General features: G+C 48.2%; 5 protein-coding genes across 17 annotated transcripts; 4 read left to right on the forward strand and 1 right to left on the reverse strand.

The window, feature by feature from the left end:
- Window positions 1–94: 94 nt before the first annotated feature.
- Window positions 95–7,788, forward strand: LOC122374369 (BAI1-associated protein 3-like; the record flags this gene model as incomplete). Its single annotated transcript, XM_043353064.1, has 4 exons — window positions 95–218; window positions 5,382–5,499; window positions 5,942–6,032; window positions 6,212–7,788. Coding segments are annotated over 4 exons (428 nt in total), but the record flags the coding sequence as incomplete, so codon positions are not given.
- A 1,242-nt stretch (window positions 7,789–9,030) lies between these two features.
- LOC122374370 (mitochondrial Rho GTPase-like) lies at window positions 9,031–31,069 on the reverse strand. 8 transcript variants are annotated; one of them, XM_043353066.1, is made up of 19 exons: window positions 31,009–31,069; window positions 26,202–26,431; window positions 24,624–24,729; window positions 22,727–22,824; window positions 21,719–21,799; window positions 20,171–20,251; window positions 19,708–19,809; window positions 19,446–19,487; window positions 18,961–19,126; window positions 18,459–18,579; window positions 17,390–17,521; window positions 17,026–17,086; window positions 16,501–16,602; window positions 16,054–16,219; window positions 15,016–15,146; window positions 14,381–14,593; window positions 13,781–13,977; window positions 11,857–11,898; window positions 9,031–10,585 (listed from the first exon to the last, which is right to left on the reverse strand). In XM_043353066.1, exons 2-19 carry the CDS (start codon window positions 26,280–26,282, stop codon window positions 10,459–10,461), a joined length of 2,049 nt encoding a protein of 682 aa, XP_043209001.1. In that variant the 5' UTR covers window positions 26,283–26,431; window positions 31,009–31,069; the 3' UTR covers window positions 9,031–10,458. The 8 variants fall into 8 exon arrangements, with proteins under 8 accessions (XP_043209001.1, XP_043209000.1, XP_043209002.1 ...); XM_043353065.1 differs by having other exon boundaries at window positions 30,997–31,049; XM_043353067.1 differs by lacking the exon at window positions 31,009–31,069 and adding an exon at window positions 30,697–30,750.
- Window positions 31,070–31,408: 339 nt separating this feature from the next.
- Window positions 31,409–34,736, forward strand: LOC122374372 (coiled-coil domain-containing protein 86-like). 6 transcript variants are annotated; one of them, XM_043353073.1, is made up of 2 exons: window positions 31,409–31,542; window positions 33,399–34,736. In XM_043353073.1, the coding sequence occupies exon 2, from the start codon at window positions 33,429–33,431 to the stop codon at window positions 34,716–34,718; it is 1,290 nt and encodes a 429-aa protein (XP_043209008.1). In that variant the 5' UTR covers window positions 31,409–31,542; window positions 33,399–33,428; the 3' UTR covers window positions 34,719–34,736. The 6 variants fall into 6 exon arrangements, with proteins under 6 accessions (XP_043209008.1, XP_043209009.1, XP_043209011.1 ...); XM_043353074.1 differs by lacking the exon at window positions 31,409–31,542 and adding an exon at window positions 31,597–31,656; XM_043353076.1 differs by lacking the exon at window positions 31,409–31,542 and adding an exon at window positions 31,623–31,672.
- A 7,725-nt stretch (window positions 34,737–42,461) lies between these two features.
- On the forward strand, window positions 42,462–45,614 carry LOC122374375 (plasmolipin-like). Its single transcript, XM_043353082.1, has 4 exons — window positions 42,462–42,720; window positions 44,443–44,616; window positions 44,813–44,911; window positions 45,179–45,614. The coding sequence occupies exons 1-4, from the start codon at window positions 42,583–42,585 to the stop codon at window positions 45,308–45,310; spliced, it is 543 nt and encodes a 180-aa protein (XP_043209017.1). The 5' UTR covers window positions 42,462–42,582; the 3' UTR covers window positions 45,311–45,614.
- A 3,631-nt stretch (window positions 45,615–49,245) lies between these two features.
- LOC122374367 (monocarboxylate transporter 7-like) lies at window positions 49,246–51,810 on the forward strand. The gene has a single exon (XM_043353061.1). The coding sequence runs from the start codon at window positions 49,818–49,820 to the stop codon at window positions 51,723–51,725; it is 1,908 nt and encodes a 635-aa protein (XP_043208996.1). The 5' UTR covers window positions 49,246–49,817; the 3' UTR covers window positions 51,726–51,810.
- Window positions 51,811–59,808: the final 7,998 nt, after the last annotated feature.

The raw sequence follows: 59,808 nt of genomic DNA on the forward strand, positions 1-59,808 counted from the left end.
CTCTTTTAATCAGGTCATGCTTCACTGTGTCGATCTCATGCACGTCCGTCCTGTGATTGGTGAATCTCAGACCCGCCTGCCGCCTCTGTTTCAGGTCTCAGTGACCCGTTTGTGATCATTGAGCTGCTGCCGCGACACATCTTCTCGTCCTGTGTGGAGCAGCAGACGGTCGTCCACAAACGCACGCTCAACCCCGTCTTCGACGAGTGCTTCGAATAGTGAGTCAACTGACCCAGGGGCCGTGGGTTCCAGTCCCGCCAGGGAATAAGCGGATTCGAAAGGGAACTAAACCGCCACATCAACTTTCAAATGGGTTGTCCTGGATAATTTCGCTATATGCTCATTGGAAAAACTAGTTATGACCATTTTTGCAGACAATATGTCTGTTATTTCTGAAGTAGCCACATCTAGCAAACCCATTTTGCCTCCTTAACGTGAAAGCAATGAGTAATTTATCGGGGCCCTGTCATGGCTTTTGTAACAATGTGTTGCTACATTGATGTGAAGAGCATTGTGTGACTGGTGATTATTTGTGGTTAGTGGTTAGTGGTTGCTCTAATGTACCTACATATTATAAATAGAAACAAACATGATAAAACACTTAATTGTTGACTTAATGGAACTTTGATGAAAGCTTTCTTCTTACGTTATTGAATAGACTCTGCCGCCTGCGTTCCTTTGTGTTTCACCTCGGGAGTATGGGGGATCACCGACGTTGTTTTTCTTTCTGTCTGAAACTGGCAGCGTTCGATGTGCTTACTGTGAAGCTGCACTGTGTTGTACTAAAGTTGTTTGTAATGTGTTTTTTGCGTCTTCGTCTGGGTGCTGCTTCACCAGGGCTGGTAAAAATGGTTTTGGTGGCTCTGACCAACTTTTTGGCCATGAAAAGTGGCTCCTAACACTCGTAACAGAAGAAGCTTGAAAGTGCGGTGAACAGCGTCCTTTTCAGGAACACCTTAAACATCATCAGTAACTATTTTAGTTTTACTTCTAGCTCACTGATGTATCCTGATTTTGGGACATCGGCTGGTGTCAAACACAGCAAAAGAATGTAGGTATATAATTTCTACTTTTGTTTAAGCTGGTTGGTGACAGAAATGTAAGGCACAAATGCATATAAGGCAATGAATGTTGTTGACAAAAAAATACTGGCTCACCAACAGAGGAAATTTCATCATCTCGCCCACTAGCATAGATCTTCCGCAGGCTGGTCATTGTCTGCATCATCTGAGATACACATGATTGATGATGTCCTAAGCTGAGAACTGAAACACAAAGGCATTATAAGTGAAAGTCTCATATTAACTTTAGTTACAAAATGCCTCAAATATAAATCAGGATTGCTTATATAAGCATATTTTGAGTATGACGTACCAAAAAGAAAAACATGCAGAAGAGGAGCATAGGTATCTTGATATTCAAAACTTAATTTAATTTAGTAACAAATATGCTAACCATACTGGGTTGGTTGGCAAATAAATGAGTATCGTTAGCCACTTGAGTTAGGTATCCGTATGCATCTTCAAAGTAAAAACAAGCGCCATATTCATGTCTAGCTCCACAGCTTGATCAGCTTAAAGGTAGTGTGCCAGCTTTCTTGGACCGTATGGAGTTAATGGCCCAGATAAGGAGAACCGGATTTTTAGAACTTATCCATACCTTCAAAACTCATGGAAACGTCTTAAATTCTTCAAATTTTGAGTACCCCAGTGCGAAATTCGCCCCGACGGGTTGTCGGTCGTACCCCAACCACATTTCACACCACTATGAACAATAAATGCACACACTGAAATCGCTATTACCGATATGCTCATCCAATCAAGTTTCGATAAACCCGTTCATCATCAGCTCCTGCGGTTTCGAACACGCCTGTTAGGTGGTGCGGTAGACCACGCCCAAAGCCAGGGCGAACGTAACGTGAGGTAGCCGAGTCAGGGCGCAGCGTGCGCTGACCCAAGCCGGAGCCGCGCGTCCTCCCGGTGTCATGTGATAGCCCGGGGCTGCCCGCGGGGATGCGGTAGACCGCGCCCAAAGCTGCGGCCCCGGCTTGGGTCAGCGCACGCTGCCCCGACTCGGCTACCTCACGTTACCGGGGCCCTGGCTTTGGACGCGGCTTCTGCTCATACTTTGTGGTGCGGTGGTGGTGCGTCGGGCTGCGCGCTCTGACTTCGGCCAAGAAAAATGCGTCAGCTGATCATTGTCATTTCTGCCACTTGCGTGTGGTGAAATGGGGTCATAACTTATAAGACGGCTTTTTCATATCAATTATTTTACATAAAATCATATTTCAAACCATAAATAATGCTCGACAGCCAAATAAAAGAAACAATACCAATACGGGCTTACAGTTTAACCCGCGCCCTGCTGGGGGGGGGGGTGTTTGAACACCCCCCCTTGTGGTTTTTCGCGAATATCTCAAAAACGGCGGCGCGGAGCGCCGCCGTTTTTGGTACACCTTATCATACATCAATTCTACACATGTTGTGAAAATTTCAGACCAAGGTCGTTCAAGGTCAGGTCACCAGGTCACTTGAAGTGACCTCACCTCATAAAAAGTTTCAATGTCTGTCATAGCTACACCGAGTGACCGATCGCTTTGAAACTTTCAGCGATTGCTAAGAGCAATAGCATGTACAAAATGTATATCTCAGAATTTTGATATCGATGACCTAAGGTCAGGTCAATTTTGCGACCTCCCCATTATAAGTCAATGGGAGAAAATTGAAATGCGCCTCTTTTGGATGAAAGACATTATAAACACTCCCAAACACCGAATTACAAGTGGTTTAGATACACTGAGCTTGAAAATGGTGTCCGTGACCCTTGTTTATGCCCTGAGGTCATCTTAGGTCACGAATGGTATCTAACAGTTTTTCGCAAATAACTTTTGATAGAGGCATGCTAGAGCGATGAAAACGCCTTAGATGTGTTCAGCTCGACGATACGGATCGACTGATATGCAACATGACCCTTTCCGGTCAGGTCATGACCTTGACCTGAGGTCAAATTTTTAAGTTGACCTTTCAAGGTCAGGTCATAGTTCATTCGATGCGTCTTGACGAGAGGAACACGATGCCGGTAAAAGTAAGCTCGTACAAGGCTTGGGTCAAAAGTTATTGCAGAAAAACTGTTTTCGAAAAAATCGGCTATTTTTGCAGTTTTTGCCCCCTGCAGGCAAAACCGTTGACGTTAGGTCAAATCTGAGAGAATTACCCAGAAAGGGCGTTAATAGGGCTATCGAATGCGCTTTTCCGCGGCGCTGTAGCTCTATTGGTTCCCGAGTTATGCGTTGGCTTCTTGGAAATTTCCGACATTCGACCTGGAAATCGGCGAAATTTTGCCTTCAATGACCTCTGGTGACCTGACCTTTGACCTGACCAAAAAATTGACCGAAGTGATTTCGTCATTATTTTTTACGCTCTTTCGAACGCCGCCTTCCGCGTATCGCTACGTGGCCCAGGAGCCGAGTTACAAGGGGGGTGTTCAAACACCCCCCCCCCAGCAGGGCGTGGAAATCCAGGACCCCCAGCAGGACGCGGGTTAAGGCTCGACATTGTGTTGTCTACGATTAGACAGCTGATAACTCATTCCCGTACGTCGTATGGTCGTAACACTATAATGACCTTTGCTTATTGTCACAAGTGCGCCGCATTCGCGATTGTTGCCCGACGCCTGTTTGCAGGTGAGCCCACTACAGTTGTTATACATATCTAAAAACCGATAAACTTTTAGGCGAAAAAGGCACTATTCCAGGCCCATGTTTGATTTTTTTGCGATATTAGGTAAAAACAGAAGCTTCTTTTCCTAGGAAAAATAAAATGGGAAATCTTTCAAAGGTGGCACACTACCTTTAAAATATTGAGGTAGGTGATCTATGATATTGCTATGAGATGTACTATATAGAAGAGGAGCAGCTTCAAATCCAACCGAACAACAACCAACATACCATGAAATGTACAGTTTGCCCGTGCCGCAACCCTGCACGAGACTTTGACGAGACTTGACATTGATAAAAATGAAAAGGCCACTTGAATATCATTATTTGTGTTCTAAACTAGTCGGTAATACAGTGAACCGCCAATGGTAGAAGGCTCTGTGGCTCCCCGTTCCCTCAACACTAGGTCCTCATCAACTGATAAAAGTTACGGAGCCCTATTCTCCGTAGTGTTAAAGCTGGAAATCGACTGATGGCTCTTCGACTGATCAATGCTGACGCTGTTCGCGGTAAGCATTTACAGCTATTCTGAATAGGCTACCAGCTTTGTACTTTGTAGACAAACATTGCGCATAAGACCTCATTGGGAAATTGAATGCTGTTACTAATTTAATATTTGTGCTCAGGCATCTTGTATTTTGAGGTTTGTCGTAGAAATAAAATGAAAATATGAAACAAAACTTAGCAGTTATTCTGCACATGCATACTTGCGTTGAAACGCTTATTTTTGGCTCCCTAAATCGCTTGTACAGCTATTGTTCTGGCTCCGATATTATCAGCGAATCGGCGCTTTTTACCAGCCCTGTGCTTCACCTTCAGGCTTCAATCACAAATTGGTCGTAGCTCACAGCTGAGCTCCTTTACGGAAGAAAGTGGTTCGTTTATGTGCTGGTGTGCTGAGCAAGGGGCTTAGTGCGGACTACGCGTGTTGTTGCGTGGATTGACTATCACCACGGAGTTTGGAAACGCCCGCTATTACGTTGTGCCGCAACACACTATACTGCTCAAAATTACCGCTAGATGTCACCAGTTGTCGGCGCCTGAAGATAGACTTCTCCGCACTACCGATTATGAAGTATACAAACTGGTCACTAGATGTCACTAGTGGTCGGCGCCTGAAGGTAGACTGTTCCGCACAACAAAGTATATAGTGATCAAACTGGTCGCTAGATGTCACCAGCTGTCAGCGCCTGTAGGTAGACTGTTCCGCACTACAAAGTACGTAGTGATCAAACTGGTCGCTAGATGTCACCAGTCGTCGGCGCCTGAAGGTAGACTGTTACGCACTACAAAGTATGTAGTGATCAAACTGGTCGCTAGGTGTCACTAGTTGTCGGCGCCTGAAGGTAGACTGTTCCGCACTACAAAGTATGTAGTGATCAAACTGGTCGCTAGATGTCACCAGTGGTCGGCGCCTGAAGGTAGACTGTTCCGCAATGCAAAGTATGTAGTGATCAAACTGGTCGCTAGGTGTCACCAGTTGTCGGCGCCTGTAGGTAGACTGTTCCGCGGTGCACAACGTATACTCGTATATTGCGTACCACGGAACCGTGCGTCTCGCTGTCCTCAGTCCTGTGACGCAAGAGCATTGACGCGCCGAGACTCCGATTTTTGTCGACCCCTGGATCCGCCCCTGACCCCATGTGCCACTGCCCGCCGTCCCCAGTTCTGTAACGCTGGAGCAGTGCCGGGCCGAGGGCGCCATGATCCTTTTCACCGTGATGGACCACGACGTGCTCACCTTCAACGACTTCGCCGGCGAGGCGTACCTCTCCCTGAACCAGGTGAGAACTCGCAGACCGCTCACTGCACCAGGTGAGAACTCGCAGACCTCTCAGTGAACCAGGTGAGAACTCAAAGAAACCGAATGAGAGCTAACAGGCCTCTCCCTGAACCAGGTGAGAACAAACAGACTTCTTGCTGAACCAGGTGAGAACTCACAGAGCTCTCACTGACCTTCAGACTCACTGACCTCACTGACTTTTGATGACATACAGTTATAAACATTACTTCACCCAAGACACCATTAGGAATACAGGACTTTAAGAAGCAAGAGGCATGAGATGTGATTCTTGGTTAGATGGTTTGATCTGAAACAGTACCTAGATTTTCGCGTACCTGCCGCCAAAGGTTCGACCTCGAGCGTGAGTTTGTTTTCTTTCCTTGCTATATACTCGTATAAGTAGAGAACCAATGCATTGATAGTGTCCTCCCGTCCACCCCCAGATCCCTGGCGTCGACCGGGGCACGTCCAACGCGGACAACTTCCACGGCCTGAAGGAGATCGAGCTGAACCTCATGCACCAGCGAGACAGAGGTATGGGCGGTTATGGGCGGTGAGCTAATGATGTATCGGGCTGAGCTCATTATTTCGGGCTGGATGAGCTAACGATGGGCTAATAATGGCCCGCACGGCATCCAAAGCCGGACAAACTTTACCAATTTCCTTCAACACTAAAAAGTTACCTAACGCACCTTTCCGCACATTTTTTCCAGAGCACCCGATCCTGAAGACTCTGGAGAGCCGCCTCGGTGACAAGGCTGCACAGGACTTCATGAAGAAATGTCGCGAACGCGTCACCAACTTCTAGGCCTAGCTGTACTGGATACCTGGTCTTCTCTGCCGAGAACACATATTGTGAAACGAGTGGATTTTCCGGGGTTTTTGACTGACGGACTGGTTTGTGGGAAGGTGATCACACTCCCAGTTTGGCCGACCCTGGTTCAGCCGTGTGGGGACAGAAGAACATATTCGATATGTACGCACACGCACGGGCCGCCCAGTTTCCGCGGGATGCTTTGAGTGTTCTTTGTCGCTCTTGCGTGGCAGCCGTCTCCCTGAACGAGTTAGCGGAACGGATTATTATTGTCTTGAGCGAGGCCAGTGTGACGTGACGGTTCCCTGCCGTCACCCGCGACGGACAGCATGACGCGTGTGACATGACAGCTTTTCACGAGTGACCTGGCAGCGCAGCCCTTGCTGTCAGCTATATCTATCAAATGCTACACATATATTTACAATCTACATATTTACCCAAGGTCAGTGTGCGAACTGTGTCACTGGATGGGACATATTTACCGTGTGTAAGAAGAGTTCATTTGTGAGCTCGTCGGATCTCACTGTGAGACACACCAGTGTGAGTTAGACGTGAGCGGGTGTGAGAAGGGCGTGAGAGCAGACGATCTCATTTACTGCACAGCGCGAGGGGCGCCCTATAGCCGTGCGCAAATCAAAACAAGAAAGCTGGCCTCTGCGGCGGCCCCGCCGCGGCTCCATCGAATGTAGGATAGCGTGTCGTACGATCGTGTATTGGAGGTGTACCGCACTGCCTTGTCATCGTCCGCGCTTCAGCTGCCGATCCTCTCTAACTTCGTGAGATAGACGGCGAATATAGGCATGTTATCATTCCGATATAGCTATTTATTCACTTAGCGTGTTTTACGGTGCACATACCTACACCTTTTCGTGTTGTACACAAGAACGCAGACTGATCCTGTGATTAGGAGGTTTTCTATTTGAAAGAACGACGTAAAAATTATTTTGTTGTAAGTGCTTTCTTGCTTTGTTTTATTTATCGCTGTGAAAAAATAATTGTACTATCATGGTCGCCTAATATCGCATCTTCAGCGAACCGATCTTTTCCCACATGATTGTCTAGTCTCAAATGCCAGTCCATTTTTATCCAGTGTCGGATATGGCTGATGGGTGACCGACCCTTCTTCGCTGGTCGGGACGATGGAACACCTTCCTTCCCTGGTTGCCAGTTGGGGATAGCGAGGTGATCGGCCGGACAGTGTATTGGTCGGCCCTGGGCGTGTACTTTGGGTGTGTGCTGGGTGTGTACTCTCGCTGCTACTCTCTACTAACGCTGTATCGACTATCGTCTCTATGTGATCCCGTTTCTGCGGCTCAGGTGCAGTGTGCACTGTCACGACGACTGAATGAAAGGGATGCTCGGACCGGAACCATGTCCTTTCACGCTCATGTCTGCGTGTGCGTGTGCCGTTCGTGTACTTCATCATAACGCGCAACTTTTTTTCTTCGCTCTGCTGAATGAAGTTGAAAGGCTCTCTCTCCTCTCTTTTCTTTGATTTCTTCAACATTTTGGGGCGAAAAAATATGTTGTATTTAATCAATGTATGTATTCGAATACCGTATGTGTGTGTATGTTGGTTGTAAGATTCCAGAGGAAGGAACCCCACATTTCGCCCCCTGTGTCGTGCCGGCCGCTGCCGGCCGGCTCGGCTCGGTGACGCCGGTGCGAACTGGCAGATGCGCCACCTAAGCTGGACTATTCCACTAGACGCCCATAACCCGGCCGCCGGTGGCTACATTCATGCCGCCGCCGTAGTGGCGGGTTATGAGCAGCTGGTGGTAGCTGTGCGACTTACGTGGACTGCGGCCGCGACCGGCGGGGTCCTCGCAATGCCGACCGAACAAGGAACTCTCAGTAGCCGCTCATAGCGCGCAGACAGGATTCCGTGACCCGGTGGGGTTTCATTAGGCCCGGTGTGGTTATGGACGCCTACTGGTAACTCCTCTGAACGGCTGTTCCGGCGCGGTGGGTCTTTTCCCGCGGCGCGCCGGCGACGCTGACGGCGGATGACGTTTTGCCGAGTGGGGACCTCCCACCAGCTGTACATAACTGCCGGCAGCGGCGGCGGCGCGGCACGTGGCTCTGGCGGTCACATGACGGACGCGGTATGGGCGTCTATTGGCCGCCGGAGCCGCGATGGTGGATCGGCCGCCCAAAACACGTGTGTGGTGTGCTCGGCGCTGCTCGCTCGCTCCGCCCAGGGCGGCGGCTGGCGGAGAGCGGCCAGATTTTCCCGATAGCAGAACCCGGTATGCGCGCGACCGAAACTTTCCGATTTGTGACGAAGGAACGCCTGTCTGAATGTATCCGTGTATACTACACTGCGTAAACGAGCGTGTTGTGAGAGTGATGATGTATTTATCATGTAACCAACCAATTCGCTATCGCTGTTTGCCTTTACGCGCGCTGCTGGGCCGCTTTGCCCGGCGGGCGGGGGCGGGTTCGATCTCGACCTGCGGGACCTCTTCTACTGAGCCTTGGCGCCGCACCGGTCGCGGTGGTGTGTGAAAAACAAATACACTTATTACCTTACTGAAATAACCCGACTGGACGGTCAGTGTTCAATGTTTTTGACCAACTTCGTAAGTTCAAAACTCCCAAAACCTTAGTCATCGAGGACAAGGTCATATAACAGGAAACAGATCCGCGAACACCACACTCTAATATCTTTTTCGACGCACAGCCGACGTTCGTCGCTCTCTCATACAAACGGTAGAGTAGGGTTTGTACTTTATTTACCTAGATCTTGCGGACAGAGCCGTCCACGGGTTTTCGGCTCGCTTAGGTCCGCTAACTGCAGGATTCCTCAACTGCTCACACCCAACACACCGGGGTTTGACCACATCCGGGTTCTCACCGGCCCATGGGGTCTAACCATCTGATCCCGGGGGTCAGACCGATCTAGAGGGTCAAACACACCGGCCTAGATAGAGCACACCGTCGCGACCAGCGTCTATGTACACGTGACGATCAATCGCCACAATCGTCATAACCACGCTCTCCTACATAGCATACTGTCTTTCATACAAACACGATCCACAATCAGACACACGCGTTCCCAGTTCCCACATCATATGCATGACACACAAGCATCGACCCTCACTCTCAGGATATAGCGAGCTAAACCACCCAGCAGTCTGTTCATTCTCGCCTTAGAGGCGCCCGTTCGAGACTATCCCGCCGTGTTGTGACGTCACACAGCGGGCTCCGATCGCTCCAGTGACGTCATCAGTAACTATATGACGTCATCGAGCCTCTGCCGTCCGAAAATGGCACTCTCAGCAGACACAAAGATATCGTGGCACAGACAAGCAATCAAGACTGTCCGAATAATTTACAGCGCGATCAGACGTCGCAAGATCAAAGACGTGACGTCATAAGGACTCCAAAGACGACACATCGTCTCTCAAACAAGCACCGATCCGGCAAATGCACGCCCCTTACACACCGATCATTGCATCCTGATCAGTGATACGCTGAGAGCAAATGTTCTTCAGGACAACGTACACATCTGCTACGTTCATACTTGGCGAGCGAGTCGAGTTAGGAATAACTGCTCGTCGAATAACGCTCGTCTTCTGAAGACAACCTGCTCACCCCTGCACAAACACCATGCCATCGCATACAAATATACAGCACTTTGCATATCGGACTGGAATTATAGCTACTTTCGGGAAGTCTCATCAGAGCCATCGCAAAGGCAGAAGAAGTACAGGGATAAAGCAGCATACGTTTGGCGTTCCCGCAGTCACGCGTCAAAGCGTGCCATGAATGTGAAAGCCGGACTCCTTCAAAGAAACGGCATCTCTAAGGTGTTTCAGGGCTGGAAGTCTTCGGTATCCGGTAGCTCTACCATGCGTTTTGCTCTGAAAATCCTTTCCACAGTTATTGATCGGATCACACAAACCTGACTATCTGTTTTCATCACCTCACAATATGGTTGGTACCTCAGCCAAGTTCATTCCAATTTCGAGATAATTAGTCTCTGTACAGAGTTGCATCACTCACACCTACGCTTGGAGTACATCACTCCACACTCCCGAGTTACACTCAACTCCAGAGGCCATTTACACTGATCAGCACACAACACTGTCCTATGTATTCACTATCGAGGCTTGTTCAGCCCGCCGGGCGCCTGCTCGTCGCTCATTGGTGCAGGAACCGGGCGTAGCGGGCCAATAGGAAGCCGCCGCACACGACGGCGGCCAATCCGAGTCCGAGTTTCATCCAGCCGCTGTTGTCGCGCGGCAGCAGGCCCATACTCCGCAGGTGCCTGACGGGGAGAAACGGAAATGTCACACCTACGACACGACGAGTCATATGTGTGGACTTTAACCATACATGTTTGAATATATCGACACTTTTTTTTAACCCCACATTTGGTTCTCCCGTGAAGTTCAGACAAGTTGTTTAGAAATCTTCAAAAAAGTCACTCGATTTTTCTCAAGTTTGTCTGTCTTGGCAGATCAAGCAATGCCAGAGCAAGCTTACGAACGCACAAATTTGATCAGGATCGGACGATTGGACACTTCTAAAAAGAGATCTTTCGTGCTTCCCGGAAATTCACCGGAGAACAGATGTGGGGTTTAAAAAAAGGTGTCGATATGGCCTTGGAATACACATTACACATACTTTCAGATGTAGCTCAGGGAGCAGAAACACACGTTAATTGAAATTGCTCACATTTATAAAAAAAAAAAATGACGGGAGAATTCAGTTGGGCGACCCAACCATGAGGAACACAAATCACGTTCAATTAGAAAATAATTGTCCTTTTATCTGAAAAAAAACTTTTTTATCTATTTAGCTCACTTGGGTGCAACAAACGTATAGCAGCTATGATATGCTTAAACAAGCAAAAAGAAGGCAAAAGTGCAACAGCTTACACGAGCCGGCAACAGCACATACAACCGGGAAACCAAAAACCGAATTCAATGATAGGGAGGGCTCAACTAAAACCACGACGTGCTAAAATCGGAACCCACCCCGCATTACATCAAGCACAGAGCAAAACATAAATAATGAGACACGAAGTGAGTGAGACACAGGAAAGGCGGTGTTGACATGACAACACAGCCATAGCACGACATATCATGGGTCAATGCAGAGTGTGTAGGAAAGCTGAAACGCTGGTGCGATCGAGAGGAGGCTCGTTGCTGGAGGCAGCTTAAGCCTTGTAAGCATTAATTCACTGAAGAAATCACATACTGCTCGGACCAAGCAACAACGAATGTAACTAAATCAACTGTCATGAAGGTCATCAGGGACTGCAGGCACACAAACTACAGAGCTAAGCTGCTTGGCACGCGGCAGTCGCACACACCGTAAACTGCGCACTTTTAACTGAAGAATGCGAGTGCACGACTGGCCAATAGCATTACCAGTCATAGGTCTGACTGTATGCCACACTAGCCAGGGTACTACTAGCCGTATTTCAGCTTTGAAAGCAGCGCAGTGAAGCCTACACTACAAATGCGGCTCATACTGTCCGAACTACGACCGTTTCTGGGGACACTGCGGCTCAGTCTGTGCAGGTTCACTGACCTTCCACTGCGCGAGAAGAGCATCCAGGCCGGGAGGAACCGACTGAGCAGTCACAGTGAGCAGCGGTGGGGGTCAGAGGATGTTATTCAGGGTCACCAGGGTCACAGGTCACGGGTCATGGGTAACCAATACCGCTACCATTGCACACTATCTATTAGTCATCTAGCACATATTAGTCAAAGATCAGCGTCACGGAGATAGGATATTTAATGGATGAGAGCTTTGTGTGTTAGAAACATTACAGTCAAAACACATCACGATTATGACTTGTTAATGGCGTCAATGGGTTTAATATCACCGGACAACACAACATGGACATAAGATAACCTGGGATAGTGCGCTGCCAGGGAGACCAGGGTCAAAATCAACACAAAAACCGGCACGGTCAATCCACAAACTTATAAGCAGCCCTTACAGCAGCTACACAAAAATACCACAGCACAAACGGCAAAAACCCTGGGTCCAACTCAGCACATAAACTCTCAGTCCCCGTAGGTATCGGCTCACTCTAGGACGGCAGCGAATCGGTGGACATACGAGTAGACCACATACGGGATGGCACACACAGCAGTGTGGACACGACACAGCAATAGCGTGAGTTTCTGTTGAGTGTGACTTGTGAGTGGTGAGAAAGACTGCAAACATTATTTAATAAGAGGAAAGGAGGAGAGGGCAAGGATAAGAGAGGGCAAGGATAAGAGAGAACAGAGAAGAGAGGAAATAGGGGAGGGGATGAAAGAGAGATAGCGTGAGTGAGAGAGAGAGAGAGGGGGGAGAGCGGGGAGAGAGGGGAGAGAGAGAGGGGGAGAGAATGAAGGGGAGAGAGACATGAAGAGAGATGTGGTCAAATTTGTTTCATTTTTTTTCTTTAGAACAACGTATACAGATTCTGCTTTGTGATCACAGCAATTCACAGCACAGCCAAATCGTGAAGCAAAGCGTGACAGCACAGACACACGCTGACGCCACCCGTTTCTCGGGTCCGGCTGAGTGGTGCCGCCTGGTGGTGTTACCTGGTGGTGCTGACGGCCTCCGACCACCACTGGTGACGGCAGCTGCCCGACGCACCAGCCCAGTCACCAGTCACCAACACGGACAGCTATACCACATCACGACACCCGGCCCCCAAGACCATGAGACAGGGAGACGGATACACCAAACCACAGCACGACACCAAGACCCGGCCACACAACGAGACACCAGACCCTGGAAAGACACTGATACAACGAGACAGAGCCGACGTATTCCTAGGCACACACAAGAAACAGAATGGCGTAGGTCGGATGGAGCAGCATGGGGATTTTATCTACACGGACGGAGGGGATGGAAGGTATACGTAACACTGGCTAAGCACCAGGACTGTTTGAAAAAGGGATTTCTGTTTTATGAATAATAGGAGGTGCGAGTGGTTTGGCATCAGAAAATGCTGAAAATGCTGGAATGAAATGAATTTTTTTGGAAAATGCTGAAAATGCTGAGAAACAATCGGAAATGTCTTGTTCACACGCCTGTGATCATACTCCTAACGTCATCCGGGTAGACTTCATTCATCATAAACACACCACAATTCTGCGTCACACAACCGGGTCTGTAAGACATCGTTTGTGCAACGGCTACGAACCAACACCACCAAATACACATACGGGAGGAATGTCGACAAATTTACCGATTTGACAGTGTTAGCTGGATACTCTGACAGCCCAACCCAATTTTCATGCTTGGCATGCGATCAGTGTCTTCTTCATGATCCTACAAACCACTAAAACAGGGTACAATCCAACCGACCCCCAATAACAGGCACTAACTCACACCATCTACTACCCGTTACTCAATCACCAAACCCTCCACCGCCTATAGTTCAGCCCTCTTAAGTTATCCCCCCCCCCCCTCCCCGCCGGGAATCGAACCCACAGCCCCCACTCACGGGTAGGCGGCCATGGTGGCCAGTTTGAGGTAGACGTCGCGCCGCACTGTGCCCGTACAGGTGACCGTCTGCGGGGGCGGCAGACGGTGCCGGCGACAGAACTCCCCCGGCTGGGCCATGTACTGCTGACGCACCTCGCCGCGGTCACTCTTGTTACCCACCACTAGGCACGGTACTGGGGTCTCGGCAAAGTACTTCTGTGGGCGGGAGACAAACAGTGTTACCCACCACTAGGCAGGGGAGTGGGACCATTCTTGTTGCCCACCACTAGGCAGGGGACCGGCGTCTCGGCAAAGTACTTCTGCGGGACAGGAGTAAAACAGTTACCCACCACTAGGCGGGGACTGGAGTCTCGGCCCGAACAACGAATGAGGGAGGCTCGACAGGTCTTCGACTGATGTAAGACCCCACATCGAGTTCCGACTCCCGAAACAGGCATCTCCACAAAGAATGCATTTCTGTGGGCAAGGCTCATCATCTACCACAAATGTGGTTCTGGCGTCCCAGTAAAGTGCTGCTACATTAAACATCTCCGCTGTTAAATACTTACACAAAGGCGTCTTAACCTCCACCCATCATTTTCGCACCCCAGTCACTAACCAGATAGATGCCGCCGATGTACTCGAAGCTGCGCGGGTCGGCCACGTCGTACACGAGGCAGACCACGTCGCACTGCGCCTCCGAGGGCAGCAGAGTGTCGGTGACGGAGTGCACGTCTATGTCGCGCAGCAGAAGGTAGCGCTCCTGGCCGTATACCTGCACAGGGCTGATGGTCTGCTTCGAGAGGTCCGACTCGAGCACAGAGGACACCGACTGGGGGAGGGAGAGGGGGAGTCAGACTAAGAGCGGGGGAGGGGGGAGTCAGACTACAGTACATATGAAACCGTATGAGAGAGGGAGGGAGGGTGGGGTAGCAAGAGGTCAGACTACAGACATCACACACACGGTTTGCTTAACGAAAGCGCGAGAAAGGTAGGAAGGTTGTCGAAATACGTGGTCAGGACAAGTGTAGTGGATGGAAAGTGATGCACAATATTTTTCCTGGCGTAAGATTACAAAACAATGGTGAAATTTGATGCATTTGCCTGAGCACTGAGCTTGTAATCGTTTTGCAATAACTCTACAAGCAAACACTGCTGCATGGCACTGGTATAGCACCCCTGTCTTACTCTGTGTTCCTATTGAGCAGTCCCTGACAAAGACCAATCACGTGACACTGGCACCCCTCCTCTCACCTCAGCGTTCCTGTTGAGCAGTCCCTGGCAGAACGTTGTCTTGCCGGCGCCCTTCGGTCCGATCACGTGACACTGGTAGGCGGTGCGGGACGTCTGCTTCTTCTGCAGGTCCAGCCGCTTCTCCCGGGTCACTGGCCAGAGAACGTCAGAGGTCAGCAGACACCCGAGCGGCAACAGACAGGTCGAACCAGCGACATGTCGCGCCACAGCACCATGCGCATCAGACGACACTGCCGCAGAACACTCAGACAGAAGTCCATCATTGTGGTAGTTTGTTATGGCTGAAATGGCAAACTACGCTGTATTCCAAAGGCATCGTTGGTAAGACACGTCAAACCAAACTACCCAGCAGCAATAAAGGGATCTAAGTCTCAGAATGCTTACATTATATAGTGTCTGCATAACATTCAGAGGCATAAGGCGAGAAACAACCCAACATCTGATGAGCGTGAATGTTGACAATAAAACACCCGGTTGAGAATCGAAGCCACGTTCCTGCCACAGTCTACACACCGTGTATGGCGGCCAACTAAGGACCACTCCTTACCGTGTACATATGGTGGGTCCCTTAACGTGTATGGCCGCCTCCTTACCGCATATCTCGGACTCCTTACCGTGTATGGCGGCCGACTGGGATCCTTTACCGTGTATGACGGCCGACTGGGTCTCCTTGAGGCTCCTTACCGTGTATGGCGGCTGACTGGGGCTCCTTACCGTCTATAGCGGACTCCTTACCGTGTACAGCAGGCTCCTTACCGTGTATGACGGCCGACTGGGACTCCTTACCGCATATCGCGGCCTCCTTACCGTTTATGGCGGCCGACTGGGATCCTTTACCGTGTATGGTGCCTCCTTACCGTGTATGGCCGCCGACTTGGGCTCATCGTGTATGGCGGGCTCCTTCCCGTGTATAGTGCCTCCTTACTGTGTATGGCCGCCTCCTTACCGTGTATGGTGACTCCTTACCGTGTATGGCGGCCGACTGGGATCCGTTACCGTGTATGACGGACTCCTTGCCGTGTACAGCAGGCTCCTTACCGTGTATGGCGGCCGACTGGGGCTCCTCCATGACGTAGCTGTACCCCAGGTGTCCGAGGTACTCGAGCGTGCGGCCGGCTCCCAGCAGTGTCCACAGCGTCCACTGAGACAGGTAGCCCTGCAGCGTCAGATAGCCGCGGCTGTCCGTCGGCACCGTGTTGTACACCTGCGGGAGCGGGCAGTCAGCTGAGCCGGCCAGCCGAGCGGGCAGACGGCAAGGCGAAGGTTCAACGCCAGGCGGGGATAATATGGAAAGTGGTGGAGGCCAGCGAGAGAAATGAAATGAGAGAATCGCAAAAGCAATGTCAAATGCACAGCTTGAAGTGCTGATATGGTAAAGGTAAATGAGTTTTGACATACATTTGTTTAGAAATTCGGCACACAAATTCCAAGGGGCCATTGATAACTTTGCACCTGTGACTACACCTGTATTGCAGTGCCTCGTACCTGCTTTCCCCAGGGTATATAGGGGCAGGTGGAGAAGAGCTGGATGAGCTCCTCCGGGTCCAGACAGCCGTCCTTGTCCTGGTCGTACTTCTCAAACATCACCTGGGCACGGATAATAGACAAAGGCATCAGCGCATGTGTGTGGCAGCAGGCATCAGCACAAAGACATTTGTGTGGCAACAGAAGTGTATAACAATTAGAGACAAACAGATAGTTGACGAGAAAAATAAGACAGCAGGTGGTGTGTAGCCACCAACACCATTGTAATGTAACACAGTTCTGTAAATTTTACAGAACTGTGCTTCATGTCACTTGTTTTTTTTTAACAGCTTTTTTTCACAAAATGAACTCGAAAATCAAAGAATCGTGGGCCAATCCCATGTAGTTCAAGTCCTAATCATCACCATTTGCCTGAAAGGAAGGACTGAGATATATCACCGGCAATTTAGTCGAAGTTTAATCCTAATCCCTAAGATTTACCTGGACAAACTGGTATCCCTCAGACCCGAAGCAATCAGTACTGACCTGGAGGAACTGATATCCCTGGTGAGTCAGCTCAGTCGAGCAGCCCGGCGGGATCCTCAGACTGAAAACACACAAAACAGAAACATGTGGTCAGCAAAATGCTGGCGATCACGAACCATCTAATACTTTATACAAAGACATACACGAATTTCCGTTGAAGCACGAAATTTTGATTTCGGCCTGACATTTTAACTTCGTCTAATTCCCCGATTTAATCAGAACAATTTTCCAGGACCGTAAAAACTATACACCTTGTCCAAACGTATCAAAAATATCTACCGCCTCCTTCCCGGCCCCAGCCCTGGCACGGTCCCGCACGGCCCGCCCTTTCTGCGCTCGGCTGGCCCCACTACCGTCGTCCTACCTCCACGAGTCGAGTGCTGCCGTGTGCAGGGCGGTCTCGCTGTGGCTCGGACTGATTGGGAGACGGCGGACGGGCGAGCCGGGCAGCAGGCGCGCCGCTAGAGACAGGCTGGGACGGGACGGGACGACAGGGCTGGAACCGGGGGACAGGGAGAGGAGAGGTAAGGGACGGGACGGTCAGGGACGGTCAGGGACGGACTGGGACGGGAGGGGACGACAGGGCTGGAACCGGGAACGGGGAGAGGTGCGAGGCCAGGACCGGGAAGGATAAAATAGGGGCGGACCGGAGTGTGATGGACGGCGAGACTGGAATCAGGGGAGCGGGGGACACTCAGGGATGGACACTGGGCAGTGAGGGGGGACGGATTGGGAAAGGCGGAGATTGTGGGGCTGGAAAAGGGGTATGGGGAGGGGAGGAGATTCAATGATCAGGAACGGGACGGGATGGGATGAATTGGACGGGCAGAGACTGAGAAATCAGGCCCGACAACCACGTTAAGACGGCCTTCGATGGAGGGGTGACGTCAATTCATACAAGGAAGAGGATGTTCTATTTTTCTTCCAATGAATATCTCATTCGAGATATGTATGTCTTTTCCAGACCAGTCATGATGAAAAGAAGCAGAAAAGGCACCCCATCCACAGTGGATCGTCAGTGACTGACGTATGTAAGTGATCAATCACAGCGGGTTCTTTGAAGTGCTGAGATTAGCTGGCCCTCCCACATAAGACTCACGGCGGGAAGAGGACGGTACACTTTGGTGAGCTAGAGGTCGTCTACTCACGGCGGAAAGAGGAACTACTCACGGCGGGAAAAGGAATTACTCACGGTAGGACCAGGTACTCTTTGGTGAGCTAGAGGTCGTCTACTCACGGCGGGAAGTTACAACTCTTTGGTGAGCTAGAAGACATCTACTCACGGCGGGAAGAGGTACTCTTTGGTGAGCTAGAGGTCATCTACTCACGGTGGGAAGAGGTACACTTTGGTGAGCTAGAGGTCGTCTACTCGAGGCGGGAAGAGGAACTATTCACGGCGGGAAGAACTCTTTGATGCCGGGTCGTCTACTCACGGCGGGAAGAGGTACTCTTTGGTGAGCGTCAGGTCGTCTCCGTAGCCGAATTTCCGCAGCACGGTCCACGTCGTCTCGTGCCGGCCGCGCTGAATAAACAGACAGTGCAGGAACAGGAACCCTGCGGCGATACGGGGGCCGGTCACCACGACGGCTGAGGCGCGGCTAATACAGTCACACAGATGCGCAGTAATTCAGCTGTGGGGAAAAGTTGTTAGATAGAAGACGCAGCTGTTTAAGAAAAACCGATGCAGACTGCAGAGGCAATGTTAGGGCAGCAGCTGTTATCTGTTATCACGGCTTGGTCTGGGTCTGGAAGGGAAATAAGTATCGTAGGCTGGTAGATGGCAACACAATTCTACCGGGTCTAGCGTGGCCCTCTCTCACCAGTAATTGCTAGCTCGCTAAATATAGAAACGCGGGTCAAACGACGTGGAGCTTGCCGGCCATACATCGGAGCTCACACATCCCCTCCTTCCCCCTGTTCCACATCAAATCTCACCGTCCAGTGTAAGCGCGTCGTCGACCACGCCATCCCTGACGTTCTTCATGACGATGGACTTGACGTCGTCGAGTCCCTGTGGCTGCAGTGGCGCGTTGAAGCAGCGACGCTGGAACGTGTTGAGCTCCGTATCCGAGAGAAGACCGTCGTTATCCATGTCACAAATCTGTGGCCAGGAGGGGAGGTATGATATGCAGTCACAATATACAGACGGCTCTGCCGAAAGGGCGGTAGATGCAACGGGTGGGTGAGAGAAACACACAGAAACAAGTGAGTCAAAGTGAGTAAATAGATAAATTACATGAGTGAGCGAGAGTCGGAGTCAGAGTACGTCGACGACTAATTACCCTGTGATTCACTTGAAATTGGCGGCTTTTGTTACTGATTGAGGTAAATAAGTACAGTTCCAACAAACGTGAATGCCTATAACTGAGGCGCGGCGAGTTTCCGCTTACAGACGCTTTTGAAAGAGCTGTAAGTCTCACCTTGAAGATTCTACCCAGCGCTGCTTTGCAGGCCTCCGTTAGCTATCGGGAAGAGAAGCGGAGGTCAGAACAGAGCGTGGGGAGAACGGGAGTCAGTCTGAACTACAAATGGGTGTTGGACAATATTGCATGGCAAACCCAATCAAACCACAATATGTCATCATTTGTGGAAAATCATGTAAAAAAGGTGAATAACTGACATTTTGAGAATCCAAGTCGTCAATCATCAATTTAAAAATCCCCCACTTCCAGTTTGACTCACGTCTCGTTCGGCTGTGTTGAACAGGGGCGCAGTGGGGTGCAGAATGGCCTTCTGCGCGTAATAAAACATCTCAGAGATGTTCTTCAACGTCCGCGCCGAGCACTGCAACGGACAAACATAAATGATCAATGAAAAGACAGCATTATTAGCTGGCAACTTATCGAGCAAAAGTATATCTTCTGTATAAAGCATGAGGCTACACAGGAAATGGGGTATCGACGAACAGTGTTAAGGTGTTGGAAATTCAAAGAAAGATGCGCAATAAGATACGAATATAAGGCTGATAATATCAATACAACAGGACCGCATTTGAACCCGGATGGCACGTTATGGCATGTAGCAATGAAAATGTTTAGTACGGCATCGGTCTCAAAAGCCAGATATTTAGATAAAGACTGCACACTTCAGCCGCCTTAACAAACGCACTGTAGCCTGTAGCTATGATTACGCCACAATACCGTACCTCTACGCATGTTTCGATTTCGGCGAACTCGTTCATGATGGGTATGACGGCCTCGAGCGTGCTGTACTCCACCAGGTCCACCTGTGCGCGGGAAGAGGACCAGTCAGACGGCGCGGGTACGCTCAGTCAGTAGGCGCCGGTACGCTCAGTCAGGCGGCGCGGGTATGCTCAGTCAGGTACAGCCCTCTGCAGACTGCGTGGTAGGTATTCTTTTTTCAACAAAACCGAGAATGACGCGAATACTATGCTATCGGCCACTCGGAAATCGTAACTGCAAGACGCGCGAGATACCGCACCTTAGATTGGCATTATCATCTTATTCATTTTCCATCCAGTTTGGCAGCAAAACCCAAAAGTTTATATTTGCCCCCAAAACAAACTTTTGCATTTCATTGCCACACAAGCCGTTTACTTTGTTTAGTAATAGACCCAATCGAAGGAGTGGAGCATGGCGCATCTATTTGAAGTGAGTTCCGACCGACTGTTGACATAGCCTTTGAGTAATTATCGGTTTTGTCGAAAAAAGAATACCTACCACGCAGTCTGCTGAGGGCTGTACGCTCAGTTAGAAGGAGCGGGTACACTCAGTCAGACGACGCCGGTGCAGTGTGCGGGGGACACGGGTTCGAATCTAGAAGCTATCTACACGGCGAAATTACCTCAGCGGACATTAAATACGAAAAACTTTACCGACGCGGCCTATGGATAAAAAAAATGCTGCATTCAAATGCAAAAGCTTGAGCAGATGGCCTATGTAAATAGCTAGAGATTTCGCGAATTTCGCCGAATATATTCATCTCAAGAATTACATTTTTGCCTCATTCATATTAGAACCACGGAGAATATTGTCACTGTCATAGAAAAAACGAGCTAGTCCAACACAGCCCAGCAAGGCTGACAACATGTATGATGTATGTATGAATGTATGTATGACAACAGTCTAACATGTCAATAAACAGGCAGAATATGGGACGCTGAATCCGTTTTACGGTCCATCTACCTGGCGATTCAGTAAATGTGACTGAGGAGCTGCAAAACTGTGTCAACGCCTGTCCATCCAGCCGCACCACAGAGATCAACACTTCGATAGGCGCAGCGCGGAAGTCAACGCCCGGCGAGTGTCGACACCACCGGTTAACAACGAAAAACCGGATACGCGGATATATTTAGAGCGATACGGGCAGTGAATGCGACAGTTTCGACGGACGGACGAGCTGAAGCGTTAAGGGTGGAGAGCAACACAGCTTATTACAAGGAACAGAGCGCAAAGAGGCATACATATTGTCAAAGGAAACAGGAACAAACGACGATAGGTCACAGAGTAAAAACTCAGCTGCAGATGTGAATACAACGACAGCGTTTACGACAGAATTGGTGGTTGAACTATCCAAAGCGATTAGTTATGTCTTTACTATCGCTTCGATCGTACTGGTTTATCGTTTGGAAGTGGGGTTAAGCACCAAATGGGTGACCAAACGGCATAACACCACGGCCTCTTCAAGACAGCGTAGTCGTCCCCTCCCATAGTTTACGTGACTAGACTCGTACCTTGTTTCCGACCAGTATGACGGGCGTCGAGTGCTCTTCCCCCAGAGTTTGACGCACCAGCGGCAGCCAGTAGTCCGTCACCTGGCAAAGAAGGGAAACCGTCAGCACACGGTAGACCACAATGGCCAACACCGTGGCTCAGACACTGATCACAGGTAGCGTGTGAATGATTACATAATGGTGAGTGAAAATATGTAAACATGAAATGTACAATGTACATGACAAGTTTTAGACAATATAGGTGCACTGTGGATGGGAGGGCAGATAATTGAGCTAGGAGCCAACACACAGTGAGTTCGAAACATTTATACACGATAAATTTGTATTTTGTATATCTCTCCTTTCCATTATATCTGAGCTAAACAGTAGACTGGGCTAAAATAACTAAACAGACGATACATAGGTAGGTCGAAGAAGGTCCAAACAGGTACTGCCGAAATTGACGCGTTTTGAACACCTGTGTTTATTGGCGACATGTAAAACATACAAACAACAGCAGTAACAACTAACAATAGTACGGAGTACGTCATAGCCGGTATAAATGGCAGCCAGCTGGCAGCCGTGGGTATGACGAAACGACACAGCCGCGCCAGTATTATGAAATTCGTGTGAACAAAAAAATATTGGCCCGAGAGTCGAGACTGACTCTGACTCTGACGAAAGCCTGCAGCCTGAGCCCGTTGAAATTTCAGCAGGCTTTCTTCATGGCCTTACCGGCTACCAGCAATGCCCCTAAAGCTGGCTACATAACTAAGTGACATTGGAAGTCAATTTCAGTTGTAATAATTAGAGGAAAAGTGCGAGAGGAAGAGGTAGAGAAGAGAGCAAACAACTCTAAAGAAAGAGGCAGACGAAAGATGTCTTCAAAACCAGCCATCCAGGGCGGCAACCTGGAGCCGGTCATTCAGCCCCATCTTCCTAGCTCTGAGGCCTGAGCCGTCAGCACATCTGCCGCTCTACAATGCAATAACCGAAATTTATGTACCGCACACCTCCCAATTGCCCTACCTTGTCCAGGGTGTCCTCATCGTCGACGGCGTAGATGACGCAGATGACGTGTGCTCGGAGTATCTCCGCCAGCAGCTGGTCTTCTGTCTGCTCCAGAGCTGCCCGGGGGGAAGGGCTGTCAGTATGCGTGTATGTGGGGAGACGTCAGTATGGGGTGTCAGTATCTCCGCCAGCAGCTGGTCCTCTGTCTGCTCCAGGGATGTCGGGAGGGGAGGGGTGTCAGTATGTGTGTGTGGGGGGGGGGAGGGGGGTGTCAGTATGTCAGAATCTCGGCCAGTAGCTGGTCCTCTGTCTGCTCCAGGGCTGCCAAAGGCAAGGGGGAGGGTCAGTATGTATGGGGTGTCAGTATGTCAGTAGGTATCTAGACCAGGGACTGCCGGAGCGGGTGTCAATATCTGCTCCAGAGCTGCAGGGGGGGGGGGGAGGAGATGTCGGTCATCAATACTAGACTCGACAGTTCAACTACTGACAGACAACATGATCCAGCCTAACGGAGGCACAGACGACACCGGAACTAGCTAGACCCAATTGGGAGACGGGGTGCCACTTATACAGGAGTTCAACTACGGCACTGATCGGCTTGATGAGCAATTATTCGTGGATGAAAGAACGGAATAATGAATTAATAATGAATGACTGAGTGAATCAATGAATGAATAAACGACACAATGACATACATTCTAAGTCACCGTTCGTAAAGCATTCAGATTCATTCATTCATTCATTCATTCATTCATTCATTCATTCATTCATTCATTCATTCATTCATTCATTCACATATAGCTACTCATTAAGCTGGTCAGAACACCCACAATGTTCTTTCAACTTTAAAATCAAACCATAACAACATCACAAGTTCAGAACATTGTGGATAAATTAGACTGGGTTGAGTCACACTTACACGAGTAGTCGACGATGTGCGTGGGCACCTTTGAATACAGTGAATATAGTGATGGGGTATGTCACACTTACACGAGTAGTCGACGATGTGCGTGGGCACCTTTGAATACACTGTTTTGTCACACTTACATGAGTAGTCGACGATGTGCGTGGGCACCTTTGAATACACTGTTTACAGAGATGGGATGTGTCACACTTACACGAGTAGTCGACGATGTGCGTGGGCACCTTTGAATACAGTGAATATAGTGATGGGATGTGTCACACTTACACGAGTAGTCGACGATGTGTGTGGGCACCTTTGAATACACTGTTTTGTCACACTTACACGAGTAGTCGACGATGTGCGTGGGCACCTTTGAATACACTGTTTTGTCACACTTACACGAGTAGTCGACGATGTGCGTGGGCACCTTTGAATACACTGTTTTGTCACACTTACATGAGTAGTCGACGATGTGCGTGGGCACCTTTGAATACACTGTTTACAGAGATGGGATGTGTCACACTTACACGAGTAGTCGACGATGTGCGTGGGCACCTTTGAATACACTGTTTACAGAGATGGGATGTGTCACACTTACACGAGTAGTCGACGATGTGCGTGGGCACCTTTGAATACAGTGAATATAGTGATGGGATGTGTCACACTTACACGAGTAGTCGACGATGTGTGTGGGCACCTTTGAATATACTGTTTTGTCACACTTACACGAGTAGTCGACGATGTGTGTGGGGACCTTTGAATACACTGTTTTGTCACACTTACACGAGTAGTCGACGATGTGCGTGGGCACCTTTGAATACATTGTTTTGTCACACTTACACGAGTAGTCGACGATGTGCGTGGGCACCTTTGAATACACTGTTTTGTCACACTTACACGAGTAGTCGACGATGTGTGTGGGCACCTTTGAATACATTGTTTTGTCACACTTACACGAGTAGTCGACGATGTGTGTGGGCACCTTTGAATACATTGTTTTGTCACACTTACACGAGTAGTCGACGATGTGCGTGGGCACCTTTTCGGGCGTCACGTCGGCGGGGATGGTGATCTCCTCCGACCGGGCCGGTACCTCCTCGGGAAACTCTTCACTGACCTGCGGAGGGGGTATTCAGGTGGGAATCAGACACCATACACAGACAGCGGTCACAGACACAAACAACATCTCGACGCGAAACTCCCCGCTCGCCTGTGGAGGGGAGGGGAAATTCAGGTAAGAATCGAGCACAGACAGCAGGGAAGGGCACACACAGATAGCGGTAAAGACGGCAGTACAGACAGCAGTCGAAAACACAGACAAAAGCTGCATCCCCGCTTACCAACAGAGAGGTGCCCCAGTGGGAATCAGCAGCCACACTAGACACCGTATCAGCCCCTTGCCGACCAAATACTCTGCTAATTCCGAGGAAGTGAAAAGAAATATGGAAATATTATGGGATAAACACTCACATATTTTTTAAAATTTTGTCCATAGCCTAGCATCAAATCATAGAGCACAATATTGGAAGTTAATTAACCTAAATTTGCACGCTTGGAGACCAAATGGTCTGTCGCATAGATACCGCATAGATAGATAGGTAGGTATATGTTACGGATAAGGACGACAAAATGTCGCCGTGCCATAGATCAGATTACGATTTCAGTACGATGCAGACAGTTGTTGAATATACCACTTAGTTGGCTGATAAGACAATAACATCTGTTATCGATAAAAAATAGTCGTGTAATCTGCCAAGGTTAAACGAGCAACGGTCATAACAAACACATTACAATGTCGCCAATATTACAATGTCAACAATCACATACATATTGCAATGTCAACCCCAACAGCCATGCAATGAGACTGTCCTTCCAAAGACGCACCGCTCCAGTGCCCTTGGCCACAGTGCATGTTTATTTGTTCTCTGTCATCATTTACATCCACCCTCTGATCGCGTTTCTTGGCACTGGCCGTGGTCGAATGGAACCGACGGTGAGTTGACAGGGCGTCAACGCGGTTAGAGCTCAGCAGACCGACGGATAGGGGGCGGTTCGATTCTCCGCAGCGCTCGGTATTTGCTCCTCAAACCGGCCGCGGCGGCGGTAAGATCGGTCCCATTCATTGCACCATACTTAGTGTTACTATGGTGGGAATTAAGAGAAACCAATGGGGAGCTGAACGGATAGTAGTCAATGAATCGTTTGGATTTTTCGCCACTATAGCATTCATTATTCATCCGCAGCTCACCCGGGCAGGAGTAATTGGTGTATACGACAGCCAGACAAATCACCAACAAATTACAGACGATTCACCAGATTCATCTGATGTTTAGCTGTGATTGAGTTACTTAGACAATAGAAATTCAATGAACAACAAATCAGAAATAATGAATCGATTTTGACAAAGCTGAAAACTTAAATCACAAAGCAAATAATTGCAGAAATCAATACCAAGACCATGTAATCAACACTTAACAACACAGGCAGCAGGCACTCCCAAGCCCAAAGGCTTGGAACTGCTTTTCATAGGGAATCAAGACATTAGGTACTTTTGGAAATACTACGATTTATCCGAAATTAACAACTTACCAGTGACAGGATGAGCGAAGTTTTCCCCACTCCGGGCTCTCCCAGCAGCAGAATTCTTACTTCCCTTCTGGACTGCACCATTATGATAATGTGGATGGTCTCAAACGTAACAAAGCTGGCCGCTAAGCACAGGTCATTTGGATCGCGCTAATGGCATATAGAGTTTGCATTTTAAGTACATAGCAACTGTTTAGGCCATTTTATTTGCAGTCTCTTCCCCAGAGGTCAACCTGAAATGAAGGGCAGATTGTCAATCACAGAAGAAATTACACAGCTGGTTATAGGAAACTGGAGCCGCAGTCTCTGTGGAGAGGTACTCACCCCTGCTGTTGGTTCATAATGGCCCCAAATGAGGCTCTCATCCTGACAATGGCCAGTAATGGAGTAAAAATAGTCGGTTTGGCCCACCACCAACACTCTAAAATAAGAGGCAAGCGTAGGCCATTAAATAGAAACCTAGCTTTCAGGTTTCAGGTCAGGTATTTGCCAGCTTTCAGGTTCCAGGTTTACCTGGAACTAATTCCTCCTTTATTTCGTCTTTTGCACCCTTTAAAATCTAAAGAAATTCACAAAACAAGATCATTTTGGCAAACCGCCCGCTAACTGTCCGAAGGTTGTGCACTTGGTGTTCCTATTAATACTCGTTTTATTTTTATTTTTCGTCCCCAGGCACACACACATATGTCGAATTAAGTCGAATAAAGCCATAGCAATTCCACTAAAACTTTTGGTACCACAATTTATTCAACTAAATACATGACCAAACATGGAGAGGATCGCCAGACCAGACAAGTTCGACGTCCCTCCAAACCATACTCAAGCTCACAAGAAATGGAAGGTCTGGCTCCGAGGATTTAAGTACTTCTTGACGAATATCGAAAGTCACAATCCGGACAAGCTCGAGCCACTCTTTCTCCATATCGGACCAGAAATCGTAGACGTGATTGGCGACTGTCAGACGTACGACGCAGCCCTGAAGCAACTCGACGTTGCATATCTGAAAACGCCAAACGAAATACATGCGCGGCACCTACTCGAGGCACCAAAAGCCAGAAGAAAACATCGACGAGTACCTTCTGGCTTTGAACAACCTGGCGGCCGGCGGGTGACTGTAACTTCGCCGCCGTCACCGCCATAGAGCATCGCGCCACCAACGAGCAGCCTGTCCTGCAAGAAACTCAACCTGTGGGAAGTGCGGCAAATTCGGACACTGGCAGAAGGTGTGCCGCTCCAAGTCGAAAGTGGCTAACGCGTCGGCCGTACAGGAGGAGTACGAGTCCTACCCCGAAGAACCTCGCCAGCCGGAGCTCTCGCCCACGCTCGCAGCCTCAAACTCTGCCGTCGCTGAGCGCGAGAGTCAACGGATGTCAGGTCACAGCTCTCATTGACACAGGGAGCTCTGACAACTTCATCAGCGCAAAGCTCGTTCCCGCACTCGGCATGAAGGTACTGCCACGATCGTCTAAAGTCTCCATGGCATCGTCCAATCTCTCAGAGGTGCGAGGACAATGCGTGTCAACCGTGACCGTTGACGATCGGGAGTACCGGGAGGTCGAACTGTCCATCCTCCCGGATCTCTGCACGGACGTCATTCTCGGCATGCCGTTCCTCCGTAGACACGAGGGTGTAACCCTGGAGCTCGGTGGCGACGAACACGAGCTCAGCATCTGCAATCTCGCGCAGATGAAAGTCAGTCAGGCGGTATCCTCCAACTGCCACCCTATCGCGACCAGAGCAATTCATTGTTCAAGTTCGTTGAGAACGAAGTGCAACACCTGCTAAACGAGGGCGTCATCGAGCCAAGCCGCTCACCCTGGCGTGCCCAAGCTGTCGTCACACACACCGAAAACAAGAAGAAAAGGATGGTCGTTGATTTCTCTCAAACTGGCAACAGATTCACTGAACTGGACGCGTATCCGCTGCCGATCGTCGGCGAACTCGTCAACAAGGTCGGGAAAACAGTTCCTTCAGCGTCCTCGATCAACATAAGGTACTAGACAGGACGAGAAAACATTCCTGCTGATACGTTCAGCCGCGCCCACTGCGCAGCCGCCTCATATCCAGCCCTGGAGCAGCTGCTGTACAAGTCTCTTGTTCACCCCGGAGTAGCGAGGACGCTGCACTTCGTGCGCAGCAAGAATCTGCCCTACTCCGTGGATGACGTGCGCCGCGTCACCTCCAACTGCCCGGTCTGCTGTCGATGTAAGCCGAACTTCTTCAGGGCCTCCTCCGCGAAGCGGCTGAAGACTAAATCTCCATTTGAGAGAATCAACGTGGACTTCAAAGGTCCCCTATCCACAAGTCCGGTCCGAACGGCAGCCAGTACGTACATCCTCACTATGATCGTCGATCGACGAGTTCTCCCGGCTCCGATTCGCCTAACCCTGCCTAGATATGACAGCCGCCACCGTGATCAAATGTCTCACTCATCTCCTCTCCATCTTCGGGATGCGGCATACCTCCGACCGCGGTTCAGCTTTCATGTCAGCTGAGCTTCGATCCTTCCTGACAGGACTGGGGATCACCACGAGTCGCACGACACCGTACCACCCCGAAGGCAGCTCACAATGTGAGCGGCTTAACGGCACCATCTGGCGTGCCGTTCAACTCGCTATGGAGAGCAGGAAGTTGAGCAGAGGACAATGGGACGTCGTCCTGCCTGACGTCTTGCATTCTATCTGGTCTCTGTTGTGCACAGCAACAAAATGCCACCCCCATAAGAAAGGATGTTCTCTTTCCAACGGCGGTCTGCCACGGGGACTTCGCTACCGTCCTGGCTCCTCAATCCCGGGCAGGTTCTCTTGAAGAAATACGTCCGAGAAAAGCTCGACCTGCCCGTTGAGCCAGTCGAAATCCTGGAGCCTGGAGGTCAACCCACTTTCGCACTAGGCTTTCATGCGCTATCCGGGCGGCAAGTTCAACACAGTCTTTCTGCAAGACCTCGCCCCTGGCAGTTGTGCACAGCAGCAACTAGCAAGGAAATGAGAAGAGAAGGCAACGAGCAAGCCGGCCGGGGTCCCCAGGTGTTCGTTTGGAGCCCTTGGATGCACCGTCTTAGGGCATGCAGTCTCCAGGCTTGTCGCTTCGCTCAGAGCCCTCGGGGCATCATCCCTGGGCGTGCCACATCACCCACAACCCCAATCAAGCGTGCTGCCATTGAACCAGTCAGAACCGGCGACTGAACCACGTTGGTCTAACTATACAAGAATGCCAGTGGTACGCCTTAACATATGAGAACATGTATACTAAGATGCACATCAAAGCCAGTCATGTGCCTTATCTTATGAAATTGTGAACAAAGGTGCCTGTAAGGTATGACTGTTTGTTCATTGTTGTATGGCTGTTTGATAACTGCCTATTCATGTCTTTTTAGCACAGCAGGGGAGAATGTGGTAAACTGCCCGTTAGTTAGGTAACCGTCTGAATGTGGTGCACTTTGGTGTACTTACTAGCACTAATACTAGTTGTTTTCTGTTTTGTCCCCAGGCACACATGCACATGTCAAATTTAGTTGAATAAAGCCATTGCATTTCTACTTTTGGCGGTACCTACAAGTGCTGAACGAAGACTAGGATTACGCATACAAACAATTAGGCAGCTGGTACAAACTGTGATTGTGGCTAACACACTCAGATAGAATGTTGAAAAATAAATTGCAAAAAACACAAACGGAGGAATCAGTGAAGAAGACGACAGGCAACTAAGACAGGCAGCAAGACAGTTGGGCAAACTAGACCTTTGGAATCAAAATATGGAGGCATCAAAAGATTGATTCCTTATGACCATATTTGGGCATAAATGCAGACCATTTCTAACTTACCAATCACATAAAAATAAGAGAGTGTTTCAAGAAGGAGCATGTCTGATCTTGAACAGAAATGCTGGAACTACCTCCTAAGCAAAATAATATTGCTCCTATCATAACAATTTGAACTCTATAGGTAGTGAAAGGCAATCAAGGAATTGATTCACTTTAAACAGATAATCATAATATTGATTCCTCATCACCTGGCTAATCATTATTTTGATTCACAGGTAATGTTAACAGATAGGCAACAATGACTTGCAAGAATACATCATTTATCTTGCTATTATTCTCATTTAGTGGTATCCTCAGCACCACAACAGATACCTATAGCATTGTTGTACTTTACCTTCACTACATTTGATAACAATTCACAATTTTTAAATGTCAATAACACAAAAACGGAAGCAACAGGTAAAAACCACATAATAAATATAAAAGCACTACAACAATGATAATTAGGGGTTTGAAAATTTCATTTTGCCATTATACACAAATACTGATTGTTTAGTATGTGATTCACAATACAAAATAGCATACAGTGTGATTTCCTTAAAACAGCTTTTACGTGATGGACAGTGGCTCTGTCTTTTTCCCATTCACAAGGCCAAAGGGACAATTTCTTAGTTTTGAGGTAACACTTTTTGCAAGCCTACCACATTTTTATACCTTTTTAAAGAAAAATCTCACCGTCATGGGCCCTTTTTCGACCGTAACGATGCATTTGAAGTCAAAAGTGTACCCAAATGAATCAAAATATTGATTCCATGCCCATATTTGGTCATGGCTCCTCCCACCAGAATCAAATTATTGATGCCTCCATATTTTGATTCCAAAAGTCTAGTTTGCCCAACTGAAGAGTATCAGTATATAAAACATTATGGAAAATTGCAATTGACACTCAGCTCTCATAAGTCTATGACTACCAGGAAACATATATATAAATAACAAACACTGGAAAATTGCAATTAAAAATATTAAATAACCGACCGCGCCACACACCCTCTCTCACACACACAGAGCGCCACAATCTTTTTTCACACACAGCCGGAAACAAGCTACAATTATAAGTTGAACCAGTCACTCTAATTTGTGACGTAATCGCAAAGCGAGCTCTGGTTGGCTGAAATTTTGTATCAATCTTTTTTTGGGGGCATCTCGCATGCTTTAGAGGCGCCTTATTGATCCCATGTTCATATCATTTTATATGAATTGGGTACCTGAAAATTGCAGCAAAGAAAATAGAAATCCTGACATGAAAATCGTATGCGCATAACTTCAAAATATTCTGCATACATTCATGGCGCAAAAGAGTCAAAAAAGCACATGTTTATTTTAAGGCTACCTTCATATGGCAGCGTAAAATATGAAATGTTGCTTATGGTTTGCAGATGACATCATCAGGACATATAATATGTTTTACATTTATTTATAGATTAGATTTAAAGATTAAGATTTATAGAATACTAGTTAACCTTTTAGCTGCTTATCGTCTGATCGTTCGATTTTTTATCAGAAAACTGCGTTCATTCAGAGGTAACAAAAATATATTTGTGTTTTTAAACGTCAGATGTTCTAAATCCCCAAAAATGCTTTCAGTCATTGTATTCGCTATGTATGATCATCGCTTTACTTTCTTTCGGCTTGGAGGTTAGGATGCAGAATGGTTATTTTACAAGGAATATTTTCCAAAGTGGAAATAGATGTGTGTGTGTGTTGTCCCCTGCGTCGCCTGCGATTCGCATGGCTATATTTTAATGCTTTCATGACTCTGTGTATGGTGTATATCATCAAATTCAGGAACAGTCTCAGTCTTGTTATAAACTAAAAGTTATAAATGTTTTGAAAGAATTGCTTCAAACATGGTAGACTTTTGTATTGTATCACTAATTGGTGGACAGTAGAAGCAAAAGAAATTGCTGCATGCAGGGACCCTGTTTCAAGGCATGATGTTACAGTGCATTGCGTCCGTGCGTGTAGTGGTGTATTGGATTTCCATGGAAACATCAATTAGCTTAGATGCTTGCAAGGCTTGGGCGCCAAGGCGAATTAGTCTGAAACGCTGCACCAATACAGCAGCATTGCACTGCACCCTGCAGCGGCATGCCTTAAAGCAGGGCTCAGGTTGCAGGTGTTTTTGACTTAACCACTAGGTAATTACTGATGACACTTTAAGGCATAAATAAATGAACTAAATGTCAGCACAGATGTTTGCATTTGAAACTTTCATCCCAGCCTGACCTTATCCAAGCTAGTCTAATTTAACCAAATTTAACCTCACCTAACCTTATTTATTCTGTTATTGGTTGAAACAGGCAACCACATCCAGTTGATGTCATTCATCTTGATGGGCCGCTTTTGAGAGCTTCCACAACTGGAAACTGTGTGGTCAGCTGCAAGGTTGTTAAAGGGACCCTCCCACCTTAACATTAGTTTTGAGTTGAGATAGCCAAGTTTGCGGCCAGGCTCAGAAACCACCATTTATCCTGGTCGCAACCCCCGCAGCTTTATGGTGTTCAAGAAATTTCTTCCCTTTACTTGCAGGGTGGGACCAGCGTGGTCCCTATCTCTTAACCATTACGGGAATCTGATGACGTCATCAGGCTTTCGAACGTCCGTTAAATGTTTGACTAAAACGTTTTGTAGCACGCGGTGGTATATGCTGCTTTGCGCGCAACAAATGCCGCACTTTCAAATAAAGTCGCTAGGAACAGCGGAGATCCCAAAAAGTAAACAAAAGTAAAAGTCTAATATCTTGAAAACCGGTGAATATTTTTCGATGAAATTTGGTAGATATTCGTTTTTGCTCTTTCTGAACCGAGCGACATCACTTTCATGCCAATTCATTAACTTTTTTGAAGGTGGGAGGGTCCCTTTAAGGATTCACAAAGGCTGTCTCTTGCTAATCAGAGGGGCAGTACATATCATCAGGAAGCAGCCTTGCAGTTAACACTTAACAGACCCATTTGGCAGACCCAGAAAGCTAATTAGAGGGGCAGCACATATCAGGAAGCAGCCTTGCAGTTAACAGACCCATTTGGCAGACTCAAAAACTGTTTATTAACAAGCAACAACTGAACTGCTTCAACAGGGATTCACTGACACAATGACTCCACATATTACAAAATACAATATATTCAGATGATCAGATCATCTTAGGGATACCTAATCTTAAAAATGATGGAGTTGTCCTTTCTTGTCAGTGTCATTGTTTCTTGATCATAGGGTGTCCCCAAAACTGATTAGACATGCATTGTTGTACCATACAGGATAAATATGATATTTATTTTCTCACACTTCCATGTGTTTTGAGCAGAGGGCATTTCTTTCTGCAGATGCTCTCCGCAGTAGGTAGGTACTGGTGCTTTGCTAACACATCTCCCTCCCCACAGGCTGGTCAGTGAGCTGACCAAACCATAGCCATGGTCAGCACAAGAAGGAAGAGCTACCAGCCCTCGCCGGACGTGGCGGCGGCGCCCTCCCCGGCCGCGGCCGCTCGAGCCCGTCACAGTTCGCTCTGCGACCCGCCGGCGGCGGCCTCTCCGCGGCGGAGCCGACGCGCCTCCTCCCTGACGCCGCTGGGGTCGGCCGGGTCCGCCGAGGAGAGTGGTCCGGCGCGTGGTCACCGCACCAAGGTCCTGCTGGAAAAGTACCGCGGAGAGGCGGCCAGCAAGCTGAAACCGGTCGAGGAGGAGACCACGACTCTGTCCAAACCGGAAAAACAGGGTGGCGGGAGCAACGAGAAGAGGAAAGAGACGGCAGCAACACTGTGTGTCCCGGGGGAGGCGGCGACAGCTGAAACTGGTAGGGAGGCTGCAGAAAGCACGGTGGATCTAACAGCAGATGGTGCAGCGAAAAGTACAGCCAAAGCAACAGAGGGTGAGACAAAAATAAAATCGATTATCAGCTCAACGCCGACTGCGTCGAACTCGAGTGAAGATGAAGCTATAGAAGCGGAAGAAACAGCCGAAAATGCCTCACAGAGCATGGATAGGTCAAACGAGGATGGATCTGAAAATATCGAATCTTCGTCATCAGAATCTGTGAAGAAAGTTTCAGAGGGCAAAGAAGTGCCTTCAGACGCCACAGAACCCGCCACAGAGCCCGTTTCAAAGTGCGCGGAGACAGACGCCGCCGAACTGGCCATGGAAGTGGACGGGGAGGACGAGGTCGTAGACGTGGAGCGAGTGGACGCCGCGGAGAGCAGTGCTGAGGAGCGGGAGGCGGCGCGGCGCGTGGCCGCTGCGCAGCGGGTGCTGGCCGCTGTGGGCGCCGCGGCCCGCCCAGCCCCCGTGAACGCCCCCGCGGCCGCCCCGGCAGCCCCCGTGCCCGCCCTGACCCGCGTCCGACCGGCGCCTGCGCCGCGCGGCCTGGCCAAGTCGGGCCGGTTCTGGAAGTCGGTGCGGACGCCGGCGTCACGGGTGGTGGTCAAAGACCCGGTCAGCTACGAGGTGCGGATGCAGAAGCGGCAGAGGGAGCGGGTGGTGAAGGAGCTGGAGAACCAGTTGAAGAACGAGCGGAAACAGAAGCTGGAGGACCTGCGGAAGCGACGCGAGTACAACGCCAAGAAGGCGGCGGAGAACGCGCTGAAGGCGGAGGTGTACCAGGTGGTGAAGAACCCCAACAAGATCAAACGGATGAAGAAGAAGCAGCTGCGACTGCTACAGAAACGCGATACTACCGTGGTCGGAAAAAGTGTGCTCGACGAATAAATATTTTATCTAGTGATGGCTGTGATGTTTCTCACACTATCTATGTCGGCAGTGATAACAGCTCGCGTGGCTGAAAAGGGTGAAACTTTTAACGTTATTTCTCATTGAACGGTTATGTCACTTCTGCAGGCAGAATTATGTGTTCTTCAAATTCACCATTGAACGAAACGGCGCTCGGCCTAGCTGGGTATTTACGATATTATTCGATGACCGAGACGGTGTCTCCACCACGGAACATTGCCAGTCACGTATTGAATCATATTTTTTAATGAAACAGTGTTTAAGCCATCTGTTGAACATCTTGGGCATTCCCAGTCTACGACTACGATTAATGCAGGCCAATTCAGCATCATGAAATTGAAATTGGTCTCCAATAGGCATTAGGAATCAGTTTGTTCGGTTAGCGAATAGAGTGTTTGAGACTGTCGTAAAGGACAAGCTGAGTTATTGGTAGGTATAGCCGTGACCAGGCGGCGACTCAGCCGCGCTTGTCACCCATATTCGCACTAGAGCCCGTTTCTTGAGCTGCCTTCGTCTGATGGTGGCAAGTGGTAACCGTCCATCCCAATACAGGGGTTTTGAGGAGAACGATTCACGCGAATAGAGATACGGAGGGAAATTGGGGAGCGGGGCCCCAACAAAGTTTGGCAGTGCATCAGGTCAGTGGTAGCCGCGAAGAAGGACGGCCCAGACGTCCAGCCCGATCTATCTGCCGATGATTTAAATTCATTTTATGTATCTGTCGGTCCTCGTGTCGCTGACGAGATCCGAGCCCAAAACACTCCCACCGATTTGGATGTGCGTCTCACCCGTGTCGGCGCATGCAGTTTTCAACTTCGTGAGATAACACTGGGGGAGCTCGAGCGGATTATTTTCAGCATGCGTAACTCGAGTGCCTGCGGCTCCGATAACGTGTGTGTCCGCATGCTGAAATTCGGATTCCCCGCTATTGGTGGTGTCATCCTGCATATTATCAATACCTGCTTAATCCAATCTGACATCCCCGATTCATGGAAACATTCCATAGTTCACCCTCTGTTCAAGTCTGGTAACCCTTCAGTTCAGACCCCGCAAACTTCCGACCCATTTCCCTAGTTCCTGTAATCATGAAAGTAGTTGAACGCATTGTCCATCAGCAGCTCTACGCCTACCTATAATCACCTTCTGGCATCCTCCCAGCACGGCTTCCGCCCCCGGCACTCCACGGAAACCGCGTTGCTGTCTGTCACTGAACACATCCTGGCCGCCACTGATAGGGGGGATTTGTCAATGCTATGCCTTCTCGATCTCAGTAAATGTTTCGACGTGATTGACCACGATCTTCTGATGCAAAAACTGATGTTACACGGCATTGAAATTTCCTGGTTCGCCGCCTATCTACATGGACACACTCAGAGCGTGTCTTTGAAAGATGTATCCGGACGTAGAGTGCTGTCTAGGCCTCTTTCTAATGCCATGGGTGTCTTCCAGGGCTCTGCGTTAGGGCCGCTTCTTTTCACCATTTTCTCTAACAACTTATCGCTATACGCGGGCGACGCAAAAGTGTTTCAGTATGCCGATGACACTCAAGTATTGGTTAGCGGTCCAGCTCGGGACCTCGAAGTTCTCATCTCGCGCATGGAGGACTCGCTCGCGTCTCTCAACGACTGGTTTTGCGCTAACGCCCTCAAAGTGAACGCAAGTAAAACACAGCTTATTGTATTTGGCACTCGTCAAAATCTTCGTAAATTACCAGACTTTAGAGTACCATTCCGCAACGCAGCGTTGCAACCGTGCGCACAAGTCGGGAACCTTGGCGTCACTTTTGACAGCACTATGTCATGGGACGCACACGTCTCTGAACTCTGCCGCCGGTGTACGGGACTGTTGATTGGTCTTTCACATGCGCGCCACTGTCTCCCAGATGGCATCATTCGAACGCTCGTGACGGCACTCGTTGTATCGCGTATCCAGTACTGCCTTTCAGTTTATGGTAATGGGTCCCAAAAAAATTTCGATCGACTCCAAAAAATTCTTAACTTCGCCGCTAGAGTTATTTTCGGCCGCCGTAAATTTGACCATGTCTCCGACCTGCGAACAAAACTCGGGTGGTTGTCCCCGCGCGGTATGTCCGATTTCCACACCCTTGTCATCGCACACAAGGTCATACAGCGCCGTGAACCTGAGCAACTAGCAGCCCTGTTCGTCGCTAATAGCGCTATCCGCGAGAGACCATCCAGACAAGATCACTTCTTCCATCTTCCCCGTCCACGGCTGGAAACGGGCAAGCGGCGGTTTGGCTATCGAGCTGCAGCTCTGCTGAACAGCCTGCCACCTCACCTGTCGCAGCTGCCTCCCGCCCGCTTCGCCCGCGCTGTTAAAGCCGCAATCGTGGACGATGAATCAGCACATCGTCGCTGACCAATAGGATAGGGGTGGGTAAAAGCGATGAGGCTGTCCTGAGAGTGTTTTGTCCTAGTTTTGACGTGAGTGAATGTGCAACTGTTTTGAATGATTAGATTAGCAACCGCGGATACGGATTCTGAGCAGTAATCGCCACGCACTTTGTATGTGGATCGCTCTTAAATGTAAATACAATACAATACAATACAATCTTGAGAATCAAAGGATCGTGAGCATCGGTGTGGGTATGCTATGGGGATCAGTCATCAGGGTGGTGTTTCATGGATGATAGCAGCGCGATGCTATTAGACGTGTCAAATTGGGCTTCCATGGAGACGTCAACAAGCCGATTTTTCCAACACTGCCACAAGCTTGACGTCAGCTCGCGAAATGGAATAGCAGTGTGGTAACAGCGTCCTGTGAAACGACGCCCATTGCCATTCTTATAAAGAAAAAGGACGGAGGGACGGAAGGAAAAAAAGAACTCAATGAATTAAACGATTCCGTCCTTCTTGGTTATCATAAAGGTTCCGTCCCTCTACCCCTCCCCCTTCGTTGTTTTGCTAGGATGCGTTTTTCGTCTAAATGATCAAGAGCTTTAGTAAATGAAACAGGAATTATTTCCTGCAATATTTTCTTATAAATTTCGTCACAAAAAAATGCAATAAGACTAAGAAAATATTCTGTGATCGCTATATAGGTTTAATAAAATGAGAACCTGCAATTATGTGGGATCATATTTGAATTTTTATGGGACCGGGGGCTGTTGTCTGCTACGATGCATAGCCTTGGCTACGATCAAGGATAATATAGATAGGCGAAGTATGTAATATGTTGTAGTCTTCCCTGCTAGGCTGAAACCCACCAAAGATTGTTTTTGCGTACAAATGTGGTAATGCCTATGTCTTACTCAGTGATAGGGTGTCTAATAAGCGGTAAGGGAACAATGCAGACACCCTGAGTTAGCGTGGCGGCTCGGGACAGGCGGTAAAGATAAAAGAGGAGGGGATACTGATAAGGCATCTTATCGCTCTAGGGGACGACGCGGCGCGCGGCGAACGCGCGCGGCGGCTCGGGATGAAAGGGAGGGAGAGAGGGAAGGAGTAGGTAAAGAGAGAGACGGGGGGCGCAGGTGTTGTTTTGACGGATTGACGCTAAAGAGGGGGGAGGGGGAGCGGGGGAAGAAATTTCCTGTGGATCTTCTCTGTGAGTGGGGACAGTGAGGACAGTCCAGCGAGAGCGCTTGAGCCTGGCGGAGTGTATACGAATTTCTTTGCGTGCAAACAAGAACTTTAAGTGCTAACGAGAAGTTGTAGTGCCACGTGACTCAGACCTCCAATCGTGATACCAGTCGAGGCGTCAGAGGACACAGGACACAGGCCAGGTGAGGGTGGAGCTACTGGGAGGCAGTTGCAAACAGTAAACACCTACCACTTACTGGATATTGCATCTCAAGGTGTCCAATCCTGCCTGTTAATCTCTTATACGGCCTTGGTGTATGCCCGCTAAACAACGATAGCTGCAGTCCAGAGCGATAAGGTGGCGGTCTAATGTCAAATTGACTAATTTTCGTGTCAAAAAACTCCCGACCAATGTCATACAGTTCACATATCGATTAGCATGCAGCCTGAAACACATTTCGCACAAGTTGTTCTCGCAACCGGTTAGTGGGAATATGAAATAATAAAATAATAATAATAATAAACCAGCTAAATATCGTATCAATACCGTAAAAAAGCGCTGCTGAAGAGCAGCGCTATTTCTGATGCGTTATTTTTCACGAACAACGCAAAGTCTTACGTCACCAGAGGCGTCTTTGTCTCTTTATGATACGGAAACGCATCCTTTTGGGTTGGGGTAGCGTCAAACTGGCTTCGTTCTTTTAACGGGTTCCGTCTTTCGTCTTTGTCCTTTTATGATAACCAAATTCCGTCTAATCTCAGAAATGACGGAGCGTCCCTCCGTTCTTTTCTTTATAAGAATGGCCCAGATAACATTGCCGGCAAATTGCCGGGTTCCGCTCGGCGTATTTACAAATTGCAACCGAGCTCCGCCGTAGGGTATTTTATTTCCGCCGTAGTGTATTTCACTTGGGGGATTTTCTACCATACATCTGCCTGAGCTTAGGGTAATTACAATTTGTCGGCGACGTTCAAAAATGATGCACCTTTTTTCGCAGTATAGGATATCGCATGTGTATGTACATTTCTGCCTTTTTGGGTGCGCTTTATCGGTTTTTCGTGAGTAACTCGCGTAAAAACCGTCTGATCGCGACGAAACTTTCAATACCCCCGATTTCATCAATTTTACACCTACCCTGAAAATTTCATGGCCCTGACCCAAATGACCTTTGACCTGTGACCTATTTCTCGAGACCATGTTTGGCCCGAATCGCGATTCGGCGTATGTCGGTTCGCATTAGCCGCGCGGTTGCAGTCTTCACGTGGTTTCAAGCGTTGAAACATGTGATATGATGCTGGTCCCATGCATTAGGGTGGGTGTCAAGGTCACCTGAAGGTCAGGTCAGCTCAATGACCTTTGATGACCTCGGTTCACTTTTTCGAGTTTTACATGTTTCTAGGCTAGTTTTTGGAGCTGATTTCGAATTTAGCAACCATTTGAACATTACAGGGGGTGTAATGAAATTATTCGGACACATTTCTTTTCCCGCTGTAATTAAAAAGCAAAACAATCTGGTACTTTTTCTTTTAACTGAGCTTGTAGCCACCTTTCATAAAAACACAGTGGCGAATGTTCTGGAGCATTTCAGCCAATGGATTCTCCAGCACACTGGCTTTGATGCGGACCAACGCCGTCTAAACCATGTGCCTGCGGTTGAGCAGTGCTTATGGCGGGTGGCTATTCAGACACCTCCTGCTGAACAAGAGCCCACAGGTTTTCGATTGAATTGGGATGGCGACTTTTTCCAAGTCATAAGCGTTAGCCCAGAATGATTGAAGGTTCTATCGGCATCACTTCCCGTTCTTTTAGGGACTTTTAAGTAGCGCGCCGCCCCGCATGAAGACATTGAGAAGAGGCAGCATCCTATGAGCATCCGCTCCCTATGCCTCTTTCCTATCTACTATGGTGTACTATGGTGAGCATCGTGGCTTGAATCAGGCATCAGTGCGCGTTCAGAAACCATGCCCTCCTATGCCGTCTGGTTGAGCGCCTCCAATCATGCTCCACCACCTTCCCTGGAAAAGTTCCACCCTTGCATATGGGGCAAAATATAAGGGACAAAAACACAAAACAAGACAGATAAAAACAAAACAAAATTAACTCATTACCTAATGAAATTCAGGTTGGAGCAAAAACATAGGTAATAGGCATCTATGTCGAATTATAATGAAAGATTAAAATCAACCTGACCAGGCCTTACGGTCTGGCCTGGTCCTAGCCACCTTACTTCGCCTAACTTAACCCAATTCAACCTAGCCTACCACAACACCTGCAGAGGTACCTTCCTGGAAAAGTGACGCCCAGGGAGGTGACTGTCCAACTTATTGGAATACTACCATGATTGCTTGTCAAAATGTGTGTCATGCTCTTGTTTGACAAGTGTTGTATAATAAATGTGATTTTCAATAATTATCTCCTGACTGTTGACTGATGAGTAAACAAAATATTCAAATAATCAGGGTACAATGCTGTGCATAGTGCACACTAATCATGTTGTTTTTGTGTAGACCCTCTGCACATTGTTGTGTGCACTGCTTATGCTATGTGCACCTTAAGTAAAAAAGTGACTGGTGGTACATGACAAAAGGTTGTGCAACTGTGAAGTTCATGCCCTTGGTCTTGCTGGTGCCAAATGCCTATAGCTATAGCAGGATCAGTGAGGGTTGTAGACATGCTACATACATTGTGCATTGAAGATATTGACACAAAGTTCATCCGTAATTACTATGCTTAACACCTAATGTAAGAAGCGACATAAATGCCCAGATGATAAAGCTCTCTGGTCAACATCACACAAATTTATTGACATACTTTGCAGGTACATATTAACATTCATGGCAAATACTTTTGATTTGATTGAGAAACTAGTTGCTAGTAAGCTTGCATTTTTGTAGGTACAACAACGACCATATATTAAATCATAAAAAACCTTCTCATGGCATTCATCACATACCATTTTACCGAACAAGTACCTAGCTACCATGCAATGATTCTAAAATTTGTCCACAATCCATCTATATCTCAACTGACACAATGAATTTGAAATACCCTAACAAAACCTATAACTGTACATAAGAAGAATGCAATACTACAAGAACATGAAGTTATTCTCACATGCTGGAATGTTGAAACTCTACTTTTGTCGTCCATTTCCACGTATGATTGAGCCATTATCATAGAACTGTTTTCGCTCTTCAGTCATAAGCTTTTGCACAAATCTTGAATTTTTACACATCATCTTGAACCATGCTCCAGTCTTTCCAGTTTCCAACAAGGTACTATGGAACATCAAAGCAATTTTGATTTGTTACAACAGCTTCAGATCATGACAGGCTTGAGGTTTGTTATACCATTTGCCAGACAACTCTCTACAAAATGTGCATCAATTCCCAAACTAAGTAATTGATCATAAGAGTATTTGCAGTTTCCACACAATGTTTCATAAAACTATTCTATGTTAATATAAAGAAACTCAAATAATCCAAAAATTGTTACTGAAACACTCCCACTTCAAGAATTCACAGCAATAACAGCACGGTATATAGAGAACTAATAACAGTACAAGTTCACAAGCAAGCAAACATTGCGCCAGATTTCGTATGGAACGCGTCATCGTCCTGAACTTTCTACCACAGACGGTAGTTCAGCCGCAGCCGTAGTGCGAAAACCCCTGCCCACATCTGCCCACCTTGGCCCTGTTTCACCGGTGATAGCAGCAAGCTGCTTTTACACGTGTCAAATTGGGTTTCCATGGAAACATCAACAGGCCCATTGCTCCAACACTACCACAAGTGTGACGTCAGCTCGCGCAATTTGATAGTAGCGTGGTAGCAGCGTCCCGTGAAACACCGCCCTTACCCCACGGCGGAGCTCGGTTGCAATTTGTAAATACGCTTCCGCTCGAAGGGCTCGAAACATTCGCCAAAAAGTACTCAATTTATAGAGAAGTTTGGAAGTAATCTGGTAGCACTATTCTAGACAGATAAGGCGTAAGATATTCATAACAGCATGTTCGTTGACGTGAACTCAACCGACGTTGCCTAGCAACCAAGGCTCAAATGAAAAAGTCAGAATTCAGATGCCTAGCAACTTGCTAAAAACGTGTAGCGGCTTCCGTTTACGAACAGAGCTCAAGAGCACAAGGCGAACGCTTGGGAAGCCATAAATATGTCTATTGAATGCTATGTCAATGTGGGATTAATTTGTAATTTTGTTTTCCTGTGGAAACTGGAAATATTGAAAAGTGATAGGTAGTTTCTTTTCTTGTGATTTGCATATTGCATTCAGGCTGGAATTTGTTATGACATTCATGATCAGTGATATGGCGAGCCTGAGCCCTCCAGTCATCACAGCTGCAACAACTAAGGTTCTGCCATGGCTAAGATTTGAGAAAAAATACCTTCATACTCTGAATGGTGCTTTGAAGATGCTGCAAATTGTGAGTATTATTTTCAATAGATTTCCTTTTATCTTTTGAGGGTGTTTATCAGTGAACATTCCTTCCACTTCTAAATATTTTTCAATCCTAGTTCTCTGAAATCTGAATGATTGAAATGAATTTGTGCTGTAGTTTTGTGCAATTGTTTTGGTGTTATACATTATCTTATCACATGGTGTTATTTTTTAATATGCATCAAGGCACCTGTTCTTGTAACAACGTGTCATTTTTATATGTTTTGACGATAAAACTTTTTTATTTATTCATCCATTTCATCCATTTTCTTACTTTTTTGGGCTTCAAGGATGAGAGTTAACCCTCGCCCGCACATGCCATTTTCCCATCCTAGAACGCACATGGGGGGGGGGGTTGCCACCCCCCCCCGCGCCATGTCGTTCCTGTTGGAGATAGAGCTTAGCGGTAAAGACCAAAAAGATTCTTTGGGAAGAGACGAATCCAATGATACCCAGTTTTACCTTCTCAGGTCAGTCATTGACCTTCCAGGTCAGGTCAAACTAAAAAATGTTGCTGTTTTGGGTCACCGTTGGATATCAAGTGTGCTGCTTATCAAATACCGATGACGATGCCGTTTTCTGGTGCCAAGCCAGCTAGAACCTCTTTGTCACACTACCCGACCAGAATTTTGCTGCTGAGGTCATTTCAGGTCAAGTTAGGTCAAGGTCAATTATATGTGTTTGTATGTCTGTGTGTGTCTGTGTTTATACTGATGTGTGCACCGATTGTTTTTGGATCCATATTACATGAAATCATGATCTGAGAAGCTTTTACCAAAAATGCAGTAAAAAAACTTCAAAAAGGAAATTCAGCTTGCCTAAAACACAATTATCTTAGATGACCTAGGTTGACCTTGACCCTGACCCTGACCCCTGTACATCGTCGAACAACATGTTCCATGATAGGTGGGAGGTAAGACTGGCTAAAAAGGCTGAAATCAGGGTGTCAAAAGCTCATAAGGCCCATGGCAAACGCAATATGTTGAGAATTGGCCATTTGGGTCATGACATGACCTGACAAACAAGGTCATATCCCCGAAACCAAAAATCACAGAAACTTGAAATTTTCAGTGGACATCAAGAAAGGATAGAGGAGCAGCTATACGAAAAATCAGCCTTCTAGCTCTAAAAATGTTGAGTGCAGGGGCCGATTCGAGATGGCGCACTAGGAAGCTAGTAAGACTAGGCGGCCAAGTGACACTTGATGGTAGTGACACTAAGCGGCATTTTACACCAATCGGCTAGTGGCTCAGCGCAAACCGAAATCGTCTAGTGACACTTGAAATCAAGTGTCACTAGGGCCTTAGTGCGCCAACGCGAATCGGCTGCAGAGCAGAAAGACTACCTGGGGGGGGGGGGGGGGGGTGGCAACCACCCCAGGGGGCAGGGTTAAAGCTATTCTAATTAAGTAATTCAGTTGGATGATTTTGTTTAATTGTTCATTTATTTTTAGACGTATAACACAATATATTTTGTATTTTCTGTCTTGTATTGTTTTACATTTTGTGTTGTACAATATTTTGCATCAACATATTTTAAATTGCAAAGATGTGATGTCTTTGCATTGAGGTCAGCAAAGAGAACAGAGGAGAAAATCATTTTCAATGCACAATTGATATCTTTGTTTTCATTTGTAAATTGAATAAAAGACTTTCAAACTTATTAAAAAAAAAACATGGTTTGGTTTTATGCATTATCTTTTTTCCAGTTTGTTGCTTTATGTGGATTTCTCTGCATCACATTCTCCAACTTGAGTCTTCATCCAAGAGCTACATGGTACTACTTTGTCTGCCTGGTTAGTTTTTGGACATCACTTCTGTTGCTGCTCTGCTATGCCTTCCATGTTGTGGAGAAGCTACACTTTTTACCTTGGCTGGGAATGGTAAGTGTATTTTTCTCATTGTGTTATTTTAGGCATTTTTAGGAAGCTACAAATGTTTCACAGTTACTTCTCTTGCTTGCATTTTGATCAACCTCAACTTTCTACATTCAATGTACCTATACTGAAAATTTTGTATCATGCATCTGTGGTTTATTGAAGTACAGTCCTAACGTAACAATTGCCTGTGCTTTGTCAGGAGCTGTTTTTCAGTAGCTGCTGGAGTGTGCTCTACCTAACTGCTGCTGCTCTCGCCACTTCATTTGGGCACCTGCAGGCCACATGGGTGGCTGCCACAGTGAGTGTTTGTGTTCTCATTCTCTACTATTGGATCTGTGTTTTGTGACTGGTATGTTTACATATCGATAAGAATCATTGAATGGATATTACTTACCTATATTGTATTGAGAGAAATTGTACTGTACGACTTGTTTGTAGATAGGAGTTGATTTCATTGCTCTCCATGTGCCATGACCTAACATATCCATCCCACTGATTTTGTTTCCATTAGCTTGTCTTCATGTCTGTGTTTTCTCGTATTGAATTATTTCTCTTCCATTTGCAGATATTCGCCTGCCTGGGAATGTCGTCCCACGCCTGGGAGGCCGTGCTGAAGCTGCGTGACGTCCGCCGTGGGAAGATAGCCCAGGGCCACAGGTCGATCACTGCTTCCAGCGACAGGCTCAACAAATACTAGCTAGGTCTCCACGATCTCTCCACGATCTCAGCTACCAAGTGTTGTTCGATGTTAATTTATGACCCCCGAGACCTGACGTATCTATCGACCGCAGTGTAGGGACTTTGCTGTCAGTTGATGTCCAGCTTCCATTTCCCTAAGTGCAGTGTGTCAGTGCTATGCCGACGCGATGTATTGATTACTTACCTGTCTTGTCAGCCTTGATTAAAGGGACTATCCCACCTTTAAAGGAAAAGGGCCACCTTTAACATGGGGATTGAAACTGAGATAGCCATCTTGTAGCCCGTGTCCGAAAACCTGTCAGTCTACCTCCTTACGGCCGATTTCGGCCTCCATTCGTAGTTATCGGCAATTTTAAAAGAAAATACGCCAGGAATGCGTCCTTATCCCAGGAATGCGTTCTTATCCGACAATACAGCCACCCGCGGCGAGGCTTTGGTTTTTTACCAATCAGCTCCAACCAGCTCAGCTTTAACCAATCAGCTTATCTGACACAATCCGACGAGTCTGTCTTCTGAACGCTGATTGGCTTGAGTGTGACGTCATTGCTATGCCATCATACAGTAGGTGCCGTAGAGAGTATCAACATAGTACCAATATGTTAAATAGTATTAAATACTTTTTCGCGAATTGTGCACTTCTGGCACCAGTTTTAAAAAGAAAATGAAAAATAATAATGTCAAAATGAAAAACAACGATATCTTCATATTTCACGAAGGTGGCCCTTTTCCTTTAACATGGGGTTTGAGTTGAGATAGCCAAGTTTGCGGCGAGGTTCAAAAACCACTATCTATCTAGGTTGCAACCCCCGCGGCCTCTTGGTGTTGAAGAAATTCGTTCCCTTCATTTGAAAATGGGCCTTGTACAAGGCCCTATCGGGCCTATCTTCAACATGGAGCGACCGTTAGTGTGACGTCACCTCGTTTAGTCATTCTGTTTTAAATGGGTTTGTTCGTTGAAAAATCGCTTAAAACTTGGTCTGAACTTTGTTGTGGTGCCTACAGAGTAAAACGAATCAGCTTTATGACAGTAATGTGGCCTGGGGAAGGAGGTAATTTTGGGCTGTGACGTCACATATTTGAAAGTTTGTGTTTGGAATATGGGAAGCCTAAGATGTTTAATGAAAAATAAATGCCAGAACCGTGTTCCTGGTCATCCAATCTATAAAGTCGGGCACAATTTAACTGGTTTTAACAACATTTTAGAAGGTGGGATAGTCCCTTTAAAACACTGGCCAGTTTGTCTATCCTATGTGATGGAATGTCGGTAAATTGTCATGCTACCCCACTTTATGGATTATTGGTACCATGCGCTATGTAGCAATGACATTTTGCGGTCAGTGTCATGTACAACTAGGGTGTGAGATTCGCGATATAGTTCTTACTTCATCCTCCCACCGTCCAAGTTTTTTTTTTCTGGTAGTGTGCGTAGTTGACCAAGTGTAATATGTTCGTCCAGTGCGATTGTGAGACCCACGTCCTACAATCCAACTGAATCTGATATCCATGAATGTCTCGTGTGTGCGTATCGTTTTGATATTTCATTGATTTCGAACCAAGGCTGAAGAGACTCGAGCCACTCAGTCATTGATAGTGTTCAAACAGGGATGAGTGGGATTTGATAGTTTGATATCTCGGCTTTTTGTTCATATGTATGTTGAGATCTCCATCGCAGGCCAATGAGCACCTGTACTTGCCATTAGCTGATAGCGAGATTGCACCGCACTGTGATATATGGGGGAGAGTGGGGCACATTCGTGCAAAAAAATGGATAAACCCATATATCTGTTCTTTGGTTAGTGCAATGGCAAAATTGTTGATTGTAGTATGGAAAGGAACTATTGCAGATAGTTTTCCTCTTTAAAAGTTATCCTCTAAAATTATTGCTTCCATTAGAAAAAATGACTTTTAATAACTCTGAACATTTGCACGAAACTGCCCCCCCCCCCCCCTATGGGACACATTCGTTCAAGAGGTGGGGCACTTCCGTTCACCTTGCAAAGTTCGATAAATTACCGGGCATTACCAGAAATTTACCAAAGGAAATTGGCAGGGGGTCATTTCACTTGATTCCTTTCGACAAGAATGCATTACACAACATATGTAGAAAGAATGGGCTGGCCAACAAGAATGTGCCAGCTGCCGGCCTCCGTGACCTCGCCAAGTTCGCGTGAATTGCTCGTCACGACGTCGCAAGCAGTCGAGACTGAGTCAGGCGAGCGTCATTAGAGAAACCTACTACAGATAAAGTCATAAATCGCAAAAACTACAAAAAATATGCACGAATGTGCCCCCAGGCAGTGCGTACACGAACCTGCCCCACAACGTTATTAGTAATATATTTCAAAATTTCTTTTTGAAAAAATGACACTTTTTCAAGAAACAAGTTTGCAGCAGTTCCGTGAATAGAGTGAGCTTCTTCACCCCCAATTTTGAAAAGCTGAACCACATTTCCGAGTCAGGATCACGAAAATGGATAATATGAGAAAAGTTTGGAAAGCTCACGAATATTACAAATTTGCGTTTTTATCAAGCATGACAGCAGGTACAGTGTTGTCTTCTACGGTGAACGAAGGGCGGCAATGATAGACATATTTCCATAATTTACCTTGAGCTCGTGCAGTCACTCGTGTTCCCATAAACTGCTGAAAACGAATGTGCCCCATGCACGAATGTGCCCCACTCTCCCCTACGCCTGATATACCTAACTTTACGTTATGAAATACACCGTCCATACCAACGGTTTTTTCATGTTTTTGGGTGCGGGTCAATGTGTTTAGATAGTCGGCCAATGTTTGCGAAACGAGCGTGGCTTTCTCACTATGCGTCGGCGCTGTGATTCCTCTAAATCTTTGCACCTGCCAGAGCTCTTGCAGTGCTCTTTTGCCTCTGACATTTTTAGCGAGAAAGAGACGTAAAGGCGGGAGAAAGACGAGGGTAGACGAGGTGCCACTGATGATTCGGCTCGGTCTGTTGCTGATGCAAAAGCACATGGCTTTTAGCTAGTCATAGGTACGACATTGCCGAAGGAGCTGTAAGCATGACTGAGCGTCTTTCTACTCCAAGCAGGTATTGCCAAAGACCAGTAAGCTATGCTGGCGCTCAATGTGTACAATGTGTTTTATCAACTGCCCCGCAAGGCAGGTTCCGCCGCCGATTGGCGACTGCTGACCCGGGAGTGACGCTGATTTATCGAAGTACAAGGTTACGCCGTGAGATAGCGGGTATGAGTCTAGACGGACGCACGGCATCGCGTGAGGAGTTATCGCAGTCTGTGAACTCTGCTAAATGTTTCCGGTGCACCTGTCATGTGATGTGCCCTATTCCGATTTCAAACGTTCATTAGATAAATGCTCAGCACTGTTCTGCAACAAGCAATGTAGTGAATTATACAGTAATAAGTTCCTGGGGTGGGTAAAATCAGTTTTGTTAAAATAGCATAACCTATGTGTTATGTAACTATACGATCTAGATGTCCAGCGTGTAGGATATTAACTAGAGTGTTATAGGTTCCTCAGCTCTATATGCCCAAAATATTCGTTGCAATGCCTAAAATTTTAGCCATCAGTGCTTTCTAACCTCCAATTCATCTGCAACGACAATCCACTAACCACGACGATACCGAGAGTCAGACATGACGAGTTGTTTTACTCCGTGCTCGGATGTACACCTCTCCCCTCACGCACACACGTCACACGGCCAGTGGCCACGGCCATGGTCCTGGTTCACGGTCACGGCGTACCGGCGTATCACGGTGAATGGCGGCCGGCGATTACACCACGCGCCCATGGGTTCGCCAAGGCTCTGCAGTAGGTCCTACATCCCTCATGTCACGATGACTCGGGACTATAGTCGCTGACTGTCACGGGTGCCTTGAGGTGAAGTGGCCACTTGAGCCGGTGTACCGCTATCTTGCGGCCATGGACGCCCCGCCCCGCCTCCGCCCAGGCTGCGTTGCGGTGCGACTTGTGTCAGCTCGCTGCACACCGTCGTCCTCTGCGGCGATCAGACGGGTGTCGGGTGTGGGGAGGAGAGCATCGCACCGCTGCTGGCTCGGAGCCTGAGTGGGACATCGAGATGCGGAGACCTGGAAGAGAAGAGGCGGGCGAAACGGGCGAAGTCGTGGACTCGTTTGTGTGAGGATTGGTAGTTGCGGTGGCTTTGCGTTTCGGACGTTGTACTCTCAACTTTGGCCGGCGAATGGAGGCAGTCGAAGACGGTAGCTCGTCGAAAAGGACAGTGGTGGCAGCGTTACTGGGCAATACAGACCGAACGTTGGTGGCGGCGTTAGCGATCAGTGGAAGAATGAGCCGGTGACGCCGGATACGGTGATAGTGGACTGGCACACTGTGGTGCTTTGTTACTGAGGCATTTCTCCGTATAATCGAACTGACTGCTTGTGATGCATAGTTGCCTGCCTAAACCGTTCACGATATTGGAATGATTAGAAGGCTAGTCTCGTTATAAAAGCACTTTGTGAAAGTGTGTAAGCATAAGGGTGAAGGACCATGCCGGGACTCGAAGACTCCTCCTCGGTTGAGGATGTCTCCAAATCGATAGAGAAGTCCTCGGGTGCGTCATCCTCAGAGGTCGTGGCCGAGAAGGGAAGCGCCAACACATCCACCCAGGCAACCAGTGAATCCCCCACGACGAGGACATCGAGCAGGTCGTCCTTGACGAGTGTGTCCCCCTTGTCCACCCGAGCCAGAACGTGGACGGACGCCTCCCGTCCCAAACTGTCGCGGGAAACCTCACTGGCACCATCCTCGGACGAGCGAAGTTCGAGTGTCTCTGCAATGTCATACGAAAGCAAAATTCAGGCCAATGCCGTGACTTATTCCAAAGCAGCACACACATCTTCGAAGAGGAGCGGAGAAGTGGAACAGTTCATCGAAGATCCCCAGGTTGAGGACTCCTTTTACAGCTGGGTGGTAGCGGCCGGCGCCGCACTGCAGTTCATCCTGGTCGGCGGCATCCACAAGTCCTTTGGCCTGCTGCTAGCAGCGCTAGTGCAAGAGTATGGATTCACCTCGGCGCAAGTGGCCGTCATCCCGGCTCTGTTCTACTCGGGCAGTTTTCTGATAGCGCCCGTCTGTGGCGCACTCTGCCGCCGCTTCTCCGAGCGAACCGTCGGCATAGGCGGCGGCATCTTGACGATGCTCGGTCTGGCCTTCAGCGGCCTCACCAGCAACATCTACGCGCTCTACGTCACCAACGGGGTCATCTTCGGCATCGGGCAGGGGTTCGCGAACCTCCCCGGCACACTGATGGTGACCAAGTATTTTGTGAAGCGTCGCGGCCTGGCCAACTCGATCACGGCCGCGTCTGCCGCGATCGGCGGCGTGTTCTTCCCGCTGATGGTGCAGGGGATGCTGGAGGAGTACGGCATCCCCGGCACCTACCTGATGATGGGAGGATTTCAGCTGCACACCATCATCTCAGCCATGCTGTATCGGCCGATGGACAAGCAGCGCGAGATCATGCGCCTGGAACAAATGCGGAACCGAAGACGGCAACGCCAGCCCTCGTTGCCTGTTGTGAAACTCCAACAGGCCGATCCCGTGGCAGAGAAGCCTTCTCTACCGGACGAAGCTCCTTCCTCCGCACGGCTGTTGCCCCAAGGTTACGGAATGGAAAAGCGCCCCTCGTTGGCAGTCTCCGAGAGCGCTGTTCGCAACCGAAGGCCCAGCGCCACGCTGGTGTCCTCGACCATCATGCTGAGTCAGCTGAGTCTGGCCGTGGAGCCTCCGGAGGCGCCGCGATCGGCGGGCTGCTGGCAGCAGGTGCTCCGGTCCCTGGACCTCCATCTACTGACGGACCCACTGTACGTCGCCTGTGTGACGAGTGTGTTCCTCTTCACGGCTGGCCTTCCGCACGTGTGTCTGTTGGTGCCGCGCTTCGGTCTGGAGATTGACGTCAGTCGCGGTCAGACTGCCAGCATGATCGCCACGATCGCTCCGATCGACATCGTCAGCCGTCTCTCGCTGGGCTTCCTGCTGGACCGCAACCTGTTCCACAAGCGCTACGGCCTGTTCATCACGTGCCTGGTGGGTGGAACGGGCGTGCTGGCGCTCGTGTTCGTCCGCTCATACGCCGAGTTGTTCGCCGCATGCGCGGTGGTGTACGCCGCCGTCGGCTTCTACTTTGTGGTGACGCCCGTCATGTACGCCGAGTACTACGGCGTGGAGCGTCTCTCGTCGACGCTGACCATGTCGAACCTGTTCGCGGGCGTGGCCAACCTGACGGCGCAGCCGCTGGGCGGCCTGCTGCGAGACGCGGCCGGCACGTTTCGCACCGTGTTCGCCGTGCTGTCGGGCTGCATGCTGGCCGGCGGCGCGCTGGTGCTGCTCCATCCCTGCATCGCCCGACGCTCCGCGGGGCGCCGTAACAAACAGGCTGAGACTGACGCCGCCTGATGATTGACCACATGATAAAGTTCGCCATGTTTCATTTGTGTCACGTTTGTAGGTATTGAAGTGCAATACAACAACCATGATGTTACAACTTTTCCGGTTGAATAAGTGGATGTAGCGAGCCTAGGCTCACGCCTGAACGTCGTCTTCTACAACACCCGATGACTTACCTACCTACTGTGTCTGTGACGACAGTGGCGGCGGAACACCTTTAATTAACCCGCGCCCCACTGGGGTCTGCGTATAACACGCTTTACTGGGGGGGGGGGGGGCTCTCCATAGACCCCCCCCTCCTAACTCCGAAACTACTGGACCGATCGTCAAAATTCAAACGGCGTCTGATAGCCCCGGAAAAACTGTCGAACGAAACCTAATTTCATTGACCTCGAGGTCACCGATGACGTCACAGGTCAGGTCAAAGTAAAAGTTATTAGCATATTGGCTTGTTCACATTTTGGGCTCTGGCCGCCGTCTTACAAGTCAGATCAGGCTCATTTTTGGTTTCCACGTTCGTGAACAGATGCTCTAGATACCTTGCGGGTATAAAACTTGTACTTTGATTTTCAGGTCAGGGTCAGGTCATCACAGGTCACGGAAATATTATATCATGCGTCGGTCACGTGACACATGTCTTATGGTCCATTTAGGCCGTAGATTTCGAATTTGATGTCGTCTGTGTCATTCGAGGTCATTTTGAGTCGAATTTAGCTTAGGCCAGGTCACTTTCAGGTCCAAAAAGGTCAAATTTTGAAGTTAAAATTTTTCACAAAAAAGGTGTCTATTGGATGCAGTTTGAGCTCAGGAACACGATGGTGCTATTTATATTGGTGTACGATGTCAAATACGTACTGAAAAATGGATTGAAAAATTGATTTTTTAGCAATAATGCGTATAGCTTGGCCATTTTTTAAGGTATTTAGCTAAAACTTGCTAGAGTTAGTCATAAGCATGCTTTCTGTCACATATATTCCGGTTTTTTCGAAAAGTCAAAAACTTTTTGAATAAGATATAAAAATATAATTTTTTAAAGAAATTTTGTCCGAACGGATGAATGGGTGGCTATGGGCCCGGGTGCCCCGCTAAGCACTGCTTGTTGCGAATGACACCACGGACCCACCACCCCACCTTGCCCGCGCCCGGTTCACCGGTGATAATTTGGATCGAAAGTTTAACGTGCCGCATGTAGATGGCGGCACGGTCCTCCCGGGTCTAGCGTGGCCCTCTCTCGCCAGTTGCCAGCTGGCTTAATATAGGAACGCGGGTCAAACGACGTGGAGCTTCCCGGCCGCGAACTCGCTGCCACCGAGTTAGGAGACGGACGCCTTATCCACTAGGCCACGGGGAGGACATTATATAAAATTTTCGAAATTTTCAAAATTTTGAAAATCCGAGATACCAGTTTGATAGCGCAGTCAATTTTGAGTCCTTTCATGCAAATAAATTGGATCTAGCTTAAAAACTGAGCTCTTGGGAGTGATTGCCGTGGTTCAATGTTTTGCGTCGAAATCGGCCGAACATGACGTCACTCTGACGTCATTTCCGGCCGACCTATGGTAGCTACGAAGATCAAATTTTGACACAAGGTGTCAAATTGATGCAGCCGAAGGTACTGAAAGTTTGGCGTTGATACGTCACGTGGTTTGGAAGTTATTGCAGAAAAACGGGAGGGGGCTATGAATAGCCCCCCCCCCCAGTAGGGCGCGGGTTAAAGGGACCCTCCCACCTTCAAAAAAGTAATGAATTGGCATAAAAGTGATGTCCCTTGGTTCAGAAAGAGCGGAAACGAATATCTACCAAATTTCACCGAAAAATATTCACTGGTTTTCAAGATATTAGGCTTTTACTTTTGTTTACTTTTTGGGATCTCCCCTGTTACTAGCGACTTTATTTGGAAGCAATAATTTGGCAGCCTTAAAATGCGGCAGACGTTGCGCGCAAAGCAGCGTATACCACCACGTGTTAACGATGGTTTTAGTCTAAGATTTAAAATAGTTAGATCTCCGCTGACGTCACAAATTCTAAGGGGGCATTCCAATGCATTAGCCCCTTAGAATCCGAAAACTGCAAGTTTGAAATTCCATATCTTCGAATTAAAGCATTTTTCGATGTTGTGAGTGCCCAAACCGGTATTTGCAGGCCATGGCCACCAATTTGGCTATCTCAACTCAAAACTAATGTTAAAGTGGGAGGGTCCCTTTAACCCTATTCCTGGCGGGCTCCGCCGGGACAAGAAACTGGCGGGGGGGCCGATTCGGCCCCCCCCCCTGAGATCTCGAGAACGAAGCAAGATAGCGACAAGCGGTAAACGGCATCGGATACGCATGGACAAGGTCTACAATTTTTACTAAGGTCATTTTCAGGTCAGGTCAAAGATGACGTCACAGGGGTCGAAAAAGTCAAAATGGCGGCGCTAGATATGGAGAGAGTTTTTCTCGAATAACTTTCGAATTAGTCAAGATTGGAACAAACTAATGGCATCATCGTGATCCTCTCGTCAATCCGCATCGAATGATATATATGTTGACCTCGAAAGGTCAAGGTCAAAGGTTGACCTCAGGTCACGTGAACTCGAGGTCATCATGTATATCATTAGATGCGTCTTGACGAGCTGAACACAATGAGACCATCCACGCGTCTGTATCTTGTTCCTGTACGGAGTTATTGGCCAAAAACCTTTGGTGACCTTTGATGACGTCACATGACCTCACAGCTGCCCAACAGCAAAACAGACCTCAAGGTAGTGAAGGTTGATCGTATATGAAGTCATGTATGGTATATGGGGCCATTCCGACCCGTTTTAGTGGTAAAAACAGGGAGTTGATTTTTCCCCCATTGACTTATAATGGGGAGGTCGCGAAACTGACCTGACCTTAGGTCACCGATATCAAAATTCCGAGATATACAAATTGCACATACTGGTACCCTAACTAAAGCCTGAAGAGAAGAAATTGATCGGTCAAAAACTCTAGCTCTGGCGTGATTGCAAACTTTTCTGAGGTAGGGTCACCAAACCGCCTCTGGTGACCTGACCTGAGGTCAGATCAACTCAAAATTTTCAGACATGTTGCGTAGAAGCCTTTTAGGAAAAGCCAGAAAATTTGAGCTTCCTAGCTCAACGCGTTTGGGAGAAATAACCAAAAAACCTCAGGGGGGGCTCCTGAGGCCCCCCCCCCGCCAGGAATAGGGTTAAGGGGGGGGGGGGGCACTGCCGACTTTTGGTCCCATTCTTTCTATGCAACGCCCATAGGAAATAGGAATAATGTTAAAATGCCTAAATCAAAGGGGGCACGGTGCCCCGGTGCCTTCCCCGTTCCGCCGCCTATGTGTGACGAATAAGCGTACAAAGTGGAGGCATTATTTTGTCATCATCTCATTGTAGCTCGTAAATTAGACTTTTGGCTTTCTTTTTATTTTTTCGAGGAAAGGTTCAATGATTCTTCACGTATTCATACTCGCTATGTTCCTCGCTAAAGCATTTCACACCATTACTTTAGATCTAAGTTCAGCTGCAGCTACCGCGATCAAATGATTTTCCGTCGTCCTCTGGGGCCACCTGGGGAAAGTCGGAAGTGGATTAGGTGCAAAACTAAATTGCGTAAAAAGTTAGTGTTTTATTATTCTTCCATTACACGGGCTGGATTCCATTTACATGATGACTCCTGCTTCTCCCTTCATGACCCGGTCAAGTTTGGTGCACTTGTTGAAAATGGCCATTGCATATAAGGCTATAGGCATAACTGGAGAACCTGCCCCGGCCACCCGGCCGTGGCCGCGGGGTAAATTTCAGCCTACCTACCCCGGCGCGGACGGGGTAACTTTTTCCACTCTTGTCTCTTGTAAATGCTTAAAGGGACCCTCCCACCTTCAAAAAAGTTTATAAATTGGCATGAAGTGATGTCGCTCGGTTCAGAAAGAGCGAAAACGAATATCTACCAAATTTCACCGAAAAATATTCACCGGTTTTCAAGATATTAGACTTTTACTTTTGTTTACTTTTTTGGGATCTCCGCTGTTTCTAGCGACTTTATTCTAGAAGTGCGGCGTTTGCGGCAGATGTTGCGCGCAAATAGCATATACCACTGCGTGCTACAAAACGTTTTAGTCAAACATTTAAAAATCGTTAGATATCAGCGCTGACGTCACACATTCAGAGGGGTATTCCTAAGCATTAGCCCCTCTGAATCAAAATGCTGCAATTTTGAAATTCAATATTTCCGATTTAAGGCATTTCTCGATGTTGTGAGTGCCGAAACCGGTAATTGTGAGCCAGGGACCCCATTTTGGCTATCTCAACTCAAATCTAATGTTAAGGTGGGAGGGTCCCTTTAACCCTCGCCGGCACAGGGGGGGGGGGGTTGATGCACCCCCCCCCCACTAAGGTTTTTCGCGAATAACTCGCGTAAAAAGCGGCCGATCCCGACGACACTTTCAGTATCCTCGCATTGATCAATTTTGCACCTACCCTGAAAATTTCATGACCCTGACCCAAATGACCTTTGACCTGTGACCTCTTTTCCGAGACCAAGTTTGGCCGGAATCGCGATTCCGCGTATGTCGGCTCGCATTAGCCGCGCGTTTGCAAGCTTTTCGTGGTTTCAAACGTTCAAACATGTGATTTGATGTTGCTCCCATACATTAGGGTGGGTGTCAAGGTCACCTGAAGGTCAGGTCAGGTCATTGACCTTTGGTGACCTCGGGTGACCTCGGATCACTTTTTCGAGTTTTACATGTTTCTAGGCTAGTTTTTGGAGCTGAATTCGAATTTAGCAACCATTTGAACATTTACGAAGTAGTTTTGGTGCCTTCGTAACATGTTACGAAGCTGTCAGAGGCGGTTGACACGTATTACGAATACCCGTCACAACCCCTACCGGTTGACCTGACCTGACCTGACCCGACCTGGTCTAAATGCTTAAAGACATCATCTCTGATCAAAACTAACACGATATTCGTGATCAGCACCCCGGAAAACCACATAGCAGCCACACTTTACGACTTTCTAACAGGTCCCGATTTTCCCGGTTTTCGGGTCATTGACCTGACCTGGAAGGTCACCCGATGACCTAGGACCTTAAAATTGGGTATCATCGGTTTCCTCTCGTGACGGGCAACACGCTCTTTTTTTTTCGCGAAGCACTAGCTCGGTCAGAGGCCAAACGCGAGGGGGGTCGTACCCTTGTGCCGTCGAAGGACGCAAAATGGCCTTTGCCGGCGAGGGTTAAAGCTGTCTCCATACGAAAAAAACTGCCACCTATTAAGTGTCTCTCATTATTCGATTCTTATCTACCTTGAAAAGTTTTTGAAAATTTATTTATTTTGATTTTGGAGCTTCTATGTACTCAAATCTTTTCATCGCGGAGCCCGACAAGTTTCATCAAACAAAATTAAATCATAGGGGAGAGTGGGGAAAGATGCCCAGGGTTTTACTTTGTCATATATTATTCGAAAACGTCGATCCGAAAGCAAAAACTTGGAGTTTCAACGGAAGCCGACATCATTTTTCTAAAAAAAATAACACTCTTTCGTGCCTGAAATATGATAGCTTTTATGCTATTAAGAATTTTCCTCAAGAAGTGAAAGGGGGCATCTTACCCCACAGGGTGGGAAAGACGCCCCCTGGCGTTGGGGAAGATGCCCCCTGCACTATATTTGACATAAATGGGCACGTGAATCGCCTGAACGAATCAGTAGTCCCTTCGAGCCTGCAATAGGCACTAAACGTCATCGTAAGGGCCCTCAAAAGTAGTCGTAAGGGACTTCAGAGGTCATCTTTAGGGCCACCATAGTTCAGCGCGGCCAAACAAGCCTCCGTGGTGGCGTTCGGAGACCGCTGTGGGACCCTTATAGGTCTATATGATGCTTGAGGGACCTCAAGCCCATCGTGGGGACCTCAGATGCCAGCACGGCCCGTGGAGCCAACGTGGGAGCTCTCAAAAGATGTCGTAAGGGGCCTTGGAGCCAATAATGGGGCCCACAGAGGCCGTCATGAGGGCTCTCAGAGTCATATGCCGCCCAATAAGTCGTTATGTGGGCCGAGAGACCGGCATGGGAAGCACCCGACCGTACTGGACTCTCAATAGTCCCAGATCGGCTTTTGTCTCTCATCACAAGTATGTACTAAATGATTTGACGGGTTCCTTGAAGGCCAGCATACGGATTTAGGGGGGCGTCTTTCCCCATCAGGGCAGGGGGCATCTTACCCCAAGGTACCGAATTAGCATTAAATCAGTACAATTTGTTAGCCATAAAACTACACCCTGAAACAAACTGTTTGGGACACAGTACACGCATGTTAATGTATCACGACTATAGCAAGGGACGCAAAAATTATCTACTTTCTTTGATATTTACAATGTTTTGACCTCAAAAGATTTTTTGAAAGCAGCAAATAAAAAACATGCAATCACCAGCCAGCCGTTGCCCAACTGAGTTCCGCAAATTTTTGTGCAGTTAACAAGGCAGGCTTCCGCTTTACGCTAAGAACATTCATTTCCAGGTTCGAGTTTTTGTTTAGCCGCTAGAGGGGGTGGGGCGTCTTTCCCACCCTGGGCATCTTACCCCACTCTCCCCTATTTAAGGGTCCTTATCGTAAGATGGCACTGCAATAACATCACAAGACAGGACGAGGGTAATATCAGTGAGATAGAAGAGCATCAAGGACGAGCTGCTGGGGCTCAGAGCCCCCCAACGTAACCCGCGCCAGGGTGGTGGTCCGACGTAACACGTTGAGTCGAGAGGTGGGCATTTCACGCTCCTTCTAACTCGGCTTCTGAGTACCTACTGGTTACGAGGCGAGAAGCGGAACGACGTTTGAAAGAGCGACAAACGTGATCAGAGAAATCTGGTCATGTTTCAGGCAAGCTCAACAATAAAATCACCATAGATAATCAAAAGTCAAATTTTTCTGGTTTTAGCGTTCTCCGACAACTTTTCTCAAAGTTCATGAACATAACGGAGTTAAGAACACTGCAAAAAACATTTGATAACCCGTTTAAGGCTCGGTCGTGAATAATGTTTCAGATGCGAGCTAAAATCAATAAGAGGTCCAAAACGGTCAATTTGACATTTTTGTGCCCAAACGAGATCTGCCTGCGCTACAACCACCGAGTGTGCCTGTCCGGGGGCAGGTGCTGGAGGGCACACGAATGCCTGCGGTGCGGCGGCCCCCACCCCCTCCCCGCCTGCCTGCCAGAATCGGCAAGGCCGCCAATGATGCAACGGTCAACCCCGCTGGGAGCGGCGGTGCGCCCCCCCCCCCCCGGCGTCAGAGCCGCCCCGTGCGCTTTGGCGGTAACAGCCATCCCAGGGCAACCAGCCAACCACCCACACCGGTCTTGCCATCTGCTCTGCCACCGCCTACCACACCCATTAACATTGCTATGCTGCGAGCTGCGGCAACCCCGGCTGTCCCTCCCACCCTCCTCTCAACGGTCCTCACGCGCCTCGAGCGCGGTTTGGAGGGAAGATAATAAATTAGTGGGGGAGTGGGGAGGAGGTGGGCAAAGATGTTCCCTCTGTGATGGTTTGTCAGCAAAGGGAAGGGTGCAGTTCGTGGGGCGCCGCCGCCTGTACTAATAGTTTCTTCGGTATGTTTATTTTGCTGAATACTGATGTTGTTTCTTTCGTTTCATCATTAATTTATGTAACTGTGTATTTTTTTAAGGTTGATTTCACATGCATGTGACGTAGACAATTTCGAGAAGAAATCACTTGGAATTAAGTCACTTCCACTTCAGTGCAATGTCTGGCCAACCGCTATGTGTCACTGGGTGTTTTATATGAGGCAAGGGTTCACGATGCCGCCGCCGAGTACGTACGGACGTTTGCGGCGCGGATGTGTGTATGGCTGTGGGCCTCGCCGTTCTAATGAATCTTACAGTCTCGTCCGATCCAGTAAGGTCAGGTGCCATAAGCACGTGCTCGGCGATCGGTGGTACGAGTGACCTTCATATACTAATTTTCTTTTGGCGCGACTCGGTCTCCACTCCTTTCACGCCCTCTGTCGATCAGCGTCCTGCATAGGGTCAGTGCCGTGATTTTTTGCTGAAAGACGCCAAAGAAATGCCAAATCCACCGATCGCCGAGC

Source organism: Amphibalanus amphitrite, unplaced genomic scaffold, assembly GCF_019059575.1.
Source record: "Amphibalanus amphitrite isolate SeventyFive unplaced genomic scaffold, NRLGWU_Aamphi_draft 001649F_arrow, whole genome shotgun sequence".
Taxonomy (NCBI): Eukaryota; Metazoa; Arthropoda; class Thecostraca; order Balanomorpha; family Balanidae; genus Amphibalanus; species Amphibalanus amphitrite.

Coding starts and splice junctions, on each gene's coding strand:
- LOC122374375 (XM_043353082.1), top strand. CDS start 42,583: ATGACATTCATGATCAGTGATATGGCGAGCCTGAGCCCTCCAGTCATC. Junction 42,721..44,442: donor CTTTGAAGATGCTGCAAATT/GTGAGTATTATT, acceptor TCTTTTTTCCAG/TTTGTTGCTTTATGTGGATT. Junction 44,617..44,812: donor TTTTACCTTGGCTGGGAATG/GTAAGTGTATTT, acceptor GTGCTTTGTCAG/GAGCTGTTTTTCAGTAGCTG.
- LOC122374372 (XM_043353073.1), top strand. CDS start 33,429: ATGGTCAGCACAAGAAGGAAGAGCTACCAGCCCTCGCCGGACGTGGCG.
- LOC122374367 (XM_043353061.1), top strand. CDS start 49,818: ATGCCGGGACTCGAAGACTCCTCCTCGGTTGAGGATGTCTCCAAATCG.
- LOC122374370 (XM_043353066.1), bottom strand. CDS start 26,282: ATGGTGCAGTCCAGAAGGGAAGTAAGAATTCTGCTGCTGGGAGAGCCC. Junction 19,810..20,170: donor AAATCGAAACATGCGTAGAG/GTACGGTATTGT, acceptor TGTCCGTTGCAG/TGCTCGGCGCGGACGTTGAA. Junction 10,586..11,856: donor CTCTTCTCGCGCAGTGGAAG/GTCAGTGAACCT, acceptor TCTCCCCGTCAG/GCACCTGCGGAGTATGGGCC.